This window comes from Lemur catta, chromosome 4, assembly GCF_020740605.2.
Source record: "Lemur catta isolate mLemCat1 chromosome 4, mLemCat1.pri, whole genome shotgun sequence".
Lineage (NCBI taxonomy): Eukaryota > Metazoa > Chordata > Mammalia > Primates > Lemuridae > Lemur > Lemur catta.
In genome coordinates, this window is record NC_059131.1 from 14348025 (window position 1) to 14417683 (window position 69659).

Sequence of the window (69659 nt, forward strand, 5' to 3'; positions counted from 1 at the left end):
AGCATAGTAAGTTTGAAATTAGATCCACATATTCTCCAAACAGGATATATATACCTATTTTAAATATCCATTGAACATTTATAAAAATTTGTTATATACTAGGTTGCAAAGAAGATTCTGAATTGTAGAAAGTAGAAGTTGTACAGAGTCCCATTCTCAGACTGTAATTCAATAAAAACAGAAATGAATTACAAACAGAGAATAATAATAATAGTGAGAAAACCCTGAGAACAAAAGCACAAACATGCAAACACCACTAGTATTTAAAATAGTTTTTCAGTTTTAAACAGAAAATAAAAACTGCAAATTTAGACTTTTAAAAAATTAACAAAATTCACAATGCCACATGATATAATATATGGCACATGGCCAAATCTATGCTTAGAAAAAATTTTATAGCCTAAAGTGTTTTTGAAAATTAAACAAGAAAGTAAATAAAAATTTGACATTATACTTAAAAAAAGGACTGAAAATAGGCCAGGCTTGGTGGCTCACCCCTGTAATTCCAGCACTTTGGGAGGCTAAGGTGGGAGATTACTTGAAGTCAAGAGTTCAAGAACAGCCTGAGCAATAGTGAGACCCCCCATCTCTACTAAAAATAGAAAAATTAGCCGGTTGTGGTGGCACATGCCTGTAGTTCCAGCTACTTGGGAGGCTGAGGCAGGAGGATCACTTGAGCCCAGGAGTTTGAGGTTGCAGGGAGCTATGATCACGCCACTGCCCTCATTCCTGGGTAACAAAGTGAGACCCTGTTCCAAAAAACAAAGAAGTAAACAAGAAACAGGACGAAAAATAAAACTAAAAGGAGAAATGAATAATAAAATTAAACATAGAAATTGCTGGATTTGATAGAAAAAAATAGTAAAATAGATCTTTAAAACCAAAGCTAGCTTTTTGAAAAGAACAATAGCATATATTTCTCCCAAATATAACCAATAAAAAAGAAATGAAAACTGGACTAATACCACAAACACAAACACAATTTTTAACATTATAAGAAAATAGGATATATATTTGAAATCTAGATGGAGTGGATAATTTTCTAGAAAGACAGAAATGATCAAAACAAACTTGAAAAGAATTAGAAAAACATGAGGTGAATACCCACAGGAGAAATGGAGATAATATTGATGCACCAAGTCCCTCCAAAGACCAGGCCTGGGGAGGTTTAGGGATGAGGGAGGGACAGGTGAGGGTGGGGACAGGAGCAGAGCGAGGTGGGGCTGGAGCGTTGCTGTGCATTCTTTCGAAGGCCGTTCTGCTGTCCTGGTCCCCACAGGCGCCTGGGGACCCAGTTCTCAGATTGGGCTCCCAAGCTCCCTCCTCTGACCTCCTCTTCTCCCTTAAACTCAGGACCCTTGAGCCTCAGGTCTCCTCTAGCTGAGCCCCAAAGCACCAAGGCCAAGAAAAACAGGACTCCAAGAACAGGCAGGGGCAACGGCGGAGGCCCACCTCTTACTTAGTAGCAATAATAATACCTTAGGATTAAGTTAAAGGGACATGCAATGACGTATGTACAGTTCCTAGCTTGTAGCCGTGCAGTGTGTACAGCCCTTACGTAACCATGGGACAAAACAAAGCAGAACAGACAGCTTCCCCCCTTCGGCCCACAGCCAGCAGCGGGAGGCAGAGGCCAGCGGGCCCCACAGCAGGACCGGGGCCTGCTGCTCTCACAGGGCCTCGTCGCCCTCTGCACCTCCTTGATCCCAGCAGGCAAAGGACCACCGACTTCCCAAACTGAAGGGGGGCCGTGGTGGAGAACTTCAGTGCCACGGACACTTCAAAGCCACTCTGGGGCCCAGGAGAACTGCTGGGGGCTCCCCTTCAGGAAGGCGCGTTCTCATGAGGCCGTGTGGCTCGGTCCCCTGGAACCCGCTGAGGGATGCGGCGAGCACACTGGGCATGTTTTCCTGACACTGGGGCCCTTCTCGGGTTCATTCCAGGGAGAGGCGGGGCGGCCTTGCTCAGCTCTCTCACCTGCCCCTGGAAGGCCCTGGGCCACCTTGCAACAGACTCTATTTCCCTGTCCAGAACAACACAGGGCACCCACGGGCAGAAAGAGAGAAGCTGGAAATCACAGAGGAGAGACAGGTTTTCGAGGAACCAAGGGCCATTGGTGCCCAGGGCTTCCAGGCCACCTGAAGGTCGGACTCTCATTTCTCCAGAGGACCTGGGGTGTCCTTCCCTTCAGAGGGTGCCCCTAGCTCCTTCCCTCCATTTTCCCATCTACTGACCCAGAAACCCCTACCCCCAACAGCCAAACGTTTGCCCATCTACTGAGCCAGAAACCCCTACCCCCAACAGCCAAACGTTTGCCCATCTACTGAGCCAGAAACCCCTACCCCCAACAGCCAAACGTTTGCCCAGCCTCACTTGGGGCCTGCGCAGCCCTGGAGGCGGTCAGCGGTGGCAGGGCGTGGTCTGGGAGGCAGGGCTGACACCCGGGAGCCGCAGTATCTTCTGGGTTAAGGAGCCCTCTCCCTGTGGTTCCTTTTTTTTTTTTTTTAGATAGATTTTTTTTTTAGAGTAGTTTGAAGATTACAGCAAAACTGAACAGAAAGTATATAGTCCCCATGCACAGCCTCCCCTACTACCAACATCCTGCACCAGAGTGGCACATCTGTCAATGAACCTGCATTGACACCTCATCCTCACCCAGAGTCCATAGTTTACACTGGGGCTCACTCTGGGAGCTGTACATTCTATGGGTTTGGACAATGCGTAATGTCATGCATCTACCATTGCAGCATCACCCGGAATGGTGTCACTGCCCTAAAAACCCTCTGTGCTCCCCCTGTTCGTCCGTCTAACCTCTGGCAACCCCTAATCTTCTGTCTCCATAGTTTTGCCTTCTCAAGAATGTCACATAGTTGGAATCACATAGTGTGGAGCCTTTTCAGATTGGCTTCTTTCACTTGGTAATATACATTTAAGGTTCCTCCGTGTCTTTTTTTTTTTTTTTTTTGAGACAGAGTCTGGCTCTGTTGCCCGGGCTAGAGTGCCATGGCATCAGCCTAGCTCACAGCAACCTCAAACTCCTGGGCTCAAGTGATCTTCCTGCTTCAGGGTCCCGAGTAGCTGGGACTACAGGTGCGCACCACAACACCCGGTTGATTTTTTCTGTTTAGTAGAGATGGGGTCTCACTCTTACTCAGGCTGGTCTCGAACTCCTGACCTCAAGCCATCCTCCTGCCTCAGCCTCCCGGAGTGCTAGGATTACAAACCACCGCACCCAGCCCCTCCATGTATTTTCATGGCTTGATAGCTCATTTCTTTCCAGCACTGGGTGATATTCCATCATCTGGATGTACCACAGTTTGTTTATCTACTCATTTACCAAAGGACATCTTGGTTGCTTCCAAGGTTTGGTAATTATGAATATAGCTGCTATAAACATTTGTGTGCAGGTTTCCGTGTGGACGTGTTTTCAGTTCCTTGGGGTAAGTACCAAGAAGCACAATTTCTGGATCATATGGTAAGAGTATGTTCAGTTTTGTAGAGTTGCTTCCTTTTTAACAGCTTTATTGAGGTATAATTTACATACAATAAATTCCCTATTTTAAGTGCAGAATCTGATGAGTTCTGGTGAACGTGTATAGTCACGCTCACGTTTTAGATTTCCATTCCCCCAGAAGCTTCCTCGTGGCCCCTTGCAGTCAACCGCCCTGCCCACTCCCGGGCCCTGGCAACCACGGTTCTGTTTTCTGTCATTATAGTTGTGCCTTTTCTAGAATTTCATATACGTGGATCATACTCCATGTCGTTGCATCTGGCTTCTTTCACTGGCCATGTTTTCGAGACTCATCCGTGTTACATCTATTAGAAGGTCCTTCCCTCTCCTTGCTGGATGGGGCGTCACGCTGCATGGATGAGCCAGTTTGTTTACCCATTGGCCAGCGACAGGTATCTGGCTTGTTTCCTTTGGGGGAGGAACTGTTAGGAACGCAGCTGCTGTGCACACTCGTGTGTAAGTCTGCGTGAGGCTGCTTTCTGAAGGAAGGCGGAAGGCTGGCTCACCCCTGCCCAGAGTGAACAGGGAGTTAATGAGAAGCTGGGAGGCCCAGGGGGGCAAAGAGGAAGGGGCTCGGCTCAGCCCAGCCACAAGGTTGCAGAACCTCCAGAAACCGCTCTCCACTTGACCTTCCCCTCCCCACCCCCGCCCAGCCAGCTGCTCTGGACAAAAGGTCAGGGGCCAGAAGAGAGAAGCCGTTGTGTTTATTTCCTCATCTCCATGGTGCTGGGAAAGCTGTAGCTGGTCTGAGTGTGGGGTGAGTTGGGATGAGCTCCCGGTTGCCACAGCCCTGCTGACGTCATTAATAATCTTTGCCAGAATGGTTCGTTTCCAGCACGTTCCATCCACGCTTACTCTCGTGGACCCCCATGGCCCACCTGGATGTAGCCACAACCTGGAGCCCCTCGACACCAGGGCCTATCCGTGGATCTCAAATGACCCCCATCCCACAGTGCAGCAGCGGAAGTGGCCCTGTCGCCCCACCTGGCAGCAAGCAGACTGGGGCTCAGAGAAGCTGAGACTGGCAGAGGACGATAGCCCCCTGGCACCTACACCTGCCCTCCATGGAGTGCAAGCCCCACGGGCTTCCCTCCCCACCCGATGCCTGGGCCTCACTCGGGTGAAGCGAGGGAGTGTTTAACCCTGAGATTGCTTAGAGCACAACAGGCAGTTAATAACTCAACAGAATTTTACTTATCCTCATATAATGTGCATTATGCACCAGGTACTGATCAAAGACCTTTACAAATATTACCTCATTTAACCTTATAACTACCTGATGAGGCAGGTACAACTGTTATCCCCATTTTACAGATGAGGAAAGCCAGGCACAGAGAGGTTAAGCAACTGGACCAGGGTCACACAGCCAGGAGCCAGGAGAGCCAGGAGCTGGCTCACATTTTTAGCCACTGCACCCTGCTGTCCAGGAATTTGTTTCTTTCTTTATCCAGTCATTAAATTTTTCCAAAGTTTTGTTGAAGTATGTTTCATATACCATAAAAATCACCCATTAAGTATACAATTAAATGATTTTAGCAAAGTTACAGCCTTGTATAACCACCACAACAATCCAATTTTAGAGCATTTCTCTCACCCCAGGAAAGATACTTTGTGCCCATTTGCAGTCACTGTTGGTTCCAACCCCCACCTGAGGCAACTGCTCATCTACTTTCATCTCTATAGATCTGCCCTGGAAATTTCATATAAATAGAACCATACAGTATGTGGTCTTTTGAGTCTATTTTTATTTTTTTAAAATTTTTTTGTAGAGATGGGGGTCTCACTATGTTGCCCAGGCTGGCCTTGAACTCCAGGACTCATGTGATCCTCCCGCCTCAGCCTCTCAAAGTGCTGGGATTACAGGTGTGAGCCACCAAGCTCTGCCTTTTGAGTGTAGGTTCTTTCACTTAAGGATGTTTTTTGAGCTTGATCCGTACTGTAACATATATCACTCCCTCATTCCTTTATGTAGCCGAGTAATATTCCACCGTAAGGACATACCACATTTATCCATGCATCAGAGGATGGACATTTTGTTGTTTCCACTTTGGGGCTATGCTGAGTAAAGCTGCTATGAACATTTGCATACAAGCCTTTGTGTGGGCATATATTAATAGTTCCCTTTCTCTTTGGGTATATGCCTAGGAGTGAAATTACTGAGTCGTGCGATAAATTTATGTCCAGTTGTTTTTAAAACTGCTAAATCTATTTCCCAAAGTGCTGTACTACTTTCCATTCCCATGCCCATAGATTTTATAGTCTGCAAGGCCCAGGTTCGAATCCTTCAACCACCCATCCAGGCAGACGGAGCCTAATTAGAGTCCCAGGGCCAGCCTGGGTAGTAAACTGCAGCCCTCGAGGGCGGACACTGAATCAAGCTCAGCCTCTCTGCTGCTTCCGATGGTCTGAGAAACAGGTGACAAAACATCAGCTTTGTTCTACTTTCTAATCTTTAAAAAAAAAAAAAAAAAATGTCCCCTGGGACCAAGAGCACTTGTTAGGGGAAATCAGCAAAGTGGCTATTAAACCAAAAGGAAAAACAGAAACACACACGTGGAGATAGCAAGCCATCGCTCCAAAGAAAACCAGCCTGAGAAGGCAGGAAGGGGCGTCTGCACGCAGCTCTCACACCCTGGGGCCCATCCGCTGCCAGCTTCCCCAGGGCCGGTCCGATCCTCGCAGGGCCCGTGAGAGGGTGATGAGGTGACGGCAGGAGGGGAGCCCCGGGAGCCAGCCGCCTGGAAAGCCATGAGGATGGGGCGCTGAGCAGGAGGTGCTGGCCCTCTCAGAGCTGCGCTGCCCGTAGGAAGGGACGCTGCTGCCCAGTTGCCGGCCAGGACAGCTTTGAGTGGCACTGACTCTACAGTGTGTGCCACATGTTGCTCTAGAGTGATTTCATTATTTAATAAAGACATTTAACTTCTGATTGAGAGGTTCTGACATTTCTGGCAGCAGCTACAAATGAGAGGACCCTGTAATGGTGGCACGTGGTAGGTGTCCAACAAATGCCACTCCCTACCCAGTTCCCTCTCTGACTTGTCCTCTCCTCAGACAGGCTGTGAAAATGACAGGTCACTGCTGAAGTACTCACAGAGCTGCCAGGGACAGCACAGAGGCCATGCTTTGCAGGACAGAAGGGGACCCTGCCTGCCTCTGCTTACTCCTGAACGCCAAATGCTCAGGACAGGAGGTAACGGTACTGGGTTGGAAAGTGTCCCCTCAAATTCATGTCTACCTGGAGCCCGTGAAGATGGTCTTATTTGGAAACAGGGTCTTTGCAGATATAATTAAGGGAAAGTGAGTTCATACTAGATTACAGTGGGCACCAAGCCAGTGACTGATGTTCCTTCTTAAAAGAGAGAAAAATTTGAACACAGACACAGAGAAGCCGAGGGGAGACCACTGTGTGACAGAGACACTGGGGAAAAAGGCTGCAGGAAGACAGAGGCAGAGGTCAGATCAATGTGACTCTAAACCAAGGTGCCCCAGGCGGTGCAGGGACCACCAGAAGCCAGGAAGAAGCAGGGGCCTCCCGAGAGCCTCCGGAGACACTGCCCTGCCAACGCCCTGATTTTAGGTTTCTGACCCCCAGAACTGTGAGAGAACAAATTTCTGTTGTTTGAAGCAACCCAGTTTGTGCTGCTTTGTTATGGCCGCCCTGGGAAACTGACCAGGCTGCAGGCAACAAATGCTGGCGGGTGGCAGAGGGAAAGACGACAGGCAGAGGGGCCTTGTGGAGAAGGAGGTGCCTCTTTTAGCTGTTTCTGATGTTTGGGCAGGAGGCCCAGAGAACAGAACCGAAACTAGTGGCTCTGCATGGCTCCTGCTAGGATTGGCTTCAATGGCTCAATTTCATCTGTGCTTCTTCCAATTTGCCTGGAACAGGTACTGCACACAGTAGGTGCCCATAAGTGCTTAGTGTTTCTGGATGAGCTCTGCATGGAGAAACAGCGTGATTGGCCAGCCGGGCTAGAGAAAGCTAACCCAGCTTCATTTCAAAGCCATTCAGCAGCAGCTGCTATTTGCTGAGTTGGCAGAGAAGCATCAGGCCCCTGAAAGTTGTCAATAGCGATCCTGCTAACTGAGGCCGTGTGCTGAGCCCATAATCCCACTCCAGAAGCTGCGGCTTTATCCTGAGCATGGCCCGAGAAGTGAAATCTCTTGGCTTTCCCCGGTGGCCAGAGCCCTGGAACTCAGGCGCTGGAGGCCAGCCACGGGGCAGCACCACGCCTGGCGGGGCAGGCAACGGTCGGTGCTGGGGCTGGAGGCTCGGCTGAGCTGAAGTTCACAGGCTTCTGCCTGCCCACCCAGCAGCCTGCCACCTCCTGTTAGCTAGTCCTGGCAGGGGTCCCTGTGTAAGGAGCTAGCGCGACCAGTCCACTGAAACTTCTTCAAGCACAAATCGGACTTTACAGTCTACCTGGCCTCTCAACATGACCCCAGGCAAGTCTCTTCATTCCACATCGCGGGACGAGGGCATGTCACCTAGCTGAGCTTGACAGAGCCCGGATGCTGCCTCACAGGCTGCTGTGGGCTACGTGAGAACCCAAGAGTCGGTCCCCACCTCTCCCCACAGGGCCCTTGGTCAGCTTCCCCAGCTGCAAGGCCCTCGGGCCCTGTGCAGGGAATGCTTTGAAGCCATCAGAGTCTGTGGGACACAGAACCATCCCAAGCCTGACAACGAAGGCTCAGACACTCGAAGAGGCGCTGAGAGTTGACTGTGCCTGCTCAGGGCAGCCGTTAAGCCACACGAAGCTGCCAGCCGCGGGTGCGTGCCACCCAGCCCTGGGCACTGGCCAGGCTGCCCTCTTCTCTCCCCCAGGATTCGCACAGCTGGGGAGCTAGAGAACTGAGCACGACTCTCCACGTCAGCCTGGCAGCGGGCGTCAAATCCACCGCAGGGTATGTCGACACAACGCCCAGGTGGCCGCTGGGCAGTAAGGCCACGGGGACCCGGAGAGCGGCTGGGCTTTGCAGTCTTGCCTGCGTCCGGTGTGAGGGCCCGAGCCTCAGGGCCGCCCACTGAGCACGCAGGGTGACCAGAGCTGCAGACACGGTGCACGGACAGGGTCACCGGATGCCAGAGCTCAACGGGTGGGTGCTCTCCAGTGGAGCCCACGACACGGGCCTGGGCAGGACAGGCTCTAGTTCTGGGACTTTCCAGGAGAAACAGCCAGAGTTCATGGCTTCCTGAGAGGAACAATACCCAAAGGAAGGGAACAGCGGGACCCCAGCCACAGACGGCACATCCTGTCCTGGGCCCACAACAGGCTTGCAAATAAACAGAAGTCGCTGTCCCAAATTAAACCTGTTTCCCCTCCGTGGCAAACTCTCAGCTGCAGGCCCTTGGGCTGAGCAGACTTTCTCAGAATGGCCCGACTGCTGGTCCTCAGGAGCTAAGATGCCAATTCCATCTTGGCTACGAGATCCAAACCCAAGTAATGGGTGAGGAGGGGCTGCGAGGCTGCCCTGGCTCCCTGGGGAGCAGTTTCTAGTCCTCCAGTGGGTGTCAGTTTGCAGAACCGTCTACACCGGCATCTCTTCGCCCCAGAGCTGAAGCAGCATCTGGGATCTGACCCCGGCAGCTGTGAAGGCAGGACAGGCTCGGTCACAGGGCCCTGATGTCAGAGCTGAAATGGCTTCAGGCCGGTCCAAGCCTAGACCAGTCCCCACTGTGGGGAGACGGCAGGCGAGGCCTGGAGAGGGAAGGGGTCCTCTTTCCACGCAGATCTTAGCTAAGCAGTTATTGGCCCGATGATCCCACTGAGCCTGGGTCTCCAGCCCCTCTGCCTCAGTTTACACAGTGGGAAAGAACTCCCGCAATCCTCCCTTTCCCCTTGCCCTACCCCACTAAGCAGCAGCCTGGGTGGCTGGGGCAGAGCCTCCACAGGCCTGGGTTGAATCCACTGTTTCAAAGGACAATCCGCTGCACGCCCTGTCCCCCGTCACCTCCCATCAGCCCAGGCACAGAAAAGAACATCACTAACAGATGCGGGAATGAAGCAGGGACACAGGCTTTACTGGATGACGACTGTCATTGATTGGCCAGTGGATCACAGACCTGCAGATAAAACAAGCCACAACTAGAGCGTCAGTATCTGGGCAAACACAAACCTCCACTGAGTGTCCAGAGAACTCGAGGCCACAGAGGTGGCTGGTCCCCAGGGGCTGAGTCCACACCAGGGTGGCAGGCCAGGACCCCAGCCAGAGGACCAGTCCCACGGCCACCTGCCCTGATGCGCCCTCTGCCCTGTTACCCAAAGCTGGTGGATGCAGGGGAAAGACCCAAAGGGACACTCGGCCCCTCACCTCGCCACACCTCCTGAGGCCCCCTCTGCCGTCAGCACAGGGTGCAGGGCCCGGGGCTGGGGGCTGGGAAGCAGGCGGCGGCATGAAGGCCGGCCAGGGCAGAGGAGGAGGATCTCGGCTCTCTGCCCCAGAACCACCTGTTCCCTCTCACTCTGGCACAGAGGGAGGGGAGGGCAGGGGCCTGTCCAGGACTAGGAGCTGGTAGGGGACGTAGTAAGATGCAGGACAGAGCAGACAGGTCCTGGCACGGGGCAGGAGCTGGGAGGACTATATGCTGACAGTTGCAAAAACGCAGAGTGTCAACCAGGGGCCCCCAGGGTTGGCTCTTGGTGCCCATCGGAAAAGGGTCTGAGGTTCCAGTCCCAGCCCCTCCAATGCCTCTGCCAAGCAGGATGGGGCCAAGGAACAAAAGTGGTTGCATTTCCTTAAAAACCAGCTCTAACATGAAGGATATATCCAGACATCCTGACATTCTTTGCTCCATTAAACATCAGTCATCTGCAGAGAATTCCCTGAGCACTTCATGCTGCCCAGACCTGTGTGCCAGGAGGGCTCTGGGAGTCGGGAGACGTCTAAGGCACTGGCCCTCCCCTGGCACACGGCTCCTGCTCCCTGGGAAGGCGGCTCTGCTGCTGAAAGGCCACAGATCAGATCCAGACCCTGAGGACAGTGAGGGCCTTGGAGCATAAGCCCGAGAGCATCATGCCCCGCTGGGGTGGGAGGCGGTACCAGCTGGAAGCCCAGCCCACGCCCCAGGCCGAGCTGTGGGGCACTATGACCCAGGTGCTGAGAGCTGCCATGGTGGTCGCTGGCTCTGTGCCCCAAGGCCTGAGGAGGCAATGGCTGGCCGGGCCTCTCCTGGGAAAGGAAAAGGCAGGGCCTTCCATACCCCAGAGAGGCAGAGCTGGGCCTGACTTCTCTTAGAGCTGGTAACTATAGGAGGCTCAGGCCAGGCTCGTGTCAGAACACCCCAGACGGACGGGCTCTCCTGTTCAATACCCCTCTCTGGGGAGACCCACCCAGCACCTGCAGAGACTCTGGGGTGGTCTGCCATGGGCACCCCTCACCCCAGGCCGGCCAGGTCCTCCCTCCTGTGCTAGGGCTGGCAGCGTCAGAGGGCAGGAGGATTCCCTGCCCATGTGACACCTCCCTGGGGCCCCCACCCATCCTTGGGGCTGGGCTCCTGGTGGGCAAGGCATCCCCACACTCTCTCCCCTCCACATCCACGGGGACTGAGGCAACTGGGGCTCTGATTCCTAAGACGACCTCCACTCTTTGCAGCCTGTGAGGGTTCCACTTTGGCCCCACAGCCCAGGAGAAAAGGAAAAAATAGTTGTGGGTCCCATGACCCAGGGTTCCACCCTGCCTCCCTTGGCAATGGAGGTCCTGGCCCTGCAGGGCACCGTGCCCCTCCTGCCCACCCACGCCTGCACAGGGGGGCCTGCTGGGCCAGGGCCAGCACTCGGGGGCGGGTCAGAAGAGGCTGGGGGTGGCCTGGGCGTGTGTGTCGTGGTCCCGGATGTACTGCAAGATGTCCATCTCGTCCATGGCTTGGATCTGCTGCTGCGGCTTCTGCTGCCCAGCCACCGCTTCAGACGGGCCTGCTTTGAGGAGAACAGCCGGTTTTCTGGGTAGCGCTGGCTTAGCTGCCACTGGCGGCTTGGGCTTAGTTTGGGGTTTGGGTTTGGGCTCAGCCCCCAGGTTCAGAATCTGGTCCAAGTCCTCTTCAACTCTAGGGAACCAAAGAGAGGAGCCCTGAGCACAGCCCTTCCCCACAGAAGGAGCAAGACCCCCAGGCTCCACGCACCCCGGCCTGTCCACCCATCCTGCCCCGGAGACCCCAAAGGCCAAGACTCTCCTTCCTTCCAACACCGCAGCTCAGCCGGCCCCTCGCAGCCTCCTGAGAGTCGCTCTTCAGGTGACCCCACTTTGAACACACTGCCTTCTTCAGGGGACTTTCCCTCCAACCCCTCTAGAAAGAACTACCAGCCACTATGTCCAGAGCTCCCCCTCGGGCCCGAGCACTTCAGACACGTTATGTTTTTTCCTCCCGCCCTCCCTCTTAGACACGCTATCTTATTTCACCCTCAGAACACCCTCTGGGAGGTACAACTGTGTTTCCACCTAGCACATGTGGAAGCCAGAGTCCCAGGAGGCCAAGTGGCCCCGAGGGGACAGTACATGGCCATGACTAAGTCAGAAGGAACCAGGATGTCGGCCCACAGAAGCTGAGCCCTCATCCAAATCAAGTTCAACGAGGGAAGGATAAACGGGCTCTGAGCCGCGGTGGGGCACGGGGCACCTGCCGCCAGCTCCCACGGAGGAACTCGATTCCTGGAGACCAGAGCACGGCAGGAGAGTCACTCGATCCACTCCACGCACCCGCCCACGCTCAGCGCCATGCTGACTGTCCGTCACGGCCAGGCATTCCCACGGTCATTAACTCGTCTAGTAATCTCAAGACACAGTCTAGTGACAGAGATTAGCTCCGTTTCACAGATGTGAAAACTGAGGGAACGGCAAAGGGCCTTGCCCCGGGCCCCGCAGCCAGCGAGAGATGAACAAGACTCCACCCCCAGCTCTCCAGGGTGGACTCGCCTTCCTGGGGTACCCAGGTTCCCACCTAGGGTGGGGTCTCTCCTTGTGTCTAACGGGTAATGCCACAGGATCATTTAGCCGTGCCGGGCCAGGCTAGGGGAGGGCAGTGGCACTCAAGGCAGAAGACTGGGTGGCACCTGGCCTCTCCAAGCTTCGGTGTCCTCATCTACAAAATGAGGAGTGACAGCATCACCCGGCCGGGCTGCACAGGGCTGTGCACGGCAGCACGGCACTGCGGGCAGAAGTGGCTCCCACTTGTCACCCCAGAACTCCTTCATCAGGCACCTCAGGCCACTCCACCCCCGGGTCCTCAGTTTCCTCATCTGTAATGTAGGCTATTCTTGCTCTGCCAACCTCACAGGGATTCTTATGAGGATCAAATAAGAACAAATGGAAAGTCCTTTCCAAACGTAAGGGAACACTGCCTGTATTGATCTCTGCTGACAGCCGTGGGCGCTGAGCCAAACAGAACGCAGAGAGCAGCCGCCTCGACGCTCACTGCAGGGCACCCCCAGCCCGGCCGGTCACACTGGAGCCACATAATTGCAAAGGTCTCCAGAGAGCTTACTGAGGGCCAGAGCAGGCTGGGAAACAGGGGACTTTAAGAAGGGTGAGCCTGGCATAACTGGGGGAAGGATGGAGGGAATTCTGGAGACGGGAGCAGCAGAGAGCACAGGTGGGGGGTGGAAATGGGAACAGACAGCAGGAACCAGGCAGGCTCAGGAGCTGCCCTCGGCAGTGTATCCTGACAGAGCGAACAAGAGGGTCGCTCCAGCTCAGACATCAGCAGGGCTGGGGAGGGGCAGGTACCACTGGTCAGAAAACCCCCTGGCAGCACAATGCCTGGAAGAGGCCTGCGTGAGTGTGGACATGCTCGGCACAGCCCCCCCAGAGGGGCTGCCTGCCAGGCACCAGCTGCAGAAGGGGCTTGGGGTGGCCCTCCCTGCTTCCTGGGTCTACCTGCAATACAGCACTGATCCCAAAGAGGGAGAGTTCAGAGTCTGCTGGGCACAACAGTGAAAGAAAGGTGTCCTTCCCTCCCAGACCCAGAGGGACCAGACCAAGCCAGGCCTTCCTGGAGAGAGCAGCTGCCTTGGGGTCGGGGCGATTTCAGGAGGCCTCACCCATGGACCGGCTGCTCCTGGCAACCTCAGCCCAGATGTGCCCCGGTGCCTTCCAGTGCTAGACCTTCCTCGACTGCCCTGGGGCAGGTGCTGGCTCCCGCTGCGTCCTCCACTGGAGGGTGAGGGTGCCCAGGAAAAGCTCAAAGGGACTGAATTATCCTCAGACAGAGGCCCTAAGGGACATAAAGCAGCAGCTAAAAGCTCATGTCAGATTTCAGGATTATCCTGCTTGGCAAAGCAGTGACTCTTTGGAACTAATCAGCAGCTGGATTTGCTCCGAGGCGGGAGGTGTGTGTGGGTGGCCAGCCAGGGGGGAGGCAGTGCAGCAGCTCTCAGGATGTAGGTAGCCGCACAGGCACCCCCTTTCCAAGCACCCTCCGCCATTTGGGCTCCCTAAGTGGAGGCTAGGGAGGGGTCTCGCCAGCGCAAGGTCCAGCCCCAGCTGGTGCGAGGGGAGCCAGCAAGGGGCACAGGAGCTCTGCCAACCTCACTCCACTGCCCGGCCCCTGCAGAGCACAGGACTCAGCTGAAGACCGAAATCGGAGACCCAGCCTTGGAGTGGCTCCATAGTGGAGGGAATGGAGGCGTCTAGACTCCAACCCCTGCTTGGTGCACCACCTCATGCCGCCTCGGGACAGCTGAGGCCAGAGACGGGCCGAACGGAGGGCGGAAGCATGAATGAATGAATGACCATCATTACTATGAGGAAGCCCGATGACCGCCTAGTCACAGGGCAGACACAAAGCACAAAATGTGGTTTCTGCCCTCAGGAAGCTAGTCCTTCCACAGCAGATGTGTGCCAAAGGGAAGGCACCGCTTCCCCGCCTGGGAGGGGACGACGCAGCGCTCACACTCTGAGCAGACTCGCAAAGAGCTCTGTGGGATGCCGGGCGGCACCACGGAGGAAAGGTCCCGGGGCCAGTAAGAGCGAGAAGCGCCGCGTGGTGTCCGCCCGCCTGCCACGGCGTTCCCTGGCTCCTCCGGCCAGAGTCCCTTTGAAGGAAGCCTGTGACACCCACCCTACCATGTTCTGCAGACCACGGTGGGAAGTAAGGGATTTGGGACAAACTAGGCCAGAGAGGCCCCAGGAGAGGTGCCCCACGGGACACACGGGCTCCTGCATGTGCTCGGCCTGGGCCTGCCACTCCCTGGGCTGACTGTAGCGCTCTGTGGCCTTGTGCCTTGGTTTCCCCACTAATGAAATAACAATAACCCTGGTTTCCTCCCAGCCTGCTGGGCTGCCAGGAGAGAGGCCACAGGACGTGAGTGAGCAGATGCCAGGGGCCTCGGGGACATGTAAACACAAGCAGCCCTCACGGTGACTCAGGCCTGGCGGGCACTCGGAGGGCTGACAGCCCGAGGCCGCTAACGAGGGGTGCAGATGATAGCCACCAGGGACCGCACGCCTCAGTGCCACACAAACGGTTCCTGGAAAGAGGCAGCTTGGTGTCCCGTGAATCAGCAAGCACAGCCCTGTGTCCCGGGGGGGAGGAGGAGACGGAGAGAGGCACAACGCCAAGCTCCAGAGACCCGGCTGGCGGAGCAGAGGCCCAGGGAGAACCAGGGGCCGGGGTGGGGAGGCAGATCACACAGGCAAGCGCTCAGAGTCCCTGATGGAGTGGTGACCTCTCCCACGCTCCATTTTCTGCAAAATGGAGAAAATGGCACCTACCTTAGGGGGCTGTCGTGAGGATTAAATACGACGGCGTGTACGCAGGCTGGCTAACTGGCACCCAGCAGGCACTCAGGAAATAGGAGCTGCCACTTGCACATGTTCCGTGTGACGGACGGGGCCTCGGCCCCTCCCTTCTGTAAAGCCTGACGACTGGCCCTGCTGGAGACCGGCCGGCGCCCAGGACACCTGCACCCTGCTCCCCAGCAGGCTGCGTGCCACCAAGAGGCAGTTTTACTTGTTCCCAAACCCAACTGTGCCAGTTATACCTGCCCTTGTGATTATATAATTTAATCGTTCCTTACATAAACTGTTAAGATGTGAGTGTGAAAACGAAAAAGGCTGCTTGTGCACATGAAGTGCTCTCTTTCTGAGAGAGCTGAGCTGCCCTGGGCTGCCGGTCTCCCCCGAACCCTCTCACCGCCTCCTGGGCAGCTCGCGCCCACGGGTCCCTGCCTCTGACAGGCCCCGTTCCTCCCCTCCGAGGCTGAGGCCGGGGAATCGCCACCACACGGGGTGGGCCCCTGGCTCTGTCCAGGCCACTCTCAGAGCTGGGGAAGTGCTGCTGGGGACAGCGGGTACCTGAACAGCTCCTCAGAGGTGTCCCTGCGGCCCAAGCTGGATGTGGGCCCTCCACTCTCACGGGGGGCTGGCAGCAGCAGTAAGGAGTCACCCAGAGGGACGGTGCCGCCAAGGTCTGGATTGTCAAACAGCTTCAGGGCTGTGGGAAAGGAGGCAGCAGGTGGTCAGAGAGCGTGCAACGGACAAGCAGGTAGGGGCAGGAGGAAGGCAAGAGGACAGGAGCTCACTGACAGCCTGGGTCAGGGTCTGTCACAGCCTCACCCTCCCGGCACCTGGGCCAGTCAGCTGACAGCTTCACCCCAGTTTCAAGTCGAGGGCTTCCCTGTGCGTTTAGGAGGTCTCAGCTTCTTGGGCTCGCTGTGTCAGGTTCCTGAGGTCCAGGCCAGCTGGATCTCCGAGCTCGCCCTCCATGGCTGCCCCGTCCTTCAACAAGCACTTACTGAGTGCTGCCCACCGGACAGGGCCACACTGTGCTGGGACACAGTGGCGAGCAGACACTGCCCTCAGGGAGCCTGGGTCTCCTCTCCCGGCCGAACTGTGCAAGGCTGCCCTTTGAGGACACAGATGGTGGCCTGTGTTCTTGGGATGGATACATTTCTCGAGCCGGCTTGGCAAACTCCAGCTGACCTGCCAGGATCTAAATCAAGTGGATCCCACAACCCCACCCAGGGTCTTCCCAGGAGCCGACGCTTCTGCTCAGCCCCGGCACAGACTTATGCTGCTCTGAGGCCCTGCAGACGGGGACTCCTCAGTGTGTCCTCGGGCCTGGCCCTGGATGGTTGCCCAGCAAGTGTTGGCTGAGTTAGTGGGTAGCAGCAACTCCCCCCAGGGAGGACCTGGGCAGGCATGAGGGAGGGTCAGACCCAGGACGGAGGAAAAGTCCCAAGGCTCCTAGGTGTCCCTTTGCCTGCTCCGCACAGGGCCCTCCAGGGCAGTCTATGCGGGCGACACAGACTCTCTTGTTAGAATCTACGCTACAGAGCCGCATGCAGCCCAGGGCAGGCCAGCACCCACTTCCCTCCCAACAGTGCCTGGAGGCCCCAGGCCCCACGTCTGGCCACAGATATAATGAAGGCACTTCTCAAAACAACAAAGAAAGCTGTCCTCCTCTTCTGTGGGACGTTTAGAATAAACATACACCCAGGGAATGTTCCAGGCCCTGGGGACCAAGCATGAGGCTGGATTTCTCCTGCAGAAAACCTCCTAACCTGAGTCCGTATCACGCCTAAGCAGGACAAGGGGAAGACGTGCATCCTATTCATACACGGTGGGTTCAAAGCCCACGCGGTGACAGAGGTTGGCCGCCAGTGGGACACCAAGAACAGAGGGCTCACACCCTGAGGCTCTACTTACGGTCTGTGGGAGGCGCGTCCTGTGGGGGGCCCTGCGGGGAGGGCTTCCTGCCCGGGCCAAAGAGCGTCTCATCAGGGTCCACCTCCTCGTCAAAGATGGTGAGCCGCGGCGAGGGCCTGGGCTTCACGGCCACTTTAGGCTGTTGCTTGGGCTTCTTGGAGCTGAGGAATCACAGACAAAACACAAGGTGAAGACCTCTCTCGAGGGTCCAAGTGGCCTGGGTGACCCACAAGGGCTGGGCCCTGCTGGACACCAAGGGCCACAGAAGACCAGGCCAGGAGGGGCCTGGGGAAGGCCTGGAGTGGCCCACCACGGCAGCCCACGCGGGCGGACCACCCGAAGTTGTTCCAAAAGCTCTAACGGCCTGAGACCAGGCAAAGGGAAGAACAGGTCTCCCTCCCCAGGGAGGAAACCAGGCCGGCGGAGGGAGTTGAGAGGAGACAGCTTTCCCGGTGACCCCACAATGGAGAGTGAGACTCCTGCCACTGCAGGTGGCCGTGCTCTGTGCTTGGGAAATGACCACTGACAGGAGGAGCACGTGGTCACCTGGCCTAGACACCGGCTGCCAGACAACCCCAGCCCCTGAAGCCCACTGGGCCTCGGGCCTGCTGTGTAGCATAGGCCCGAGAACGTGCTCTTCTCCCCCAGTGGAGGTGGCTGCCTGGGCTCGTCACTCGGGGGCCAGGCCCAGAGAAGCATGCTCCACAGCCACTCGGGAACGGGGGGGACGCAGTCTGAGGCCACACACCTCAGGGCTGGGGCCTTGGTGTGCATCCTTTTGTTTACCTTGACTGGTGTAACCATCACAGTTCTAGCAAATACTTAAATTCCATGGAGCAGCCCCCCCGCAGGAAGCCCCTCTGGGACTCAGAGCCCCACTGGGCTCTGCCACCCTGGATCCTGCCACCCCTCGCTTGCCAACTGGCCGAGGAGGTCCTGTCCTGCTCTGGGCCAGACCCTACTGTGGGGAACTGGGAGGGGGCACGAGGGAAGCTTCTGGGGCACGGGAGCGCTTTAGTTTTTGGTCCAGGAGGTGGCTACAAAGCCGGCGTGTAAATAGTCACGGAGCTGAATGCTCATGATCTCTGCACGTCACTGCAAGCGACACCACCGGTAAATAAACAAACTGCGTTTTATGTTAACAAGTTGACCCAATCCCTACTGCTGATGCTTGCATTAGCCATTTTAGAGTTCCTGCGAATTACAAGAATACGCTCTTTACTGGAAACTGGAATTCCATGAGCCCGTCTGCCTGGCGGCCAGTTCCACTGGACTGAGGTCACCATGTGAGTTCACGCTGGCAACACTACGTGGCAAAACTGCTCCGAGAGGCTGGTCTGGGCCACGCAAGGCTACAGATTAACCAGTGGCAGACGAAAATAGCACGGTGGCCCTGGTGCTGGAGGAGCAGGGCCCTCCACGGTGACCATGGAGCAGCTGCGATGGGGAGGAGCTATGACAGCTGGGGAGGCCGCAGGCCGGAGCACCCCTCCGAGCTCAGGGCCCGATCCTGGTGGGAGATCTCTGTCGGGCTCATTTGCAGGATGAGGAAACAGTGGTTCAGAAAAGCTGAGTGTCTGCCTAAGGCCACGCAGGGCGGGCAGGCAGGCTGGGAGTGGAATGAGGACGGTCACACTCGTGATCCTATCCTCTTGCCCCTACAAGAGTCCCACAAGCAAGAAGGTGATATGGGGCGGGGAGGGGATACCAGGACGATCCTGTTGTTCTCTGGGGAGAGTGTGGCACGTGCCAAAGGTGTGATGGTCAGCAGAGACACAGCCGCAGGGACCATGCCAGGAAGACCCATCTGCTCGGCCCCTGGACTCTCCTTGCCCCAGCACAGGCCACCAGGGACACGCCTCTGCTCTGTACGACCTGCAGGCCCTGCCTGTGGCACTGGGGCGAGGCAGAGGGAGCCCGGGCTCCCCATCCTAACAGCAAGTGCTTTCCAGAAACCTTCAGCCTCTGCTCCCTCGGCCTCCCCTCACACCCAGAGGAGTCAGGGCTCTCCTGCTCTTCCTCGGACGCCTTCCCCTCACTCTCACTGAACAAGCAGAGCCTGCCTGGCTCTCACGACCCCTTGCAAGTGGGTACCAAACAGGCCATGGCCCCTTGGGGCAGCCCCACAGAGATGGCCCCAACCGAGACTGCTGAGTCAGAAACCCCCGGGGAAGCTGTGTTTGCTCCCCTGTGGAATTCAGGGTCAGTCAGGGCTGGGAGCCACTGTTTTGCCCCGGTGCCTCCCTTCCCTTGGCGTTTGTTCCCGGATCCGGCAGGGACCGCAGCAGTGAAGGGCAGAGAACTGCCCCCTACCCAGCTACAGCTCCCAGCGAGGGCAGGCTGAGGCCACTCTGCAGCCTCTGCCAGCAGCATCACACCACATCCCCACCACCCTGCGCAGAAACAAGCTCCTGGGACCAAACTCGAATCCCACTCAGCCTACGGGCCCCACGGGATAGAGCTGGGGGGCGGGGGGAGAGGCTTCCCACTGACCAGAAACCCGAGGAAGCACAGAAGAGACTTGTCTGCAGAACAAAGGAAATGAGAGCACGAACGTGGTGACGTCCCTGGAGAAGCCACACAGGATTCCAGCGATGCCCATCTTCCACCCACATCTGGTCCTGACGGCACAGATCAGCCCTGACTTCCCTCCCATGTGAGTTTTCCTTCCCAGCTGCATTAATGCCCTTGTTTTTCTCCCTACAGACAGTTTTGCTCTTTTGTCATCTTGACCTGAAGTAAAGTGGGTCTGCAGTACCTGCGGGCCGCTCAGTGAGGCAGGGCCTGCACTCTGCCCCGCCCTGCGGGGCATTCTCTCCGTCTCCCCAACTCTCCAGACCCATCTCAAGGGGAGACAAGGAACAAGGGGAAACATGGAGCTCTGGCATCTAAGAGCCCCAGAGTCCTGTCCTGGTTGGCCCTAAAAGTTTAGGCTCTGGGGACTTAGTCGTGTGCCTGGTCCCCAGCAGACGCTCGATAAATACTGGACGGAAGGACAAATGGATGGATGGGTGGATGGATGGACGGATGGATGGAGGAGAGAGGCTAGGATGGACAGATGGATGAACAGTAGACAGGCAGGCAGGGTGACAGCACGTGTCTAATTCAGACTTATGTTTACCTAACCCCCCAGGGAGGAGGGAAAGGCAGCGAAGACAGATGGGTTCCAGCCCCGATCTCAGGGCTGTGCACTTGGAAAGCACCTCCATGCCACCACTCCTCCTCCAAAGATCTCCCAGTCGACTGCACTGGTCTGTCTGCCAGTGCCTCAGCCTTCTGTGAGCAACCCACACGCCCATCCCCTCGTGAGACCCTTCTGTGACCAGTGCGCACTGGGCACCTCTCACCTGCAAGAGCCTGTGCTGAGGACGAGGGCACTGAGATGAGGAAGACCCGCCACTGTCCTCAGAAGCTCACGGCTAAGCCGGGTAAAGACGTGGAAACAGATCTTTGCCACCGATAGGCACCAATTGCCCAGGACCCGAGGACACGTGCCTTCCACTCCGTCATAGTGGAGCATAGATTTAGGAGCCATCCCAGCCCAGGGCTCAGGGAGGGCTTCCTGGAGGTGCCGTGAAGGTGGGCAATGGCCTCGCTGGACTCAGGGCGAAGGGCGTCTCAGGCAAACGACCTGCGTGTCACTCTGTGAGGCTCGGGTCGGGAGCAGGGAGTGGTGACTCAGGCACAGCTGGAACCCGTAACCCTCTGAGGGACCCATCAGGTTTGCAGCATGGGCAGCACGCTGAGGGGACGGGTGAGAGCCAGGTGCTCCGTGGAAGCTTCGCTCAGGGGCCACGGAAGAAAGACCAGGGCCTGGACCGGGAAGCAGAGGTGGCGTGAGGGGGACGCTGGGCCAGGGACAGCTGCAGACGCAAACCTGCTGATGGAAAGGGGGCAGCTTGCAGAAGGGAACTGTCTAGGGAGGCTGGGGCCTCTGACCTCAGCGACAGGGTCAGCAGTTGCACGTGAGGTGAGTCACTCAGTCACTTCTTGGGCCAACACCTCAAGGCTACCCCCGGGGCCCCCTGGCCCTGCCCCCTTCTCCCCTCCTCTTCCACCTCTGCCCAGTCAGCGCCCACCTGGCTGTCTGCGGTACCCGCCCGCCAGCCCACCCTTTGCACTGACAGGAGACGACGCCCCTCACCAACATGATGAAGAATGCCCTCTTCTTCCTTCTTCAGAAGCAAGGCCAGTAATAACTAGACTTGTGTCACCAGGGATGGGGCAACAGGGGCGTCAAACACAGAGGTCAGCAGAGAGGAACGGAGGCTCCCCGCTTCCCGCGGAGCATGGGCTCGTCTGAACTCGTGCGGGCCCTGAGGCTCAGCACAGGTTGCAGGAGGCGGGTGGGGGTCGGGTGGGGGGTTCATGATGGGTGTAGGCGTGTGCAGGCATGTGCGTGGTGTGTGCACGAGCAGACACCAGCTTTCCTGCTGTGTGTGCCTGACAGAAGACAGCCGTGCGGCCCAGGCCACGTTCAGCAGGCGTCAGCACACGGGGTGAGAGGCGGCAGCTGCCACGGCTGACAGCTCCAAGGCTCTGACAGCCTGAGACGCGGCCCTGCTCCCTGTGGCTCAGGCAGTTCTGGTGACAGTGATCGACACATGAGAGCATCCACCCCTCTGGCCACCCAGGGGGCCTGTGGCACCATTCCCAGACGTGCCCACCCACATAGTGGACCACCAATGGGCACCAGCTGCCCAGGACCCGAGGGCACGTGCGTTGCGGGGGCATCTCCCAGACACAGCCTGCTCCACTAGGTCTGAACACAAGCCAGCAGATCCTTCCACAGCCAAGACACAAGGACAACATGACTGTCACCATCAAAGCCAGGGTGACGCTTAATCAAATGTGGAAATCGACCTCCTTCCCAATGATGCAACTTTCCTGCTTTAAAATAAAGCACTTTTCATATTTTAATCTTAAATCCAGCTGTTTGGGTTTTTTAAAGAGAAAATTCTCAGAGTGCCAATAAATAAACTTCTGAAATGCGTTCCAGGACAGTGTTATCTGCAGCGGGGCTTCCCTGGAGAAGTGATCTCAAGAGCAAATTGCCAGAGGACAGGCCAGCCTCGCGGGGTAGGGGCTTCAGAGAAGGGCTGGACGGAAGGACGAGCAGGATCTCGACAGCCGAGCTCCAAGGCGGAGATGAGAGCCCTGGGAAGTGCCCGCATGGGTGCAGCGTGGCACACTGAGAGTGTCCAACCGCTGGGCAGCGGGCACATGGCACTGGGGGAGTCGGGTGCCTCCCACAGGGGCTGGGGAGGTTCTGTCCTTTGCTGAGGGAGGAGCCACAGAAGGATGTGGGAGAACTTGAGTAGAATCTCGGCCAATCCTCTAACTTCTCCGGGTGTTTCACTTACCTGGTAGACGGGAAGGAGGCAAGAACACGGAAGTGCTTTGGAAGCCGCACAGTGGAGCTTGTATGCAGGACGATGATAGGGGCGTAGCGTCCCTGGAACTGCTTGATGGCGTCTAGGCTCATTCCTGTTTCCACCCAGCAGACTTCGCTGTGGGCCTTAGAAAGTAAATGGAGCCAGTCTGGGTGGGAGCCGCCATGGACACCTACCATCTGCTGTGGCCCCCAGGGTCATTCTCCACGGGTCTCTCAGGCCACTGAGTCCTACCCTGAGGGACCAGGATCTCAGTGACAACCCCCACTTCGGCTTGTGGGTGATGCTGTTTCTCCTTTACGCGGGGGCCAGAGCTGCGCCTCACCCCTCACGGCACCGGCACTGCCACGGAACCAGGGTGCGGGACTGTGCAGCTCCAGCCCCGCGCATCCACTCACCCCAAGAGCCTGACAGACGAAGGGACAATGGCCAGACCCCGTGTGAAAGGAGACCTCTGACCCACAGCCTGTGGCGACCAGCCCAGGAAGCAAACCACAACTCCTGCAGCGTCGGCCTGAAGCAGTGGAGACTTGATCAATAACTGCCAGCTGCCCCAATTTTGCTCCCATTTGCAAGTCAGACGAGCCAGAGGAAGCCGAAAGCGCTCCCCTACCCGATCACAGGACTCAGGACACCCCACCTCTCGCTGGCCGCCTCCACACTGAGCCCTCCCTTTCATCCTCTGCAAAGCGCCCCACTCTCCGTGCTGCGGCATCTCTGCCGAGCGCAGGTGCTGGGGCTGATCCTCCCCGGCTGCAGCAGGCTCCGAGCAAACAGCCCCGGCCTGCTCTCCCGTGGGTGCTCTTGGCTGACGCCCACACCCGACAGCACCCCAAATGCTGACATGACCGGTGGGAGGCCGGCCCTGCCGAGGAGCATGCGCATCACCTGCGTCATCAAACCAGAGTGCGAGTGGACGAGGCTCAGAAGGCCATCCCCGGGCACAGGCGGGGGCACAGTCTGGGGATAAAAGGAAAGTCCCGAGGCAGGAGGAGCCCCCGGCGCCCGTTCCCACGCAGCTCCTGTGTGACCTTGGCCAGATCCCTCAATTGTAACAACAGAGAGACTGGATTTAACCTCCAGTTCTCACAGTTGAAAGCTCTGCCGTGCTAAGAGTGACCTGCCAGAACTTGCCACAAAGGGTCCTGGCGTAGCCGGAGGCGGGGCAACGGCAATAGGACCTCCCAAGGAGGACGAGGACTCAGACAGGCAAGCCACTTCCTCCCAGGGACAGAGGCTGCCCCGCCCCCGGGAGGGCTGTGCAGGAGAGCCTGGCAGGTGTGCTGGTCTCCTGGCAGGAGGCGAAGCCACCCTACTAACATCAGGCAGTGCTGCTGTCTGTGTAACCACCACAGGAAGCAGACAAGCTGCCTTTTACATTTCAGCTGTTGTTTAAAACACACAAAGACCTTTTTACAGCAAAGTAAATCTGAAATAGTGATAGCATTTATATAGGAACTTTCTGGTAGTGCTTCTTCTGGTTTTATCCTTTTAACCACTGGGCCTGGACTTGATCCCTACTCTACAAAGGAGGAAACTGAGGCCCTGAGAAGTTGAGCAGCCCACCCAGTGCCACGGCTGGTAAGGGGCAGAGTGGGGATGTGAACTTGGGACTGCCCACCTCTAACCCCACTCTAGGGGCGGCCACACGTCCTGAGGTGTCCCACCTTCCCACTCGCTGTCAAGCCATGCTCTAAGGGGTCCTGACCTTCTGCAAAGCTGCTCAGGAGGTGGGGCTGAGGCTGGGGACAAAGATCCAGTCCCCACTCCTATCCCAGCCAGGCTGATTCTGCTTCATTCTGTTTTACGTACAGGGGTTCCATAGATTTCTCTGGAGACAAAGATGTTGCTAGTGAGCTTAAAAAGCAGAAATTGCTGTTCTATCTGCTGTCCCTCCAGGCTGGGTTTTGTGCAGTGATCCGGATGGGGAACGCAGCCGGTCTGACACACTGTGCTGCTGTGATCACTGGGACAGCTCAGGTGGAGTGTCACCTGTGTGATGTTGCAGGGTGGCTGCGCTGCCCACCTGCTGCATTTCTCATGGCTTTGGGTCCCTGGCCAGGCCAGGGCTAAGTGCCACGAAGGTGCAAGGTGAGGTAAGGCCCAGCCGCCCTGGCTCACGGCCCCCACACAGCACACCAGGCAGCCCCCCTCGCAGGCAGCTGGCAGAAGAGGGAAAGCCAGGCCTGGACAGGAGGGGGCAGGGAGCAGAGAGTGCGGAAGGGCCTTCCTGCCCAGGCCCTCTGCCCGGCCCCGGTGGGGGGCAGACTGTGATGACGGCCGATCTGCTATGCTGGGGGCCTAGTTCCCTTCTGGCACCTTCAGGACTTTAACGGAGTTTGGTTTCTGGGGCTTCTCAAACAGGAGTTTGCACAGGAGTCACCTCAGGAGCTTGTTAAAACACAGATTCTGGGATCCCACCCATGTTAAGGGAGCCTGGAATCCACATCTCTCCCAAGCTCCTGGCAGTATAGAGTCCCCAGCTGGTCTCTGCCGTGCTGGTGGCCTCAAGGGGAGCCCTGGGTGCCCAGGCTTGGCTAGAAGGAATAACAAGGCACAAGGCCGTGGGCGACATGCTGATACTCAGCACGAGGCACCCAAGGGGAGCAGCCCCGGGCACCACCGGGCACCACCGGCTCCCTCCACGGCTCACCCTGGGACTAACTTCTACATCTCGGGTTAGCAAACCTGGGGACGCCTGGCGGTGTACCAGGGACATTCCAAATCACAGAATCATCCCAGAACAGCGATTTCATCTAAATATAGAGAGTAAGATATTATTTTTATACTAAATATACGTGGGGATTTTATGGAGGATGATGCAAAATCCATACAAAAATACTACAATAAAACACAGCATTCCAAAGAAACATCCAGCTTCACCACTTGAGGCTGCCGCACGGGGCCCTGGGCGTCGGCTCCCACTTTGTGGGAACCCAGCCCCACAGGCAGGTGCGTTCATATAGGAACCAGCCCGCCGGAGGGAAGCTGAGAGTCCTCAGGGACCTGGGGCCTGGAGGAGGACGCCCTGTGCACAGGGAAAGTGGGCAGGGAAGGGGTGGGAGGGGGCAGGCACTGTGGGGGGGCAGGGTCTGGGAAAGTAGGGGGCCCCTCCCAACAGAGAGGTGTCAGCCTTTAGAGGACCCTTCACTGGGCTGGTACACCAAAGTCCCCAGAGGAAGCTGTGGGGGCCTTGCATGTATCTGGGGGAAAAGCAAAACAGAATTAAAGGTCTGTATGTGTAAAAGTTCCTCAGGTTACTGCCAGTACTAGCCAAAGCCTACGGAAAACACAATGTCCACACGCAGGAGCCTGGCAATGTCACTTACAGCACATCGAGCTAAGGGACCAGCAGAGCATGGAGGGGCAGGGGTATTTACCAATCTGGAAAGACCTATTAGATGGTGGCCAGGCGCGGTGGCTCACGCCTGTAATCCTAGCCCTCTGGGAGGCCGAGGCGGGTGGATCGCTCAAGGTCAGGAGTTCGAGACCAGCCTCAGCAAGAGCGAGACCCCGTCTCTACTAAAAATAGAAAGAAATTATCTGGCCAACTAAAAAATATATATAGAAAAAATTAGCCAGGCATGGTGGCACATGCCTGTAGTCCCAGCTACTCGGGAGGCTGAGGCAGTAGGATTGCTTAAGCCCAGGAGTTTGAGGTTGCTGTGAGCTAGGCTGATGCCACGGCACTCACTCTAGCCCGGGCAACACAGCGAGACTCTGTCTCAAAAAAAAAAAAAAAAAAAAAAAAAAAAAGACCTATTAGATGGTATACACGAGCTGAAAAAAAGCAAATTACTGAATGGCACATATAACACACTCCCATTTTGGTAATAGGATGTGAATATTCAAAAGTGAATTTAAAAATTCATGGGGAAAAGACTTTTACCCGTGTTTTAAATTTTTCTACACTAATTGTGTATTATTTGAGTCACAATGAAAAATGTTTCTAGGACAGTATTTCCAGCAGAAGGTGGAACCATTAGGGTAGAACTTCAATTTTCTCTAAAACAGAAAGTTAAATACTAAAACGATGCACGACACGGGATGGTGACCGTGACAGAACACGCAGAGTACGAGGTGGCGCCGCACTGGGTCTGCTGTCACGGCCGCAGCTGGCCGGGTGGGCAAACCCCAGCAGGTGAGGCGCGGGGCAGGGCCGGGCCGGGTGAGGGCTTTCCTACGTTTAGGTGGGCTCTAATGGAGTAACAGCCCGTCTCCGCCCTAATCAAAACCAGGTTTAAAAGACAAAGAAGAGCCGGGCTAGCCTGGGCTGGGCTTTGTGCTGGCGACTCCCACCCGCCCAGGCCGCCCTGCGGTGGAGCAACAGCGCCCCGCCGTGGCCATGGCGGGGAAGGACTGAGGCCTGTCGCACAGGAACGGTGCCTGCTCCAGGGGAGCCCAGAGCCAGGCCCAGACAGAGGGGTGTAGGCACCGCTGGGAAACCAAGGCTGCCATGTCTGCAGAGGAGCGGAAGGCAGGGGAGGGAGAGAGACGCATGCAGGACATGAGCTGCCTGCGAACAACAGAACACCCCCCACTAAAGGGCGGGTGGTAGCACCGTACAAAATTGTCAACAGGCCCACCTGGGTGTCCGTGCAACCCAGCTTCAAGGCACAGCTCTGCCACACACCAGGCTCTGGCCAAGTTCTCGTTCAGCTGTCCTTGATTTTGCCATCTGTGAAAGGGGGTGATCGGAAGGCCCTGCCCACCTGCCCAAAGACTGCACTGAAGACAGTGGCAAGCCCGGGCTCTGCCATTTGCAGGCCGCCCAAATGTGGACGAGCCACTGGGCCCCCAGCTGCGCCTCCTAGAGCCCCGTGTCCTGAACTGTGCCCACGGTGGATCCTGAAAGCAGTTTGTGAGTCAACCTTTTCCAAAATATGAAACAGAAGAGAAAACGTCACAGTACAATACACTTATTAAGATTTTGTACGAGTTCTTGGAACTTTTGCTTCAGTTTTACATGACATAATATACATGTGTACCCTGGGTCACGACATACAATATCATTTTTACTGTGGGTCATAGCAAGTCATTTCAGAAATGCTGTCTTAAAGATAAAATAAGAAGATAATGCAAGCAAATGCTAACTTAGTTCCTGGCATTTAATGAGCTCTTGAAAAATGTTACTTATTATGCCCGCTGGAGGTGATAATACCAATTGTTGTAACATGGGTCCTTAAAAGAAAACCCGAGAGGAGACGGTCTTAAGCCTCTGGGATTTCTCTTAGGTGCTAAGCTTTCCTAGGACTCAGGGCCAGGCCCCTCGGAGGACAGGGCCAGGGGATGGAGCTGGGGGCAGGTGGTCCCAGGCTGGCTGACACATCATCCCTGACAATCTGCTAATGAAGTAGGAAATTCAAGGCAGCATTTGCCAACCCCAACGAGCATTTTCCTACCCAAAAAAGGAGCCACTTTGCTGAGCACGTCCTTCAGCCAAAGGCTGGCACAAACCACCAAAGTCCATCTCAGTTTGGCACTACGTGTGGTTTCTCAGAACAACAGAGAGCGTGAGTTCAAACAAAGCCTTGTCCTTACCAAAATAAAGCCCAAGAAGGGCCTTCGGGCTTGGATAAGGCTGATAAGGAGTGGCTATTCCAGGCTTCTCCTGACATCACCGCCACCCTTGCTGCCTCTCCCTCAGGGCTGCTGACCCCGCTGTTCCAGGACAAGGCCAGCCACAGGCCACGGTGGAATGGGAGGGGCCTGGCTGGGGGGCACTCGATGCACCCAGGTGCTGCAGGCCCCTGGCCCCCAGCCGTTTCTGCTGTGGCCTCCTGAGCACCGGGCACCTTCCTCCAATATCAATCCTCAACCCTCCACGCGGGTCTCACAGCCGCCCCGAGAGGAAGGTCTTCGAAGGGTGGGCCGTGTTTTAGTACCACATTCTGCATGTTGTTTCAGCTGAACTCGCCTCTGCCTGATTTCTTTTTTTTTGAGACAGAGGCTCACTTTGTCACCTGGGCTAGAGTGCAGTGGTGTCATCATAGCTCACTAAACCTTAAACTCCCGGGCTCAAGCGATCCTCCTGCCTCAGCTTCTGGGGTAGCTTGGACTACAGATGCATACCACTTCGCCTGGCTAATTTTTTCTATTTTTTTTGTAGAGACTGGATCTCACTTTTGCTCAGGCTGGTCTCAAACTCCTGTGGCTCAAGTGGTCCACCTCGGCCTCCCACAGTGCTAGGATCACAGGCGTGAGCCACCGCGCCCGGCCTCTGCCTGCTTTCTAACTGGCTCTAATTCCTTTTGGAGCAGGACCTGCAGGACAGGGCTCCCTCCCTGCTCCCTGAGGGCTTCAGCGAACCTCTCACATCCCAGGCTGTGTCTGTCAGAGGGGCCTTGGGAGCAATGTCTGCCTCCCTGGCCTCCTATCTGACCTGCCCCCACTCCAGAGTACAGTCCATGCAGTGGGGGCTCAGGAGCGGCACAATGATTGGCTGAAGGTAGTCAGAGGGCCAGGAAAGGAGAAGGGACACAAAGGCAAGAGAAGCGGGACACCATCCAGGAGGGAGCCCTGAGACCACAGCTGGCCTGCCTCTTCTGTCCCTGTCAGGGCAGGGTGTGTGTGCACACGCATGCACGTGCATGTGAAGGGGACACGGTCCATTGGCCAGGGACCCCAGGGCTCACTCCTCCTTGCATCACATGCAGTTGGCACTTGTGGGTCACAAGTCCCTTTCACCCATGAGACTCATGAGGACCCTACAGCCACCCTGTGGGGAGGCAGGGCCAAGGTGAGTGCTCCTGCTCTGCATGTGGTGAAGTGGGCCCAGAGAGCTGCAGTCACAGCTGCAAGTCACATGGCTGGCAGGAGAACCCAGGTCTCCTGGTGCCAGCGGCAGGGTTCAGCAACCTGGGCTACTGAGCTGTCATGAGGGCCTCTGCTCGGCCTCAGTGCAGAGCCAGTGGCAAGGGACACCTTATGATCAGGGACGGGCAGGTGATACCTGAGCCCAGGTGATACCTGAGCCCAGGCTCCAAGACATGGGCGACACTGAGGGCATGCAGAGAGCCAGTCCCCGAGTGTGCCAGGCCAAGGACCTGTGGCCCGGACCCCTGCAAGCAGGAGAAAGGGATCATCTCCAGAAAGCCTGGGATGGGCAGCAGGGGCCCCCTTGACAATGGGAGACCTACCGCATGATGCCCAGAGGATCCAGCACCTCCTCCTCCTCCTCCTCCTCCTCCAAGGACTTCTCTGCATCTTCGTCCTTCAAGCCCAGGGTGGGCGGACCCTCATCCGCCACTCGGTCTTGCTGCTCAAAGAAGTCAAAAGCCTCCTCATCGTCCCCTGCCTGGCTGTGTGTGTCACCCAGGACAGAGGAATCTCTGCTGGTGAGACCCGCAGCCCCTGGGGATCTGGTGCCTGTGGAGGAAGACAGAAAAGAAGGGACTTCACACCTAGCCCCAGAGGCAGAGGAGGCCTCGCCACACGGCACCCAGAATTTGAGGCCGAGGGCTTCCTGTAGTTTCCTGGGACCAAACTCTGCCCTGAGCCAGGATGGCGAGTTTGCGTGGATGAGAGGTGACCACCATTCCGGGGGGCAGCCAAGTGCCTGCTGCAGCCCTCCAAGGGCTGATGGAGTGGTCACAAGACGGAGCCTCAGGGCAAGACAGAGCCAACGGTTCCTGAACCTCCGCAGCCCAGAGCCCGTCTACACCGCAGGACGGCCGAGCCCACCTCCGCTGGGCTATGGTGGGGCAGATAGCGCACAGGGCGATTCAAAAAGAACCAGCACCTCCAGGACCACTTCACAGCCGTGAGGCACGTCATGGAGCTCTGCCAGTCCAACCACGGACAGAGACGGTGAACTCAATGCGTGCACAGAGTGAGCACGTGGAAGATTCCAGAATAAATTGTGATCACTCCATTACAAACTGGCTTAGACCTGTGCTTCTCAAAGTGTGGTCGCAGACAGGCATTCACAATGAGGTAAGTACAGAAAGGCATCCAGAAACTTCCATAGCCACTTGGCATCATCATCACATCCCAGCATGCAACTCTGTTTTTGTGACAGTATCGGTCTGTGACAGGCTGGGAGTGAGAAAGCCAGTCCTTCCCCACGGGTAGTTTGAGAAGCATGCGTTGACTACTTGTTTATCTCTATCCAAACAGTTACTGGGTAGTTTATTTGAAAGCATCAACTTTTTAAAAAATCACATTGTAGATAAAGAACTTAGAGTGTCCGGCATACAGGACATACTATGTGATGATGATTATGCTGTTATAATATTTGGACAAATGTGAAATATCAGTCAAAATCTAAAGAACCTTCAATTTCATGTAGTAAGCCTCATGGAATATGCATTCTACATTTAAATATCACAAAATCCTATGAATGAGACCCTAACTGTCCCTCCATTTTAGAGATGAGAAAACTGAGGTCCAGCATGGCTGGGGAAGTTGACCCCCCTGCACTTCCTCTCCACGACGGGGGCGCCAAGACATCTTGACACCTCAGAGACCCTAGATCCGTGGCGGGACATAAGAGGCCCAGGCCTTCTGCACATTCCCTGGCTTTGCTCTTTATTCCCCACCCCTCACTTTTTTTTCAATTAGTTTATCTGCCATCAACTTTGTTTTGCAAAATTCTCTTCTGTTTTGTGGAACTAGGAGATTCACAGTAGTCAGGAAAAGAGTTAAAGCTAAACAGACTGATCTACTGATCCAAAGAGGGAGAGGTCAGGGGTGAGAGTCCAGCACCACCATCCCGAGGGCATAGGAGAACCCGGCCTGTCCTGGCAGCATCTGGGCCAGACTGGGGCCTGCCCGGGGGTTCTGGGTGTACTGACGGGTTGGAGTGTGACTTCAGCCACCATTTACGTGTGGTGGGCTCTGTTCTGAGCATTTCACAGGTATGAGCTCACTTAATCTCACCAGCACCCGTCAGCCAGGTTGTCCCCATCTTACAGATGAGAAAACTGCAAAGAGAAGAGTGGGAGGGACATGACGGGAAGGGCCCAGCCCCGTCACTGAGGGGCTGGATGCCTGGGGCTGTGCCTCGGCCTGGAGGTGTCCCCTCGACTCTCCCCAGGGCCGGGTGGCAGGAGGTGGACGGGTATTTGCATGTGTGATTATGGGTCAGGGAGGCTCTAGGGATGGGGCTGACCAGGAAGGCCAGGGGTGGGGTCACACTGTGGAGATGCCCCTCTGTGAGCCCCGTCTCGCCCTGGACGGTCAGTCCCTCGAGGGTCGGCTCCCTGCCCACCATCGGCCCAGGGATGTCGGTAAGGCCCACCCGCCTCAATGGCCTGGCTGAAACTTCCCGGCTGCAGAGGGCAGCTGTGGGCCCGCCCCCGCCAGGATGGCGAGGCCCAGTTCTGGGCTGGGGAGACCTCAGGGACTCAGGACAGAGCCTCGGGTACCTAAGAATTCTAGCAGCTCTGGGCTGCCTGCCAACTCGGCATCCTTGGAGACACAGCGCAGAATGTCATTGAACACGGCTCTCCTTTCCCGGATGTCAGACTCCCCAACAAACAGGACCTTCCTGGGGAGCGGGGGGAGGCTGGCCGTTGCATAACGACTGCTCAGTTTCTGGTAAAACTCCTCAATCTCGCTGTACTTTTTGGAGACCTGGAATGAGAGGAGCATGCGGTTTTCTCAGTGAAGAGTGAGAGGCGGCGTTCCTCGCCCCCCAGCCAGAGGTGGGAGGTGGCGCCCGGCCACAGGAAGTGTGCTGTCTCCCTGCCTTGGGCTCTGGTCCTTAACCCTCCTAGTCAATGGCAGGCTCAGTTACAAATGTCTTAATGGCCCGAAGATGCAATAATGCTGCTGCTCCGGCCACTGTCATGTCCCAAGTAGACACTTCTGACACAGGGACCCCTGCCTGGCCTATTGGTGACCACAGCTGCCTGCATGCCAGGCTTCCAGCGCATCAGCAGGGTGATCTCACCAACTGGCCGGTGGCCCAGTCATCTTCCTGCAACACTGTGAGTCACCTTTTCTCAGCACAGACCTCTTGATCCTGTGAGCCAGCGGCAGCCTTGGGCAGGGCCAGTCCGTGCAGGCAGTGGAGGCAGATCCCGCCGAAGCTGGCTGCCTGCCCTGCCGTCAGCCGGGGCCCCTCTGCGTGCCGGAACCTGGGTGAAGCGGGCTGGGGCTCCCGCTGCGGTCAGAAGGAGGTGACCGCGCCTGCTGCGCAACCTCCCCCCACAACTCCTTGGCAGCTAAGTCTCCACTCACTCACTCATCAAGCTCCTGCTGCACGCAAACTCCGTACGGGGACATCCCAACAGGCTCTGGGTCCCGTGAGACAGCACGGCGGGTTCAGTGCCAGCGCCATGGTCTGTGACCACGCGTGGGCGCTCAGAGAAGAGTCCCCTACGCGATGCACACAGCAGCCTGGCGTCCACCCTCAGCGCTGGGCTCCTCTGGGTTTTCCCCGTAGCTGTGCTGTCTCCCCGACTCCGTGGGAGCGTGGAGGGCGAAGTTGGGTCACTCCCCGGCCCAGGCCGCACCCCCACACACCACTGCAGTGCCGCGTGCGGTTCACCAGCAACACGACCCAGAACCCTCTGCCTGGGAAGGTTCTAGACACCAGAAGGTGACTGGGGGACTCCAGAACCCCCTCAATGGGGAGTCGTCTGGGACAGGGGGCTGCTGCCTGCAGCTGTCAGCACAGAGCCTGGCTCTGAGCTTTCCTGAGAACGGCTCTCCAGGAGAGGCAGGAGGATCCTTTCCCAAAGTGGTTGGTAACACAGGCTCCAATCCAGGCTGTCCCCAGGAGCTGGTGACTCCAGCCAGGCAGGCAGGGCAGGCCACGGTGGGGGCCGAGCGCCCCCTGCTGGCCCGACTGCTCCACACAGGCTCCTCCCACAGACCAGCCAGTCCCGGGTGCCGGGAGCCGAGATCCCCAGGGCTCTGGCAGTGTGAAGGCTGGGAGCTGACAGGCTGAGCTCTCACCCCACGCAGGGCCACATCCATCAGTGTTGCAGCCAGGGCTTCTCCAGCAGCTACCTGCACCAGCAACCAGAGGAGGCCAAGTGAGAGACACTAAGGCCAGAAGGAGCTGAGGGTGGGAACTCCCACTCATCTGGTGGCCCGTGTGCCGGGCACGGGGCACACAGCCTCTAACATAAGGGTATGCGTGCCTGCAAAACCTCTGCTACAGCGCCCTGCCTGGGGGCCGCTTTTACTCCATGGTTAGCAATTAAATACATATGTATACTGAAACATACATGCCCCTTCAAGGAGTAGATGCAAAATGCTCACTAATTCTTTTAGCTAAATCATGAAACTTCAAAGAGATTTCAGGCTTGGGGCACACAACCTTGGGCTACACTATCAGATCCCACAGAGACTAAAGCAGCTCTCCTCTGCCCTCGCGGGTATTTCAAAATGAGAAGCCCCTGCACACACACGCATAGACTTCACTGGGCGTGGGCATCACAGACTAGGAAAAAGTGGCACTGGTACGACACATGGAGGTGTTAATGACAGCCTCACCAACGCCCCCATGTAAGACCAGCCCTTAGCTCAGGACGGAGCAGGCTGGCCTGGAGCTCCTCGAGGCTCCCAGGATGCTGCCTGTCCGTCTGCCCTGCAACATCAAGCGCAAATACGCTCCTCGTCTGAAAGCTCCAGCCTCGGTCAGGTCAGATCACCAGGAGCTGCAAACTGCCCTGCAGAGCTGAGCCACTCTCAGGGAGCAAACAGAAAATCAGAATCTCAGGGCCTGCTTCTTTAACTCCTTATGCAAAACAGCAGGTAAGGGGCTCAGGCACCTGTGAAGAGCTGGCCCCACAGATCATTCATGAAGCAAATTCTTGCTGACCCCCCCAAGCAAGGACATGCAAATTGTACCTAAGTCAAGCACCTAAAACTAAAGTCTGCTCCATTCCACGCTAATAACGTTAATAATGAATTACAAGTTTATCTTTACAGGTAATAAAACTGAAGACACTGAATCAAACATTTTTCCACCTATCCAGGAACATCTACATAATTGATATTTCCTTTACTCCCTTTTTCTCTTCTAACATCCCCCTTATTTTATGTAAAATGTAGGTTTTCTGGGCCTCACAAGAATGTAACTGCTTTGCCTTATCACACCCCCACCCTCCACTGTCTTTTTCCTTCTTTATAGTCTTTAAAATGCTGAAGGTTCCACCTTCCCCTTCAGAAAAAACAACCATGGCTAGACTGCAGTTCATGTTTCTTCCATGTGTGCCCTCAACTTTGGCTTAATAAACCTCCAGTGGTTGAGATTTTTGCTTCTGTCATTTACTTGAGTCGACAGGAGCAATGCAGAGCCAGAACCACACCCCAGCAATGAAATGAGAAACAGCACTGCTATTTTAGACACTTCCCATGATGTTGCTGGATGTCCCTTAAAGATCAGCGCCATACATTTTTCTTAAAATTTAGTGTCTCTTTCAACAGGTCACCAGAGCGATGCAATTCATTATTTCCCTTTTCATCCTGGCTGCCAGGAGATTCAGAGCTAGCCTGTGTGCAAGCCTGCAGCAGGTCGCTCCCCTTTGTACCATGCGACTCTAGTTCATTCCACCTTGTCCTAGTAATCCTGTGGCCTGTCTCTCCTGCTCCCTGCACCAAGGCCTTTTTCTAAAAGGCAAACAGTACATAATAAGTCATAATCTCAGCCCTTCTTGACACTCTCTCCTCCCTCAGCTCCTGTGACTCCACAGTCGCCCAGTTTTCCCCGCTCTGCCTCACCTGTAGACTCGCCTTCTTGACGGGCCTGCTGCTGTCCTCAGGATCCCCCCTCAGCCCTTCTCCCCACCCTCCACACCTGTGCTCTGGGCAACTGCATCCACTCCCAGGCTTGGGAGTGGTGTTTAGCATCAGCTCCAAGCAGACGTCTCCCAAACCCGCATCTTAGGCCTGACCCCAGCCAGAGGACCAGCCTTGTGTATCAGTCCATCGGGTGGACATGTCACACTCAACATGCCCCCTCAGATCTGCCCGGGCATAGGTTCTCTTTATCTCAGCGGGTGTAAGTATTTCTGTCTCCCTTCCTTCCATACCAACTACCACTGGCCTGCTCCAAGCCCTCATCTGGGGACTGTTCCTTCCAATCCAACTTCAAGCTCCCAACAGACTGGTTGGTTAAAGGCAAATGGGACCATGTGACCATGTCACTCCCCTGCTTGAAATTCCTGCTCGTCTGCAGGACAGGTCCAGGCCCCGCATGCTCTCCCTGACCCAGCTCCTGCTTGTCACCCACCCTCCTCCTCTCCCACTCCACGCCAGGACCATGCTGGACTGCTCAGAGTTCCCCACACGACACCGTCTCCAGCCTGTGCCCTTCCTTAGGCTGTGCCCTCCGCCTGGGACACCCTTCTCCCCTCTCTCCCGCTGAGCTCCACCTGCTCTTTAAAACACAGCTCAGCCCTCACCTCATCTGTGAAGTTTCTGGAATCTGTTACCCAGGGTGGGTTAGATGCCCCTTGTCTATACCCCCGGACCCTCTATGTACTGCTGTCACCGTCTGCATTGTGTCTTTACAAGCCTGCCACCCATGGACTAACAGAGCCTGATTCGCTCGTGTCCCTGTCATCCGACATGGTCTGGCACTCCAGCCCCTGAGCGAGTGGTGGATAGAGAAGTGCCCACCCTGATGCTACTCACACCTGGTGGGCAGGTATGCGTACCACCTGGACCCCAGGCACCCTCAGAGCATCCTGGCCAGAGCCCCAGCTCACCAAGAACTGGACGACATCCTCAGGCTTGTGCTTGGCCGACTTGAACGCGGCCAGCCGGGTCACCACCAGGATCTGGTACTCCACGTGGCCGGACATCATCCTGCCCCGCACCTCCTGGTGCTGGGGCACAGTCAGGTCGAGGCCTGTGTGGACATTCTGAACTCGCCTGCCAGAGGAAAAGAGGGCAGATGAAGCTGAGGTTCAAGTCAGCAGAGCTCTCAAGGGAAACACAGGCAGGATCTTGGAGTGGCCTGGCAGGCCTGGGTGCCAGGCTGCTCTGCTGGCCATCCTCAGGGTCATCGGTGGTCACTGCTCCAGGCCACCTGTCCTGCCACACTGCAGCCCCTCATGAAGCCCGGCTTCCCAGGCTCCAGGCCTGGTCCTGCCTTTGGGCTGCTGAGGGGCAAATGGTCTGTTCCCAGCAGCAAAACAGGGAAGGATGGGGCTGGCTGAAAATCACAAACAGCTGAGTGTTTCACACAAACTCAGACGTGAGCTTTGTAAAACTGGTGGGGGCGGCATCCCCAGTGATCTTCTCAGACCAAGGGAAGTACCTGGGTCCGTGTGGACGACACAGGAAGGAAACTCCACCGGGCACCTGCAGGGAGGCAGGGAGCCGCTGCAGGGCCCTCCCACGGGGAAATGGGCTGGGCGCTAGCGGTGGGGCCCTCCCCAGCCTCATCGGGGCAGTCGATACCTCTTTCTGGAGCGCTGGGAGGATGCTGGGTGAACACCACGGCTCTTGGGAAATTTTTAAATGCAATTCAAACATACTGAACTGTACAGAGAGCAAAAAAGTGACGGGGCATTTTCTTTGAAGTGAGAAAAGATGTCCGATGTATCCCTCATCACACATAAGGGTGTGACACAGACCTGCACAGACTCACGTCCCTCACACCAGCACCTCGGGCAGGACGTGCCAAGCATGCTCTGATCACGCTCGGATCATCGCGGTGAGACCAGCTGTGTGCTGGGCGGAGCTTTGGGAACACAAGGGCTGAGGCCCTGGGCAAGGAGGAGCTTCTGGAGCTTCAACTTGTGCCTGGGGCGAGGCCCTTCCCTCTCTGGAATTACCGGAGTCCTCCCTCAGCACCCCTTCTGCACAGACTCCTCACATCCCCTGCTAAGCATGTGACACTGTCACCAAGATGCTGCTGCCACCGACCGGGGAGGCCTACACAACATGCCTCCTTGTGCCGCGTGTGTGTGCGCCCAGTGACTGTGCACGTGGTCCTCCCGAGGGACCGTCTCCCACAGCACAGTGCAGGCTGTGATGAGCAGATCATCCATGCGGACCCAGGCTGGCCTGCACCAGGGTGGCAAAGGGCTCAGGAGGGCCAGATGCAGGCTGTGAGGTGACAGGCACCTAAGCCAACCAGCACTCCTTGTCAGCAGCCAGACGACAACGTGCTCAGACGGCGTGTGCCTGTGGCTTGGTGCTGCACGCAGTGCTGCCATCACAGGCGCAGGACGAAAGGGCGAGACCGAACGCTGAGCACGAACCGCAGCAGACGCAGCCTGAGCACCTCACCTGTGCCTGGGGCTGCCGCCGCCCAGCGCCCTGCAAAGGAGCTCTGCTACTCAGAGCCACTTAAAATACAAGGAAATGGACCCAAGAGGGAGTCGCTCACTAAAGGTCTCAGCGGGTATGGGGTGGAACCAGGGTGCAATCCCCGGCGACGCTCCGCAGCCCCTCCAGAGCGAGCCCGGGGGCCTTTCACAGGGCATGAGAAATTACCAGGCATCGTTTCTTTACGATCGTTATGGAAGCGAAGCACAGGTGGGTGAAGTGACGAGGAGGAGGGCACCTGCGCTGGAGAGGAGGGCCTCTCAGGGTGAAAAGGGGACAGAGGGGGCCTCCCCCGGCCAGTACCTCCCCAGGTCCAGCTCCCTGGCAGGGCCCATGTCTGACGGTTCTCTGACCGCACCAGAACCCCCAATCCATGATCCAGCCCCGTCCCAGAGTCCCATTCCCCTGCTGGAACCTTCTGCTGAGGCCCCAGCTCCCCCGATCTCTCACCCGGGGCTGACCTGGCCCAGGAAAAGCCAGATTCTCCAGTCCTCTACTTCCTCTGCTCTGCGCCAGGAAGCCGGTGGCTGGGGACAGACATGGCACAAAGCATGCCACCTGCTCCCACCAGAAATTCAAGGCCACAGACTTCAAGGCTCTCACCACACCAGGCCTGGCAACCCTAGTTGCCCTAGGCGTGGGGTTCTCAAAGTGTGGCCCCTGGATCAGCATCACTTTGCCTGGGAACTTGTGAGGGAGGCACACGCGGGACACTGCATCAAAAGGCCTGGGGTGGCCGCAGCCTTGTTTTAGCCAAGAATTGCCCTCCACACTCCCGATGTGCCTGAGCCTGATCCAGTCACTCTGCCACTGCCCTAAGCCCCTAAGGAAACTTTCTGTACAGGGCTAGAGAGTAAATATTTTAGGCTTTGCAGGCTATGTGGTCTCGGGTGCAGCTGCTACGGACAATACATAAACAAATGGGGGTGTGTTGGGCAGGATTTGACCCACACCAGTGCCCTAGATCAAGCTTCTCAAATTGCACCGTAGGTACAAGCCCCTGGGGTTCAGAGTCTGGTCCCGCAGGTGGGCCTGACAGTCCACATTTCTAATAAGCTCTGATGCATCTCTGTGCTGCCCCGGGCACCACGAGAAAACATCCTGGGCTTCGCCATCACATTCACCACTCAGCCTGCACCTGTCTCATATACGCTGTCCCCTCCTGGGACTGTGGACAGACTGGCTGCTCCTAAGGCCACCGCTCCTTAGCTCCTCTCAGCTACTCAGGGACGTGGCTTCTGACTTCTCCCCTCTCTTCCTCGCCATCAATTTCCCCGCCTTAACGGATTGCTGTCATGAGCATGCAGTCACACTCCGACCCGCCTGGGAGAGAAGCCATGCTCTGACCCCACACTCCCCTCGCTCAGTTTCCCTCCTCCCTTTTCCGGCAGAACTCCTCAAACAAGTGGCCCATATTCACATGCTCTGGTTCCTCTCCACTAACCAGACTTTTGTCCTCATCGTGCAACAAGCTACCAGCACCCAGGTCACCTGTGACCTCTGTGTTGTCAAATCCAAAGGTGAGTTCTCACTTCCCCTCTTCCCTGACTTGTCAGCGGCACCTGGCACAGTCGGCCGCTCCCTGCCTGAAGCTCTGCCTTCACGGGCTGCAGGACACCCCAGTCCTCGGGACACCCCACTCCTTGTGGCTCTTCCCCTCCTCCTGGCCACAGCTGCTCAGCTTCTCCGGATGGTTCCCTAATGGCACCCAGCACGCCCTCTCGCAGCGCTCCTCCCCAGGTGAGCTCATCCAGGTTCCAGGCGTCAAATGCCGTTTACCGGCCAGTGGCTCCCAAATTCCTCTCTCCAGCCCAGATTCTCCTCTACTCAAAGCTGGCCGCCTTCAGTCTCCACTGGGCCGTCAACAAGCTTCTTAAACCCACATGTCTAGACAAACACTAGCGCCCACCTTCCCCCATATCTGCTCTGTTCGGTCTCCCCACCCTGGGAAACAGCAACTTTGATTTTCAGCATCTTAGGACAGGGGCCTTGCAGTTACTCCTGACTCCTCTTCCTCCTCCTCACATCCCACACCCAAACAGCAGCAAACCTGGAAGCTCAATCCTCGAAATATATCCAGAACACAGGTACTTCTCACCTCCGTGGTCACCGTCACCCTGCGCCAACCCACCAGGGGCTCTATGTGGATTCCTGCAAGGAGTTAACCGCCGAGGGTGCAGCGAGACCCCCCCGGCCACCTCTGCCTGCGCCCCCCGGCCCCAGCCACAGCCAGAGCCCACCCACGCTCAACACAGCAGCCAAAGGATCTCTGTAAAACAGAAGTCAGGTCCCATCACACTTAGAATGAAATCTGATGGCCTACAAGGCCTTTCCTGATTGTCCCCTGGTCCCACGGGGTCACTTAACACCCCCCAACCCCACTCACTCCACTGCAGCCACACCAGCCCCAGGATCTCCGCTTCTGCTGCACTCACATCTGGGAACACATTTTCCAAGATTTCTTTTCCCTGGCACTCTCCTTCAGGGAACTTGTCAGGCATCTTCCCAGGGGCCACTCTACGAGAAAGATGTCCCCAACCACACCACGTAAGACACATGTGCTCCTCCTAGCACTCTACAGTCCCTACCATTTCATTTTCCTTCACAGCATTTACCATCTCTGACATGTTCTGTATTGCCTACTGTCCGTCTGTCCCCACTGGAGTTCCAGGTTTGGCTCACTGCTGTCTCCTAGAACCTGGACCAGTACCTGCCACAGAGACGGCCCTTAATAAACACCTGCTGGCTGAAGGCACACATGAGTGCTCATGGTGACATCACGTGAGAGGCTGGGCTGGAAACAGGAGCTTGGGGCTGCGGGGAAGGGCCGGCGCTAGCCCGTGGTATTTGCACTCACCCTGCAGGCAAGCCTCTTGGGAATGACCACAACTTGCCCGGCCTCCACCACCCACACCCCAGTGTCTGTTAAGAAGCTGTGTCTAAGTTGGGCACGGACGGAAGCACCCAGCACCAATGTCACACTGCAACCGTCTCCATGTGGTTGCGGTGCACCTGCTGCTGCTGCTACCTGCTAATGTCAATCTTCCAATTTGCAGAAAAGGAAACTGAGGCTCAGTGAGAGCAGGTGACTTGCGTGCAGCAGGGAAACCTCTTCTGCCCATGAAGATGCAACCGTAACCGAGGTCTATCACGCAGAGACCGAGCAGGTTCTGACATCAAGGTTTACGAAGAGAATGTTTTTCTAGACTTGAATTCTGGATAACAACTGGAAGGTTAACAGCTGGGCTGGGTAACACATTCACTGATGTAATAAACTGGCCCCTTAGCCCAAGATTTTGTGTAGGGGGGACAAGGGTGGAGTATATGAAAATAGTTGAAGTGAGTCACCTTGCAGCTTTTTGAAACAGAGTTAAAGTGTAAAACCATGAACCTCCCAGCCTTCCCAGGATCCAACCTGTGCTGGGTCCTCCAGGCCTGGACCAGGGCAGCCCCCCCCCCCCGCGGCCCCCCCCCCCCCCCCCCCCCGCGGCCTGTGCTTTAACCCGCACGTGTCCTGAGCTGCCTCCTTGAGCAGCTGCCACCTCTTCCTCGCCTCTCCCCTCCACCTGGGCACGGTCCACTCATCCTGCAGGACCAGGCCTCGTTCACCTCCTCCCAGAAGCCCAGGGTCCTGCCCTGCTCTGTGTTCCCATAGCAACCTGAACTTACGACCCCCTCCTAGCATCTACCGCCCCCTCCCCCCCGCCGCAGGGCCAGGCTCTTCTGGCTCACCCCGTCCCAGCGCCAGCACCGGGCTGGCACACCTGAGCGCTATAAGGATGGAGAAGTAAACTTTGGGACCTAAAGAAAAGAGCCCAAGTGGACAGGGAAAGGGAAGAGTCTCCTTTCTGCCCGGCTGCATGGAACCGGCCAGTCCCAGGCAACCCACTGGGTCTCGGGTGGGCCCTTTATCCTCCAGGGGGCTCAGTTTCCCCATCTGGAACACGGGGACACCGAAGTGGGCCGCACCACCTCTCCTGCAGGGGCCCAGACCGGACAAACTACCGAGATCGCTGGGGAGGCCCGCGCGGGCCACAGACCCCCGGGGGGGCGGCCGCCTCCCCGGACTCCTGGGACCCCGAACTGCCCGAGGCCAGCGCCGGGCGCGGGGGTCCGGCTCACCTGGAAGTGACGAGCACCGCCGGGGACTGCATAGCGGCGGCCGCGGCTCCGGGCGGGGCGTGCAGTCACGGGACCGGGCAGCGCCGGCGTCGCCGCGGCCCCGCCCCCGGCTCCGGGCGGCCGCGCCCCTCCCGCCGCCCTGGCGCGCCCCCTGGCGGCCGCGACCGCGCAATGCGGCGCCTTGGGTGGCCTCGGGCGGGAGGCGGGGGGCGCTGTTCCTGCAGGGTGGCGGTCGGCCAGTGCCGCTCTGCGCTGCCGGCGTCCCGGAGCTCAGTCCCCGAGCTGAGCCGCGCCCCTCGCGACCACCTGTAGAGCGCCTAGCCTGGGGCCTGGCACGCGGGGCTTGCGGTCGGTGCGTTCGTGGGGCCGTAACGTTTACCCGCTGACCAGACGGGACTCGCTCTGCTTCTGCAGCTAGTCCCAGTACGGAGCTACTCCCCCTTCCCTCATGGCCTTTTCATTCATCCAGCCAGGCAACAAGTGTCTACTGAGCCGGGACTCTGTCCAGGCCCCGTGGAGTTTTGGAGCTACACAGGGAACACGGCGACACGCTGCAGCCCCAGCCTGTGCCTTCAGGGTGCGCCCATGATCTCGCTGCCTGCAGCTTCCTCCCCTGCCCTCTCTCCAGGGTTCCCGTCCTTCCCACTGTCTGTTTATCCTGTACTTGGCAGGCACTCTCCCCACAGAGGATCTTCAGGGAGCCACTCCCTGGTGGTGGGCAGAGCTCTGGGTGGAGGCCTCCTGGCCACCTGTGGGTCCCCAGCTGGGCCAGGGCAATGGGGCCCCGGGGCTGGCTCCCCTCGGAAGGGGCCTTAGGTGTAGAGCCCTGCAGATGTAATAGACCCTCTCATAATAGAGGGTGAAGAACAGAGAGGAGAACGGAGTGAAGAACAGAGAGGTCGTGTCACCTGCCAAAGCAGCCCAGGAAAAGAAACGCTGAGTCTGGGAACAGGCCCAGGAGAAAGTGCTGCTCCCGTTCTGCTGCTCGCTCCATGGAGGGCCCCAGGGACAAAGAGCTGCAGAAGCCGGGCTTAACCTCACCAGAATTTATGACGGGCTGATGTTACCCACGTTTCCTAAACTTCCCAGTCACCATCATCATCATCACCACCGACATGATTGCCTGAATTTGATTTCAGTGAGGAAATCCTACAGTAAAAATTTTGAAACATGACTTTCCTCAGTATATCTCTTGAACAAATGCATTCATATGCCTTATTGGGTTTGTTTCAAATTTGTTTATAGACAAGATGAGCAATAATGAGTGGAAGGATGGCTGAATGAATGAAAGTTCTGAGGGAGGACAGTGGAGGCTGCAGGGAAGGGCTCAGATATGTGGCTAGAGCTGCCGTCTGCTCTGCCTGCTTGCCAACCTGTCTGGGAGGCAGGGTTGGTGGTTGCAAATAGTCCTCCAGGGCTTCTTGAAATTGACACGCCCCACTTTAGCGGAAGGGAGATCAGTGTCTGGGCAGAAGACAGTATGGGCTTCAGCATTCCAGGAGTCTGGGTGTAGTGCCAGCCAGTTGAGCAGTCACTATTGCACATACATTTGTCTAGCAGACACAATGTGCAGGCTGCTAAGAATACACAGTGAATAAGCCATTTTTTGATGCTTTCAATGGGCTTCTCTGCCCTTATACTTGGGGAGCAGGTAGTGGTCAGAAAAGGCTTCCTAAAAGTGCCAAAGACCAAGGGAAAACCTGAAGGGTAGAGTAGAGGGAATATTGTACAGGAAGATCTGGAGACAAGAAAAGGACATGAGGGAGTATGGGGAGGCGGCAAGCAGGAGCCAGGGCATGGAGAGCCTTGTGCACCAAGCCTAGGGCTTTGCCAACACGGCAGGGTGGGCTGACCAGCTAAGCTGTGGACAGGGGTTTGGAGCACGTGGTGCTGAGGGCAAGAAGATGAGCAGAACACTCCAGACTGGAGATGATGGTGGCATGGACTCGGGGTGATGGCTGCCCAGGTGGAGAAGAGGGGACAGGTGAGAGAGAGTCGTAGGAGGTAGAATTAGTCAAGACTCAGAAATTGAATGAGTATCGGTGAAAGGAGTTAACCACGATGGTTTGGCTCCTGGGAGTGGCTGGACAGTGGGACTATTTTTTGTGCCAGGGCAGCTGGAGAAGCAGCACATTTTTGGTGGGATGATGAGTTCTGTTTTTGACAGGTGGTGTTTGAGGGCCTGGGGACATTGAGGTGATTGGATCTATGGCCCTGGATCTCGGGAGATGAACCTAGGCTGGAGACTGATGTGCGAGTTATGGGTAGAAAGGAAGCTGTTGAATCTGACTTGGGGTGAGCCCACCTAGGAAGGTCTAGGGAAGTACTTACATTCCAGGGGTAAGCAGAGGTGGGGAGCTCTAAAGAAGGGGACTCCCTATCGTTGAGAGCTGGTAGCATGTCTGTCACTGATGCCTTGTAAGCTATTGAGAGAGCCTCACTCACCCCTGGCCCCAGGATTGCCAAGGGTACACATCAGGGGGACTCAGCATACCTGTCAAGAATACAGCTGGTTTCCTGTGAAAGAGTGACCCCATCCTAGATAGCAATCCCATTTTCTGCATCTGTGGGTCCCACGTGTCCCATGTGGCTCCAGCACATAATTGTATACAATGCATGGAATGTGGGATCTAAATCTGATATTTTCTGCTTCCTGCTTGACTGGAGGAGCCCCTTCCATGGCTGAAGCTGCACTAACACAAACCACATTGCAAAGGATTTTCTATTCCTCCCTTCCCCAATGCCCTGGGAGGAACACTGCAGGGCTCAGTCTCCACCCAGGGAAGCCGCTGGGCCTCAGGGGCGGTGCAGTCAGTTAGAGACACCTGCAGCCCGCAGGAGGTGCTCTGAGCTCTGGCTGCACCATGCACCAACATTTTCCTTGTTTGTTGTGTGGTGGGTCTTCTGGGGACCTGCTGGTTTGCTTCTGTCCCCTAATATGATGCTATAGAGCTCCAGGAGTCTGGGCACCTCCACATGGAGCAGGGCCACCACCTTGCTTGTCATTCAGCAAATGCTCATGGGTATAGCTCTGGGCCTGTTAGCTCACCAGGCTTGGGAGCCACCGGAGACATAAGCTTGTCCAGTGGGGCTTATAGCTCACTCCAGGGGTTCACAGACCACTGTGTGACAGTTGGAGGTTTCAACAAGGATGCAGGCCCAGGGTGGTATGGGTGCACAGTGGAGGACACATAACTAACTCAGCCTGGGGTTGGCATATACAAAGAATTCTTCCAGGAGGAGGTGGTACCAGACCCGTGTCATGAAAAAGTGGGTATTATCTCTTTTAGGCATGGTTTTCCCATTGGTGAAATGGGCATAACAGAAACCTTTAATTCTTATCACTGCTGTGAATTAAATGAGATAAACTGTGGTTGACCCGAGATGAAATGCATGGCAGGCATTGTAGATTGGCTAACCCAAAGCCATTCACAACCCCCTTCTTCCTGCTTTTTACTACCATGGAGGCTGGAAAGGTAAAACACTCATGTCTCCTTGTGGTGAGAAGAAGCCATGTGACGTAATTCCAGCCACATATACAGAAGTCCCTGTGGAGGGGTTACTTTGCTAGGAGAAAACTCTTTGCCCCTTCCTTGTCTTCCACCTGAAAAGAGGATGGAATGCTGGAGACAGAGCCCCCATATTGTGAGCATGAGGCACAAGCATAAGTTTGGAGCCTACACGTTAAGGATGGAAGAACTTGGGGACCTGGTGGAATATGAACTTCCATATCAGCCCTGGACACTTTCACTGAACTTCTTCTTTTTTTTTTTTTTTGAGACAGAGTCTCACTTTGTTGCCCAGGCTAGAGTGAGTGCCATGGCATCAGCCTAGCTCACAGCAACCTCAAACTCCTGGGCTCAAGCAATACTACTGCCTCAGCCTCCCAAGTAGCTGGGACTACAGGCATGCGCCACCATGGCCGGCTAATTTTTTTTCTATATATATTTTTAGTTGTCCAGATAATTTTTATTTCTATTTTTAGTAGAGACGAGGTCTCGCTCAGGCTGGTCTCGAACTCTTGACCTTGAGCGATCCACCCGCCTTGGCCTCCCAGAGGGCTAGGATTACAGGCGTGAGCCACCGCGCCCGGCCAGTTTTACTGAACTTCTTCTTTCATGAATGTCTAAGCTACTCTACGTGGGGTTTTCTGCAATGGATCCCTTGTTGGTACAGTTGTAAAGTCCTTACATGATGCTTGGTGTAAAAACTGTTCCGTATGGAATAGGGACTATTGAGGAGGAGGAAGAGAAGAGATAAAGGGTGTTCTAGGCAGTAGTGCAAAGCCAGGTGTCTTGAGAGAATCAGAGCGTGCTCGGGAGCTGGAGACCAGGGTGCAGGGAGGGATCCCTGGGAGAGGAGGCAGCAGGGGCCAGCAGGGGCTGGTATGCCATGCAGAAGAGTTTACACTTTATCCTAAACAAGAAGGAGGGAGTGGACTCACAGAACAAACAAAGGGAAAAGAGAATTTCAGGAAGGGGACAGGGTGTGATCAGCAATGCCAAACACTGCTGAAAGGTCAAGATAAGGAGACATCAAGGAAAAACCAGAGTTGGACAGTAGTTAACGAGGTGAAAGCAGAGTTTACTGAGAATGGCTGCAACAGGGGCTTAGAGACCTCAGTACAGAGCTGGGCTCAAATCCGAGTGCAGTGTGGGCGAGTGGGAATTGCCAGTGAGGAGCGGGGAGGGGGCCGGAGCATCACTGAGAGGAAACATCAGGCCTGAGTCCAGTTCCGCTCCGTCATGATCCTCCACGGGGCCCCACCTCAAACCCTCATGGCCTACCATGCACACTGCTCTTGGGGAAATGGCCTTTGAAATACAGATGATGGCACCCAGGACACAGGACACCACGTCCAGGAGGTGACAAGGCAGCAGGAGTCAGCAAGGGGCTGGGAGGGACCCTGGAAGCACTGCCGGCGGCACCACAAATGCAGCCACTCTGGATACTGTCGAAGGTGGCAGAACTCGGGAGCACAGGGCCATGACACATTTGATGTGTTTGATATCTATGTCCTACTAAACGGAGCTCAGGAAAGCTGCATGGAGCACACCTTTCCCAAACCTCGCCAGCCCCATTTGTTTTCTTAAATCTTCTCAAATGTGGTATGTCAAAAGTGCTATTTCTTGTTTTAGAAGTACATTTATATGATTACAAGTAAGGTTGAACATATTTTTACCTGTTTGTTGGTCTTATAATGTCTCTTTTGTTTGTTTATTTCTTTGGCACATTTTAAAAAGTCGCCCCATTTGTCTTTTCCTTGTTGATTTGTAAGAATGCTTTGTATATTAAAGTTACTAACTATGTTAAATATTATCCAATTGGCCTTTTAGTTATTTTCCCCCTAAGTTTTATTTTGAAAAAGTTTCAAATGCACGGAAACATTGAAGCATTACTAACCACGTCTGTGGACGCCTCCCCTATTCTGACAGGTGGGGGCGCTGCTCAGATGGAGACTGGCCTGCAGGAAGGCATCGCTGGGGGTTGGGGGAAGCAGGGCTGGGCGGGGCTCCCTACCTGGGATGCGAGGGATGCAATCTGCAGTCACAGCAGAGGCCCCAGCCCATCCGTGGAGGGCGCTCCCGAGCCGAGGTGGCCCTTCCAGGTCGTCCTGAATTGGCACAAAGGGGTGGGCCTTTACACTCCACTTCGTTCACCAGTCACTGGATGTGACCTGGGCTTGGGTGATGCAGCTCCCTTCAGCTAACCTCTTTTCAGGGAGGGCTGCGCGGGGCTGTGGGCTGCCAGCACTCCCAGCAGCCACCGAGTAAGCACTTTAGTCCTGGAGCACCTCTGCCCCTGAGAGCCAGTCTGGGCTGTGCCCCACACATGCCCTGCTCAGCTGTCAACACTCTGCCACATTTGCTCTGTCCTCTCTCTCTGTCTGTCTGTCTCTCTCTCCCTATGGTTCTTTGTGGGTTTTTTCCTGAAACATTTAAGAGTTAGTTGTAGACATCTTAAGACTTCATTCTGAACACTTCAGCATGTGACTCTTTAGAACAAAAGCATTCTCCTATGTCACACAACACAATGATCATACTCAGGAAATCTGACACTGATACAACACTATTGTCTAATATCCAATCCAAGTACCAATTTCCCAGTTGTCCCAACGATGTCTTTTATTTACACGGGTTTCCCTCACTGCCCACCCCCCGTATCCCACCCTCAGTCAAGAAGCCTTTGCCACGTGGGCCAGAAGACCTGGGACAGCCCACCCAACCTGAAGCCACCAGGATCCTGGTCATCCCCAGGATGTTCCCGATCAACACTCTGCTGCCACTGTCCTCATCCTGAGGGGTGGGTGCAAGGTCTCACATCCAGCCTGGGGACACATCTTCTGGTTCCTCCAGCACTGCCCCTGCTCCTGCCAGCCCCTACCTTCCCAGGCTGAAGACAGTTTGGTCCCCTAATAACTGTGTGTTTAGAACAGAAACCCTGGGCTCCATCTGAGTGACATCAGAGGAGTGGGCATTCCAAATTATTGCACAAAGTGTCAGCAGCTGTTATTTCAAAAGTTGTTGTTGTTTGAAATCTTATGTGTCCACCGAGGCCTCCAAGAAAATGTGATGGACGCACAACTCCAGAACATTCAGAATACTGAAATTCGTGACGGGCAAGGCCACAGAGGGTCAATGCCTCAAAGACAGTGGCCATACTGAGAAGCCAGGACTTCCCCAGATAACAGTAAACGCCACCATTTACGGAGGCCCTGTGGTAAGGACATCCCCTACTTGATTTCATTTACTCTCTGGCACATCCTGATAGGTAAGGAGCCCTGTCCCCCTTTAAAGCCAAGGAGACAGAGGATGACAGAGGTTACAAAGCTAGTGCCTGGCAAAAGTGCTTTGGAAGCCAGGTTGTTACCACGACCCCATACTTTAGTCTTTTTCCTGACCTCAATGGGGGCACGTGGTCCTTGAACCCCCATCTCCCAGGACACCTTACAGGCCCAGGTGAGCTTGTTCACCCGCAAAGGCTCGGAGCACTGGTTTCTGAGTCTTCTCCCTCACTAACTGGGTCTTGGTCATTCCAGCAGGAAAGGACTTCAGCCACACAGTGGTGCTGTTACAACCAGTGACCAGAAGATGGCAGTGTCTGCCAGCCCGGCCCCTTTTGTCCCGAAGGCAAGGGCTCTGAGATGTCCCCTTGGGAAGGCTTCTGGGAAAGAAGCTACCCTTCTCCCTTCTTGTCTGTTCTTCCCCTCCCCTGCCCGGCGGCCTGGGGCACAGGGGCCAGCCACGCCCAGTGGCCTGGGGCCGGAGCTGCGGCTGACCCCACTGTGCATGCCAGAGCTGTTGCTCGGGGTAACCTGGGGCCGGGCAGCCCTGGGTTGGGCGCGGGAAATACCTCAAGCTCAAGGAAGCCCAGCCCTGGGCATCATAGGAGGGCTGAGCCAGAGCCCGCTGGAATCTCCCCTGTGTGTCTTCCGGAGATGTTTGCAGCACACTTCTGGACCCAGCGGAGACCAGCATCACCAGATGCGGAGATGGCCGCAGACACTCTGCAGGCTGTTGTCGCTGCCTTCCTTCTCCCTCCCTCCCAAGGAGACCCAACCCAGGGCTCTGGCTCCTCACCGCTTGCGCTCTCTCCAGCTCTGAGTCAGGAGGCCAGAGGCTATGGTGGGTCCAGACAGAGAACACACTTCTGGCTGCGTCCCGGGAAGTGGAGCGACTCTTATGCTCTCCCCACCTTTCACTGGCAGACCCAGACCAAATGGTGGTGGACGTTTGACTGTCAGCCTCACTGCACATTTGGGGGTCTAAAGCCAGGAAGGGTGAGGGACTTGCAGCCCAAGGTTGGAGGCACAATTTGATTTCGGGTCTCTTGACTCTCAGGAGCATCAGTTTTATATTCCAAATTAGCGCATGGCTGTAGGGACCAGGTTCCCCCAACAGTGGGCAGGCGGAGGCTGGCCTGCGTCATGCCTCACCCACAGGGTGCCCTGGGCAGAGCGGAGGTGAGCCCCTCTGGGCTGTGATAGACAGCAGAGGCCCAGGATCACAGAGGGGACCCAGGATCACAGGTGGCTGTGACGCCAAATGACAGCCTTGCTGGGGACTTGGTTTCCTCAAGTGAACAATGTGGGCTGCAGAGCAGCTCACCTCTAAGGTCCTCCTGGTTCTCCTGTCATCAGATGTGGGGACCAGGTGTCTGGGTATGGTGGCAGGAGACCTTGAGCAAGGCTTAGCAGGCTGAGGCTGGGGCTGGAGGTCACCTCAACGTGGCTCCAGCTGGTGGGATCCAAGACTAACTTCCTAAGTAGCATCAATCCATTGTTCCAGGTTCCCAGATGACATGTAAACTCCCCACAGCAAAGGTGACTCTGAGAGATGTGGCCCTCACGGGGCAGTATAAAGAGCTTCCTCATATTCAGAGCTAGCAGAGCCTGCCTGGGATAGGGAGCTCCCCGTCTCTGCAGGTATGCAAGCACAGGTATGATTCAGGCATGGCATGGAAAGTTGGCCTAAATAACCCAAAAGGTCCTTTCAGATCCTGGGATTCTACACCCGAATCAGAGGCTTGGTGTTCAGAGAAAGCAAATAGCTTCTTCCAGGATGGGTGAGCAAAAAAGTGCTCTTTAAGGGAAGGATCTGGGGGTAAGACTGTGGGAACTGCCCTCCTCACTCCATGTTAAGAAACACCACCCTCCCCCCAGCCAACTGCTTCCCCCTTTCCCTGCCTTCCTTTGCTGGAACCATCCTCACCTCCTCTCTCTGAGGAGGAGACAGCTGGAGTCTGGAGGTCTAAGGGCTGGCGGGCAGCCATCAGATGGGGGAAGAACTGAAGTTAGAACTTGCAGTCCCCAGGTTTCTCCTGCCTTCTCTGAACCCTGCTCCCGCTCTCTGCCTCTGGGCCTCATCTACAGCTTTCCAGCAACACCTGGGGCAACACAGAGGCTGGAGGAACTTCTATTGACAATGCTCTTAGCACAGGTAGCATGAAGCTCTGTGGTTCCAGGCTACGGGCGGTAGCTCTCTCCCACCCAGCCCACCAACCAAAGGCTTCCTGACTCCCCCAAGAGGAACCCCCAGTGGGGCTGGGCTGGGTGGGGATTGTGGGCCCAACAAGGGCCACCTGCTCACCAAGAGTGCTCAAGCTTCACAGAGTCCTGGACGATGCAAGCTCTTCATCTCACGTTTCTTTTTCCCCAGCAAGGACACTGTCTTCCCTGTGGGTGGATGCTCAGTTGTGGGGCTCAGAAAGCCCTGGGCAGAGCATCTGGAGACCTGGGTCACGGGTAGGCCCTGCAGCTGGTATGCAGACTGTGTTTTCAATGGCAGGTGTTGTGAGCTCCCAGTTGACAGCAGTGGCAGGAAGGAGTCCCTGGGCGGCCCCTTCATAGTCTTTGCCTGGACCTGAGAGGTTCTTTCTCTGCCAAGAATTTTCCAGAGAGTCAGAGAGGAAAGGCAGGAACACTCTTCATCTCCTCTGGGATTGAGGGAGGGGGTCAGCCAGCCAAAGCCCCTCACACCCCCATCCCCCACAGGCAGTGAAAAGCCAAACATTGGGCAAAGAAGGTTGGTGACTCCACTCTGTCACCAACTCTGCCACTCACCAGGTGACCCTGAGCAAAGTGTTGAATTTCTTTGACTCAACTTTCCTCATCTATAAAATGGGAATAGTACCTAGCTCCCAGGTTAGGATAGTTATGGGAATGAAATGACATGAGGTGTGTAAAGCAGCAGGAGTGATGCCGGGATTCAGGAGATAACAAAAGTGGCACCATCATTATTTATGGGCCAATGTGTCCTCTGCTGATCACAAAGCACCCCAGCCCTGGTTTCCCATCGCTTTGCTCTGCATCTCCTGGCAGAGAGATTGTACATTTATGTGCTTACTGTTTATTGCCTCTTGTGCCCATCCTAAAGCTCCATGTGTTCATCCTGTGCATTGCTGAATCCACAGTACATGGAAGAGTAACTGGCAAGGAGCATTTACTTGAAAGAAGGAACGAATGTGGAGGGATGATAAATAATTGAATGAATGAATGAGTGTCCTCACTGTACAGACCAGACACGGGGGTGAAGTTGAGTTGAACTCAGCACACACAACTGGCAGGCAGTGGCCCTGGCAGCATCAGCCTACCCCGAATGCCTGCTACAAAGCCTTCCAGCGTGGAGAAGCTGCTTCTCTCTCTGCCATTATCAGCCTTGGCACTCAGAATACATTGGGGGTTGGGGACAAGGCTACTGAGCCCCCTCTGTGCCAGTATGTTATCCCAGCCACACACAAACTTCCTGAGCTGAGAATTCTCCCATTTTACAGATGAGGAAATGGAGTCTCAAAGAAGCGAAGTGGCCTGCTCCCACGGGGATGGCAAGGGTGCAGGGATTCCAATTCATCCCTCATTAAGCCCTGAGGTGGCCTAAGGGCAGAGCTGTCATGGAATCAGCAAACATTTATTTGTCACCGGCGGTGGCAAGACTGTGCCAGGGCCCCTCTATTCTCGTCTTTAAAAAGTTGAGGAAACAAGCCAAGACAAGGCAAGCGAGACTTGCTGTTAGTGATCAAAGCCAGATCTAGGACTAGCACTGTTGACCCCAGCACGGGGTTCCCAGGGTGTTGGCACAAATCATAGAGGAGTTGATTTGTAAAACACCAAAAGGCCGTGTGTTCCCGGCTGCAGGGGGAAAGGACAGCAGGCCGAGTAGCACAGTGGAGCCCAGCACAGAGACCTGCTGCCAGCCACTGTGTGTGGCGGTGGTGGGGATCTGCCAGCCAGCCTGCGTGGTTCCTGCAGGGCCACTTTGTACGGGCACCTAAAGAGGGAAATCCGTGACTATGGATTTGTCGCCAACTCTCCAGCCTTGGTCCCAAAGGCAGAGTGGGCTGATGCAGCTTGGTTATCCAGACGCCCCAGGCGCGCGTATTCGGGTCAGGGGGAGATCCTGGGAAGACCCTCGGCGCCGGCAGCGCTGACCCTGGCCCGGGGTCCACCCTTCTCGCTTATTTCAGGCCTTTCTCTTTGGCCCACTTGATCGATCCGCGAGTACTGACCCTCGCCAGGCCTCTCCTTCCAGCCCCCAAAGGTCCTCGAGCGTTAAGTGGCTCAAAGCCCCAAGCTGAGCCGGCGCCGCGTCTGCGCGGTGGCCCGGCGAGTTCGCTTGGGACGAAGCGGCGGTTCAGGGGAGCTCCCCGCCCGGCCTCTTCTGTGGGTCAGAGTGCAGCGCAGCCGGGCGAGCGGCTGTGGATCCCGCAACATCGCGCTGAAACTGACAACCCGCTCAAAGTGATCACAACGCACCGTCCCGGTCTAGAGATCGAGTTTAAATGAAAAGGACGCGCCTGCCCTTCGTCGGGGGTTCGTCCGGCTTGTGGATCGGCTGTAAGTTTTTCGTACTCAGGGAATCTTCCGGCTGCCCCTCGAGCAGAGCCGACACTCACCGACTACCTCCCTTTCCTGCGCGTCCCCCACAGATGTGGCCTCCGGGACCTCCCCCTGCCAGCTGCGGAGCCAAGTGCCCTGACGCGGGCACCACCACCTCCGCCAGGCGTCCCGGCCACTCACCCAGGCCCGTGTCATAACCGCAGCGACGGAAAGAAGTATGGAGGCGCCACCCCAGGGCTCCTAGCCGCCCGCCCCGCCGGGTTCTGGCTGCGCCCGCACTTGCCCAGTAGCGGGTTTCAGCTAACCGCCCCCACCCCCGAAGGCGGGCGGAAGGTCACCAGTTCGACGCACAAACTGACAGGGCACCCAAGCGCGGGAGTCCCCTCCTTACCCCGGGGCTGCCTTAGTAATTCCTGAGCTCTGTTAAGAGCTTGGCTCCCGCTTAAGCGCAAATTCCACGTCCAAACCTTTCCTTTCCGACGACCGGCCCGTGTCCATGGGTCTCTTTCCGGCCTTCCCTTCCAGCCGCTCATCCTCTCTTCCTCCCCAGTGGGCCTCCTCACCTGCTCTGGCCGACCGCTCCGATCCTTTGGGGGCTGTGCAAGGTGGGGAACCGCCGACCTGGTGATCGACAACGCGCCTTTCTGGCTGCCCCGCGCGCTTTGTGGCCTCTCGGTGCGCGATAGCCCCGGGGTCGCAGCGAGACCCGCACGGGAGGGGCGATCCTTTCCGCGGCCCTACCTCTGGCGTCCCTGGCACTAGCGGAATAGGAGCGGGGAGGGGGCGGGTGTTTCTCCGCAGAGGAGTGGCGAGGCAGCTGAGCGGGTACGCGCGATGCCCCGGAGCCTCGAACCAAGGAGGGCGCATTGGTCTCGGGCGCAGCGCGGGCGGAGCGGGGTTCGCATTGCCGCGGGGAATGGAGGCAGGACACTCGGTTGAGGCGGGAGACTCGGGCCGGTAGCAATCGCTGGGTGAAAGTGGGGGTGAAGTGCTGCGGTGGGAGGAGGAGGCTCCTGTCCCGGACTCCACTCTGGGCCCGAGTTGGGGGCGCAGCGCTGCTGCTAGAGTGTTCAGCAGGGGGCGCTGCTCCGGGCGCTGGGCGGGGTGGGGTGGGAGAGAAGGGGGGGCCGCGGCTGGCTGCGCACACTTCCCCCATTATTAAACACTATGTTCAAAAGGCGCCGGGGGACTTCCCGGAGCCACGGAGCCCTCGCCGCCCGCCCTCCCGGCCCACGGAGCCCATGGACCTGAGCGCCGCCGCCGCGCTGTGCCTCTGGCTGCTGAGCGCCTGCCGCCCCCGCGACGGGCTGGAAGCGGCCGCAGTGCTGCGAGCGGCGGGGGCTGGGCCGGCCCGGAGCCCGGGGGGCGGCGGCGGCGGGCGGACCCTCGCCCCGGCTGCAGGCGCCTCGGCTATCCCGGCCGCCGTGGTTCCCGGGGCCCGCGCTGAGCGCCGAGCCGCCGGCTCAAGCTTCAGGAACGGCTCGGTGGTGCCGCACCACTTCATGATGTCGCTTTACCGGAGTCTGGCCGGGCGGGCTTCGCCCGGGGCAGCCGCCGTCTCCGTCTCAGGCCACGGCCGCGCGGACACAATCACCGGCTTCGCAGACCAGGCGACCCAAGGTACCTACGCCTCTTCTGTGCCCGCCCATCCCGACCGGTCCTGGGCTGAGACCACCCCCGGAGCCGTGCCACTGCTCCATTCCATTCGGGGCCGCGACCCTGCACATCCCAGCCTCAGGTGTTAGAAAGAAACTTTGCCGAGGCCAACGCACCCGAACCCGCTGCGCCTGGACTGTGGCGCGAGTCGCGGCAGTTCGCGGGGCCGGGCCCCAGAGGGCTGAGCCGGTCCCCTCTGCGGGGTTGTCCTGGCCTTGTCGGGTGGCGGGTCCTTTCGAGGAGGCAGGCTGAGTCCAAGTTTCACTTCTTGGGGAAGGGTCTGGAGTGGGCCCAGTCTCAGAGCCCTGGGAGAAGAAAAGAGGGCAGGAGCTGGGACTCGGGTCCGGCAGAGAGGGACTGCAGTGATGGCGGCGGCTGCTTCCTTGCAGCAGTTTCCGCAGCTCCCAGTCTCCTGGGGGCTGCACAAATTGGGGGAAGCCCAGGGGAATGTGGGGCAGAGGCAAGCATCAGACTCAAGTAAAGGCCCTGGAGAAGATGGTGGCATCATCAGGTACGAGGAATGTCCTACTCAGCAGGCTGGTCTGGGCGGTGGTGGCTTGCATATGTGCCAAGTGTGTAGCTATGGGTGCCTCTGTCTGGTGCTGGGCCCCTGGGAGAGCCAGAGGTCCAGAGGTCCCCAACTGTGGTTAGGTGGGGAGGAGAGGCCAGCAGACCGTGCAGAAATGCAGGTCTCTCTCAGACCAAGCGCCCCACCTTGCTTTGCCCTGGGCCCTCCAAAGGTAGGATGTGGGTGAGGCTGTGTGGTGGTTGCTGTGTGTCATCTGGATTTTATTAATCTCCACTGAAATCATTAAAGCAGACAGATAGAGAAAATTTAACTAATTTCAGGAGGAAATGCAAGTCATTTCGGCCCTAATTCTATCCAGCCAGAGACCCAGCATGGAGGGCAGGAGGGAAAGAAAGGCAAATAGGGCTGGAAATAAGTGCTGCTGGTCTGAGGGGACCCTGCTTGGGAGCCCCTGGCAGCCTGTGGACCTCAGGTCCTGGCTTGGGAGAGCAGGCAGAGGCTGGGCACCAGACCCTTCATCTATGCACAGAGTGCTTTATTTTGGGTAGTGGAAATCCTGGCCCAAATGGCCCTATGGTTCATTAGAACACTCAAGCGTTCTCTGAGGGCCTGACATGGCCCTGGGACTGGATGCTGGGATCCTCATAGGAAACCCAAGTCCTTGTGGGCTCCCAGGCTGCAGGAAGGGGCTGTGCAGCACCCTAAGCAGACAGAGGCACTAGACTCTTTTTCTTAGCTTGAGCCAAGTCTACCATGGTCTCAGATGGAGATAAATCCTTTCCTGGGGAGCTCCCCTGGGCTGGCAAGGCCTGAGAGGCCACCTCTCCTTTTGCCCTTGTGGAGGCAGTGCAGTGGCAGGGCCGGTGAAGCCTGGAAGGGCCGAGGGGCTGCAGGGGAAGCTCAGAGAGAGCGCTGGCACAAGCCCGGGGGAGAAAGTGGGAGATTGGCGACTGCCCAGCGCCTCTCCTGCCCCCGTCTTCACCTTGAGGCTCAACTTGGAGCAGGCTACTTGAGGTCCCCAGAGGCCACGACAGGGCCAGACCTCGACTTCAGGCATCAGGGCCTGGCGTCGGTGGTTGGTGGGCAAATCCCCAATGGTGGGGAGAGTCTGCACAGTCTCTCCGACTTTGGGGCAAAACGAAACCATATGACCCCCTTCAAAGGGAGCTCTTATCTGCTGCTTGGTGGAATTTTAACTTTTTTTTTTTTTTTGCTTGAGCCCAAAAAAGGGGGAAAAAGTGTCCACAATCAGAAATAAAACCCCCAAGCTTGAGATAAGTCACAACAGAGGGAAGAATGCGCCCGCGGAGGGACAGGCGGGTCCTGGAAGCAAGACCTCAGCCCGCTGCCGCCCTCCCTGCAACAAGGCCATTCAGGCTGCCCCCAGCCCTTCTGAGGTTCCTCGCGTTCCTTTGCCGCCTTTCTCCTCCTTCGGAGGCCGCCGGAGCACCGGGAGGAGCCGAGCCTGGGGTTTCTGATTGCCAGCAGCACAGCTCATTGCTGTGAGACCCTGGCCCCTACGTGGGCCTCAGTTCCCCTTGGCAAAGCGACAGGTTGGACTAGAGGGACTCTGCAGCCGTGCTCCCCTTCTGGACGGCTCGCAGGCTCCAGCCTGTAAGGGAGACCGCGGCCAGAAGGGACGTCCAGGCTGGGCTGGGGGAACAGAGGTGGCAGAAGAGCCAAGAGTTTTCAGGGACCAAGAATCTTCCGTTTTCGCACAGCCGAGGCTCGGCTCTCCAGCGAGCAGTCTCCACACAGTTCCGGACGTCAGGAAGGGCCGCACGACTTCCCACGCGCTCACTAGGCCTTCTGTCCACCTCGGACCGTGTCCCCACAAACCCATAGCTCTGGGGCAGGCGGCAGAATTGTAATGGCCCTAAGTCTTGGTCCTGGGTGCGGGGGTGCCCTCCTGGTCCGCGGGTTGTTGGGTGACGGGACTTTTGGTTCATTGAACCAAAGCCGGGTCCCAATAGTCGGGGCCAGCGCTCCCTTTGCTCTAGGCCATACCAGCAGCCTTCTGGCGGCGGCCAAGACGCGGGCCAGGCGCCGGCTCTAAGGGGCCTTGCTCGGGCATCGAAGGCGGCAGGCACGTTTGCAGGTAGGAGGCCCCGCGGCAGAGAGTGCAGGCTTCGCTCTCACTCCGCTCTTTGCTCTTTCTCTGTCCCTGCCGGTCCCCTGCAGACGAATCGGCGGCGGCCGAGACGGGCCAGAGCTTCCTGTTCGACGTGTCCAGCCTTCCCGACGCCGACGAGGTGGTGGGTGCTGAGCTGCGTGTGTTGCGCCGCCGCGGGTCTCCGGAGCGGGGCCCTGGCAGCGCGACTGCCCCGCCGCTGCTGTTGCTGTCCACGTGCCCGGGCGCTGCCCGCGCGCCGCGCCTGCTGCACTCGCGGGCCGCGGAGCCCCTGGACGGCGCACGCTGGGAGGTGTTCGACGTGGCGGACGCCGTGCGGAGCCACCGCAGGGAGCCGCGGGCTCCCCGCACCTTCTGCCTCTTGCTGCGCGGGGTGGCCCGCCCGGCGCGGAGCCCGCTGGCACTGCGGCGGCTGGGCCTCGGCTGGAGGGGCGGAGGCGGCGCGGCGGCGGAGGAGCGCGCGCTGCTCGTGGTCTCCTCCCGCTCGAAGAGGAAGGAGAGCCTGTTCCGAGAGATCCGCGCTCAGGCCCGCGCGCTCGGGGCCGCTCTGGCCGCGGAGCCGCCGCCCGACCCGGGACCTGGTACCGGGGCGCCGAGGGTAGTCATCGGTGGCCGCAGGCGGCGGAGGACGGCGCTGGCCGGGACGCGGGCGGCGGCGCAGGGCAGCGGCGGGGGCGCGGGCCGGGGCCACGGGCGCAGGGGCCGGAGCCGCTGTAGCCGCAAGCCGCTGCATGTGGATTTCAAGGAGCTGGGCTGGGACGACTGGATTATCGCGCCGCTGGACTATGAGGCGTACCACTGCGAGGGTGTCTGCGACTTCCCGCTGCGCTCCCACCTGGAGCCCACCAACCACGCCATCATCCAGACTCTGCTCAACTCCATGGCGCCCGACGCGGCGCCGGCCTCCTGCTGCGTGCCCGCGCGCCTCAGCCCCATCAGCATCCTCTACATCGACGCCGCCAACAACGTGGTCTACAAGCAGTACGAGGACATGGTGGTGGAGGCGTGCGGCTGCAGGTAGCGTGCGGGCTGGGGAGGGGGCAGCCTTGCCGCCGAGGACCCCAGCTAAGGAGCAGCAGCGGGCCAGCCTGTCACCGAGCATGGGTGCGAGTCCGACCCTGGCCTGGCCCTCACGGAGGAGGGAGAGCACACGCTCGCACTCACACGCATTCGTTCACTCTTGCGCACATTTACCGTGGACAGCGTCTGAAAGCCTTGGGAAGAGACGACCTGACCTGCCGCTACTGACTGTCCCAGCCTTGTGCTTGCAAAGAGATCACCGTTGCGCCCACTGCCCCCACTTGGGGAGAGGAAGGTGTTTGTGTTGATGTTACAGTAACAGGCACGAAAAAAGGGTAGAAAGGGGTTAGGAAATTGGGGGCTCCAGAATGGGTGAAGTAAAGGGGCAGTCCAATACATTTTCTCTCACCTCTCTTCGTTTGCGCCTGGTGTGGGGCGCGGGTGGCTGAGTTCGCGGTAGTGGTGCCCCCTGTGACCGACTGAAAAGCTGTAATGCCCTTTCTGGAGGGTTTGCATTGCATCGGGGCCATTTCCTCTGGGAGGAAACCACTGCAAAAGGCATCTTTTTTCTTTAACTTTAATAATTTGACGTGCCCCCTGCCTCAGTTTTGCAAGAGAAGTTTTGTCTGAAAGAATGTGTTGTGGAGCTTCCCAGATCTCTGCAAGGGTCAGCCCCGCCCCTTTTAATAAATTCCAATTGGGAAATGATATGGAAATGAAAGTGGAAAGAATATTTTCCTTTCTTGGGGGAAGTGAAAACTGCTGAGTCTGATCTGACTTGACACCGAGGGTAGGGTGGGAGCTGCCTGGTCAGAAGCTCCCGAGCTGGGAAGAGGGAGGTGGTAGCAGTGCCTTGGGGTCGCTGAAGTTAGTGCAATGGCTGGGAACCGGGAAGGGGGAAGTTACTGCTTTTCCTAGAGACCTACGGGGAGGTTTTCCTAAGAAGCTGGCAAAGTCTCAGGGCTTGAGTGTCCTCAGGCCAGCTCCAGCAGAGGACACAGGTTGGTATGCCAGGTAGATGCAGCCCGCTCCACATGGCATACTCTGAATGGCTGGCACGTGCTTGGGCTCAGCTATCAAGTCAGCTTGGGTTTTTACATGCTCTCACAGTGTTGTTGCTGTAGTTTTTGGCAGTATGATAGCAATGGGAAGTGAAGCCACACAAAAGTGCTTTTGTCAGACTTAAACTCACAACCCAGACCCTGAGAGCAGGAGGGAGGCCCGCCCCCTCCACTCCTCAGCTTGGCCTTGGCCTTCAGAAGGGCAGGGCCCAGGTGTGGGGGAGCAGAGGTGGAAGCCTATCCCCCAGTTTCTGTATTTTGCCCCAAAGAGACTTATTGATGGTCAGATTTTCTATCCATGTGAAAGTGATCTCGAGCATGCAGCCTCCATTGTTTTATTTGACTCCTTTGTGGCTTGTTGTAAATGGTTGGCAGAGGGAAGAGAACAGGCTCATCTGGGGGCCTGAGGGCTGCTTTGCAAACCCCTGCAGCCTTCCTGGTGCTTCTGTGTGATGTGCTGGGCTTTCTCCTTGGGGTCCTGGAGAGGCGTTAACTCTTCCCTTGTCTTAGATGCTAAGGTCCAGAACAATTCATACACATTTTAATTCTTAGTGATGACACACTTGAGACAGAGAGAGGGGGGAGAGAGAGAGAGACTAAAGATTTAGATACAGCCAGTTTATTTAAGAGTCTCACCTGAGTCGTTTTCATCCTGTAAAATTCCCCCAGAAGGAAAAAAAAATATAAACTATTCTTAAAATTAAGATTTACCCTCTCACAAAGTGACTTTATATATATTCTTTGGCTATGTGAGCAAGCTGTAAATAACCAGAAAACAGAACAGTCTCTTCAAGTTAAAATTTTAAAAAGTATCTGCAAGTGGCTGTTCTGGTACAATCCCATCTGATTTTAGTGACTGGGCAAAGATGGTTCCCAAATTTGTGGATTTTTGCCAGAGAAGTCTCACTCTTGTTTTCTGAATGAAACTTGTAATAATGAAGAATTTAAAAAATGGCACTAAAGCGGTAAAAGTTGTAGTATTAGAAGGTTTAGAAGGGAAGTTAACGAAAAACTACAGTTAAACATTATTTTGAAGAAATTCTAGGGTATTTAATATCTTTGGACAAATGCAAACATTTTGATAATTTTTTAGTGACTAGGAAAAACAATTTTTTTGGAAGAAATGTCTCGATTTGGCCTGAGATTTTTATGGTAGGGGAAAAAAATGCCCATTTTCCCTGTTTCCTTCTGATGACTTCCTTCTAACGTATGTTGCAAGCGATGTGGGAAGTAGGTGTCTCCTTGTCTCTTGAGTCTAGGCTGCACCCTAGGGAGGGGAGAGGAGGGGCACTGTCCTCCGACAGTGACAGTCCCCCCCCCTCCCCCCCCCGTGGAATGAAAGGAGTGTCTTTCGGGTTTCCTCTGGAGCCCCCAGGGGCCACGGTGCACCTGCCAGCTCTGCCCAGCCCTCAGCATCTCAGCATCCATTCCCTAGGTGAATGCAGGGGATGTAGTTCACTGCCTGAAAATGACAGCAAAAAGGCCACCACATGCGGGGCAGACAGGTTTTTGCTGCTGAGACCTGGTTAAACTAGCTTCTGCCAGCACAGCTGGTGGCACCTGTGTTCTCTGTCTTCCAGGCAGCGGGGAGCAGCAAGCCTGGCAGCTCTGCTCTAACTCTCAGCTGGAATCCCCAGTCACCGTGGGTGGGACAGCTGACAAGCAGAGATTGTGAGTGAAGCCTGTCCCCTCCCCTCCCCCACCTCACCCTGGACCTGAGGTCAGCAAATTCTCCCTCCTAAAGTAAATAGAGTTTTCTGTTTTGGGGGAGAATTGTGCACTCCGAGTTGAGATCATTTGAGCCATGCTTTCCCTCTGGTGAGTGGGGTCGTGAGGCCTGGCATTCCTGCCTAGGGAGCTTGGCACAGGCCCGTTGGGGCCCCAGCGGGGCTAGTGCTGGATCTGCCAAACACCAAGGCAGCCTGGTCACTGCCGCCTGAAGCCAGCGCTTTCATGTTAAGGGGACCCGTACACTGGCAGGCGGGCATTGTCACTGATGCCCGAGCGTGTGCCTTGTTGGATTCTGGCTTTCCGAGCAGCTAGGCTTCTGGAGAGGGTGGCAGGCTTTGTCATCTCAGTTTGGGGCAGCCAGGCTTGAGCTGTGCTCATTCCTTATATCCACAGTCCTCTTCACTGTGCTCTCCTGGCATTTTCTTGCTAAGAGGTAGGCACTGTGTGGTAGTAGAGTCCAAAATCCAGGCAGTCCAGGCCAGTCACTGCTCCCTGGCAGCTCTCACGCTGTCGGCAGCAGCCGGAGCCCTGCCGTGGCATTGAAGAGGGTAGTGATAATCCTATGGACGGGCTGGAGTGTAATTCAAATCCTGCATGTCATGTATCCTGTCGGCAATTTCATTCCAACTCACAGCAGAAAACAACTAGGGTCTGTAGACTAAATTTTCAGGTAGAAAAACTGAGTTCTTTGCAAGAGTAGCTTGTACACAGATAAGGTCGAATTCTTCCCTTGCTTGAATCTGGTCTCCAAAAAATCCAGTGAAAGGAAGAGAAAGCGCCACAGCTGTCTCTGGGCCCAGATGACATCCAGGGGGCTTGCTGGTTCTCATGAGAGAGCATGGCAGCTCAGGGCTGCAGCCCTCTCCCCAGCCTGGAAAGCAGGGCCCACTAGGTGGGCTGTAAGGCCAGAGGCTCTTGAAAGCAGCAGCCGCAGCCTGCCAGGGGGAGCCAGGGGCTGCCTTTGTCCCCCAGAAAGTGCCTGCGTTGGGAAGCGAAGTGGATGGCACATGACAGTTGTCACACTTTGGGAGTGAGTGGGAAGTAGCCAGATCCCTCTGGGGGCTGTTGTGTCAGAGCCACCCGAGAGTCAGAGCCCGCTGTGGGCTCAGCGTGTCCAGAGGGAACTGTCCCCCAGCACGGCCTGTGCCCACCTGGACGGAGGCCACCTGGGCGCCGGGGCCCCACTGTGCGTGTCCTGAGAGGTCTGAGGCCAGTCTGGACAGTCACCTCCCTCTGGAGCGTCCACTTCTGCCCCTGTACAGTGTGGGCCTCTCCCGTCCCAAGGTTCTAGAATTCTGCTCTGCCCAGAGGCCCACTAAGCCACTTCAAAGGCTGAGCAGTTGTGACTGCTTCTGGAAAAGGTCCCTCCCAATCCCAGTGCCACATCTCATAGGTTTCGCAGCTCTTGCCTGTGTGTGTGTATGTGTGTGTGTGTCCGTCCATTTTACTTCCGACAGCTCTGTTGGTGCTTCATGGATGTTGCTTTGATTTCCACCTGGGGCCTGGCAGGTGCAGGGGAGGCCAGCACCTTGGGGGTGGGGCTCAGCTTACCAGAGCCAAGAGCTGTGTTGTGCCCCCTGGTTGAGGGGCATCGCTGACACAGCTCGAGTTCCGCCTGGGCTCACAGGGGGTGGGTAGAGCCACACTTGGGCTGAGATTGTCTGTGACCAAGCACTTGGAAAAGGCTCCCACCTGCTGCTGGTGCCTCTGTGGGGCAGCAGAGGAAAGGAAGGACGGTGCCTTGTTGGCAGCTCAGACGGGGACCTGGACTGTCCCAGAGGCCGTGGACGAGGCAAGCAGGCCTGTCCCAGGGTGGACTGCTCCCCCAGGCCCCTACCCCTCCTCACCCACCTCACTGCCCTGCCCGCGTCTGGGTTTGAGGTCCTGTTCCGGCTTGCCAGGGGAGTGGCCCTGGGGCAGGCGTCAGAGGGCTTCTCTCTCTGTCTTCCTTTTTATGGTCTGGAACGTGGTGGGGGGGGGTTAACATAAAGAAGTACAAGGAGGGAGGAGTCAGAAAAGATGTTTATTTCTAATTTTTAGACGCTTGGGCATTTGTACCTGGGACCTCCTGATCGTTTAGGCAGAGGCCGAGTTCTTCCTCCCTTTGTGCCATTCTGGACTTTAATCTGTGCCCGGAGCTTTGACTCTCACAAATAGGTAACCCAGAGGAGGGCGTAGGTGAGAGGGCCACCACCCCAGCCTGAAAAGACCCCTCTGTGCACACAGGCTGCAAGGGGAAGGGTGGCAAGTTGGCCTAGGGCATCAGTGGGTGACTGAGGGCTCAAGAGCTGCTGCGTGGGCTCTGCCCATCACTCAGGGATGCTTGACCAGGGCTCGGCTTGCAGCCTGCAACTTGGCGACAGGCCTTTGGCTGGGCAACGTTTGGGTCGGGGCTTCGTGGCGGCAGCAGCAGTTCTAGCAGAGCAGGCCAGGACAGGTGGAGTCATTGAAAAGTAAGTGTGAGGTCACTGAAAAATCAGTCTGTGTTTCACGTAATGCCTGCAGCTGCCAAAAAAGTACGAATACATCCTCAGAGCAGCACAGGCGGTGGGTGACGGCCTACTTCCTCCTGCCGGCACAGACGCTGCAGGAGCCTTCTAGCATCTGTGCACGGTGTGTGCGTGTGACAACAGAAAGGACCGATTTCTCTCACACGCATCCCCTGCGGTGGCGAGAGGGCTGCGGTGTTCACAGAGACGTCCTGAGAGAGGCGTTTCTGCACAGCCAGGTGATTTCCTGGCAGGACAGCGTGGTGTGGTGGTGTAAGGAGAACAGTTTCACTGTTTTTGTCAGATGAACTTCCTTCTGCTGGTCTAGAAACTCCTCTCTTCCGAGAGGGCTGCCTGGCAGAAGCTGGAGTGCAGAGACTTTTGATGATTTTTCTAAGCCAGTAACAGGATCCTGGAATAAATTGGCAGGAAAAACACTGGGCCGGGCAGGAGGTGAGCGAGTGGCTGTCTTTGTGGTCACATCCACACTGCTCCATCTGACCAGCCGTGGCAATAGCCACACACAGTCACTGCATCTAGACACGGACAGAGATGCCTGCTCTGCACCTGGGCCCCGCCCAGACACGTGGCTGCCAGAATCTAGAACCATGGCTGACCTGACCCAAACGAGACTTCTGGGTAGGGCTTGCTCATAGGTGTCCTGATGAATTAGAAGCAAATAGGAACCAATCAGAAGCGCATGGGCTAACCTCTCGAGGATGCTCCCTGGGCTGCAACATGGGAAGGGACGGCATGCAGGCTGGTGAGTTGGTGCAGCTGGCACAACTTGTCCCTGCTTTACGGTACACAGGTCGTCCTGAGAAGCCTCAGACCTCTCACGCAGATGTGGGCAGCCCTCACTTGGACTTTGCGGTGGGGTGAGTCTAAGGACCAGTGACCAGGTGTGTTGAGGGCTTTTCCTTGTCTGCATCTTTCCCTCTCTGGGTGACTGAGGGCTGCCAAGGCCACGCAGTGTACACGTGTCCTGGATCCCCCATGGCCCGGGCAGCAGCAGCTTGGCTGGGGTGAGCAGGCTGGCTTGAGCAAGGGGCCGCCCACAGCAGGGCTTGTGTCCCGGGGCAGGGCCTGCAGCATTCCATTTAGAAAATGCTGGTGCAGCTCAGTGAGAAGCAAAGCGCGGATGAAACATGTTTTCTGGCTGGGAAGTACTCAAGTGTTCCAAGCCAGGAAGAGAGTCTCTCGAGAGGGGATTTCTCTGGCATTCTCTGTCTTGGATGGAGTGGAGCACGGATTAAACATGAGCATCCTTAGCGTCATTTTATTTTTGTATTTCATTTTATACTGTAATGCAAACAGCTTTTATGTTTTCTTTGACAAAGAATCATAATTGAGTCACTTTAGGTCTTTTAGCTGGAAGTATTTCACCCCACATGAAAAGTTAATGCATTTTTTACAAGGATTAACATGCTAACTGTAACTCGCCTTTCAGCAGATGACAAGAGGGGACCTGAAAAGTTTGGAAAAAGTTTTTCTTAAAAAATTTTTTTAAATATATAAGTAAAGAAGCAGATCTTTTCACTGCAGAGGTCCTGTACCAGCTTCCAAAGCGATGCTGCATAAGCAGGCCCTGGGCGGGCAGCAGAATTCTGCACATGATGCATGGCCTGCGGCTTCAAAAGCAAATTTAATCTGATTCTAATACTGTGATTTTAAGGAAATGGCCAAAGTCGCAGTGATGGTAATGCCATCAAGGCTCAGTAATACCCCATTCCCTCAGCAGCTAAAGACAAAATTAATTATTTGGGGGCAGGGGTTAGAAGTCCCTTTCATTTTGCAATGACACCCACTGTTTCCCAGCTTGGCTTGGGAGTAAGGAGATGGAGGAAGAGAGGAGGTTTTAAAAACTGATTGAACACAAACTGAAATCTTTGTCGGCAGTCTTCCAGCTCTGGTTTGGCCAGAGCAGAACTCCGAGGCTTTGCAGGCTGCAGGTGGGGCCCTCCCCCTGCTGCCTGGCCTGGCCATTTGGGGAGCCTGAGCTGACGTCGTGAGATGTTGCCTGTGTCCAGGCCAGCCAGCAGGGAACCCTGCAAGGGCAGGCATAAACCCATGTGTATATGTATTCTCAAATTTAAATAGATTGTACATAGTGAAATAAATGTAAATGACCTGTAAAACAGCAATCTCTATTTTTCTTGACTATTATATAGCAGTATATATTTGTTAAACATGCTTGTATACTCTTCATTAACCATTTTATTATTTTGTACAGATAAGTTGATTAAATATTTTATTCATAAAACTGCCCATGAGTGGTCTCTAGAGGAAAAACTTTTTCAGCTTCTGTTATTTGGGCTTTTCACACTGGTCTCATCCTACTCTTCAACAACTAACAGCAGTCAACCAGGTAGGCATTAGGAGTGCTGTGGGATAGGTCTGGTCCCACTCGTCTTAGAGCTGGTCAGTCCCCCTGAAATAGCACCATCCCGAATGTGGCGCTGTGAGGCTGGGGCCTTGGGCGCGGGGCCCCTGCACCCTGGGTGCGAGGCTGCACAGGGCGCTGCACGTAGCCTCACCCTGCATGAAGTCACTGCGCAGGGAGGTAAACGACCAACCTGGGTTCAGGGGAGAAGGGGCCAAGATGCAGAGGAAAGCATTTTTGCCTTGGGAAATGAGCATTATAACTTGCAGAGAGCGAGCGTTGTCATTCCAAGCACAGTTTGAGTGGAAAGGTTTTCTGTTTTCATACATTTCAGGCTGCTGTAGGACCCGTCTCACTCCAGAAAGCAGGAACCCTCCCACCCTGGAGGCTGCACAGTTATGTGTCTCTGAAGTCCCAAGGCACAAATGGCCTCTGCCTGGCCAATTACATATTTCAGGGAAACCAATAAAGTCCTACAGCAAATCTGATGGGACACTTTTGCTTACTATTCTTTGAGACAAACGCAAAGATCCTGTACTTAGTGATACCGCATTGGACATGGCAGGATGGGACCAGCTACACAGGGTTCTGTGGCTATCCGGCCCTCACACCTACTTTTTCCTACAGATGAGGGAGAAAGCTATTTCATCTGTTCCTTAAATATTTCTAACAGAGGACTAGTGACAGCAAGCAGCAGTTGTGGGAAGCTGACAGGGACTTGCTCTCATTAATGACTTGTTAGCAGGATTACCTCTTTTGGGATATGGGGCTTGACAGTGTGACCCACCTTTTAGTCACAGAGATGGCAGCACATGTCAACGCGAGTACCTGCAGTCATGTGACTCTCTGCTGAAAGACAGATCAAGAAAGCCTGCTCTTTCACTCCTTTATTTCATATGATTAAATAAAGGATTCTCTTTCACTGGAAGAAAACTTGTGTTCCCCTTTCAACTAACTCATTTGGCAGGTACAATAAATGTGTAAGCTCTACAGCCCTGCCACTGAAAAGTGTCAGGTCTTGTCATGCTTCGTTTCTGACAGTCCTTGGCCCATTTTTCCATTGTCTTATTTTTCAGTCTCCACTTGATCTACCCTGGCATTCTGTGATTAGAATATTACACATTCGGTAGAGAAGGGATGGTTACAGGGAGAAAGGGAAGTCAGGGCTGGCAATTATAATCTTACCCAATTCCCCGAACATTGATGAGAGCAGGGAGGCTAACACTGACTGCTCTGCTCCCTCCCTGGGCCTGGGATGTCCTGGGTCTGCCCCTGCTGCCTGCTCACTATCAAGCAGTCGAGGCAAAGATGCCTCTGAGTGCTGCTCCGCGGAGGGTGGTGCTGGAGTGGTTACCCACGCAGTGTGCTCCTGTGCCCAAGGAGCCCTCCACACAGCTGCTCAGAACAGGGATCTGGGAGAAACCTGTCCACTGCGACGTGTCACCAGTGTGCAGCCGCTGACCGTAGGCTGCGGGTGTCTGCCGAGTGCTAATCACATGCAGGTGCGCAGCCCCTCGCAGTGGTCAGTAGGAGGAGGCCCAGATGTTCTGCAGAGCCTGAGCAGGGTGGATTTGCAGAGGTGGCGTTCTAGTCCCTCTGTGAGGGAGGGAGACCCTGCAGGTGCACTGCACCCCCTGGCTGTAATGGCCGCCCAGTCACAGGGTCACGTTTCCATCCCAGGGAAGAGGAATTTTCCCAGAGACTTACCCAGTAAGGAAATCTGTCCCAACGTGGGGAGGTCAGCACAGGCCCCTTTGCCAGAATGTTTGAGGAATGCAACACAAAATGAAAATCTCCACTATCCTAGAGCACAGTCTTGTATATTGTTGCTGTAATTCCCACTTGGGGTGCTGCATGGGGTTAGCGCTCAGCAAATAATAAACCACATATTTGGTAGCTGCTAATACCCAAGCTCCAGAGGTTTTCTAACCATGGAAGAATGGAAGTAACAGTTGCAGCCATACTAGGCAAGAGGAACGGGACATGAGGTATAGTGACCCTGCTTTCTTGTAGTCCCCAGTGCCAGACTCGAACAGTCGATGTCTTTGAATCTGCCTGACCCACTCCTGCACAGCTCTGCCTGGGGAAATGTTTAAGGAAGTGGTCCCCAAACTTTTTGGCACCAGGGACCGGTTTCATGGAAGACAATTTTTCCATGGACTAGGGGGAGGGAAGGAGGATGGTTTCAGGGTGATTCAAGCACATTACATTTATTGTGCAGTCAAACCTCTCTGCTAATGATAATCTGTATTTGCAGCTGCTCCCCAGCACTAGCATCACGTCCTCAGCTCCACCTCAGCTCATCAGGCATTAGATTCTCACGAGGAACACGCAACCTGGATCCCTCGCATGTGCAGTTTACAGCAGGTTTCGAGCTCCTATGAGAATCTAATGCCCCTGCTGATCTGACAGGAGGCGGAGCTTATGCGGTGATGCAAGCGACGGGCACCCGCCCGCTGCTCCCACCGCTCACCTCCTGCTGTGCGGCCCAGTTCATAACAGGCCACAAGCTGGTAGTGGTCTACAGCCTGGGGGTTGGGGACTGCAGGCTTAAGGGACAAAAGAGCCAGTGTCCGTGTCCATGCTTCCACGGACAGCTCCGTTTTGAGGATGAAGAGGCACGGAGATGTGATTACCCGGTAGTCTGACCAACTGCGAGAATTGCATTTCTTGAGAGCTTATCCATTAGGTATGGCAGAAACTTTTATTTAGGTTACAAAATTTATAGAATATTCTATGTGGCAGGCCCTACTCCATAAGCCCTGAGAATATAGAGATGACGAAGACAGAAGTCCATCTTCCGGGACTCTCCTGAGGACAGGAAGGCCATGGGTGGTAGGGCAGGGAGGGCAGACTGGCGCAGATATGGTTCCTGCAGTAACAGTAGGAGCTTCAGTGGAGACAAGCTGGGGGTCATGAAGGCTGGGAGGGAGGGCGGGACTGCTCTGGGAGGTGGGAGCAGTTGGCATTTTGGGCCACATCTCAGGGTCGGGTAGAGGATGGGTGTCACCAAAGCTGGTGCAGTGATTCCCACACAGAAGAGCCTGCGAGAAGGTCCCACATCTGGCATGGAGCACCAGGTAGCTCCGGAGGAGTTGCAGAGGTCAGGGCATGTACGGCAGCCACAGCAGTGATGCCCAGCATGTGGTATTGCTTTCTCTCAGTCTGATGCATTTTTTACCCCTGAAAACCAGTCTCTGTTACAGCTTTCATTCTTTCAGAACTACTCAGTTGTTCCAACTATCTATTTTTCACCTCCCCTGCCAATCGGGCCCTCATTTGCCCTCCCTGTGACCCCCTTTCCCCACTCTGCTCTTTGGCTGGGCCTGCCCGCAGTTGTCCCCCAGGAGGCAGCACGATGCAGTGGACAGAAGGGGATGAATCGGTGGCTCTAGAGTTGAGGCCTGAACTGTACTCTGTCTT

General features: G+C 56.2%; 2 protein-coding genes across 2 annotated transcripts; one reads left to right on the forward strand and one right to left on the reverse strand.

Moving 5' to 3' along the window:
• Positions 1-9509: 9509 nt before the first annotated feature.
• Positions 9510-41976, reverse strand: HS1BP3 (HCLS1 binding protein 3). Its single transcript, XM_045549121.1, has 7 exons — positions 41902-41976; positions 36210-36375; positions 31911-32118; positions 29682-29910; positions 17150-17310; positions 15797-15935; positions 9510-11552 (listed from the first exon to the last, which is right to left on the reverse strand). The coding sequence occupies exons 1-7, from the start codon at positions 41931-41933 to the stop codon at positions 11294-11296; spliced, it is 1194 nt and encodes a 397-aa protein (XP_045405077.1). The 5' UTR covers positions 41934-41976; the 3' UTR covers positions 9510-11293.
• An 11900-nt stretch (positions 41977-53876) lies between these two features.
• Positions 53877-58637, forward strand: GDF7 (growth differentiation factor 7). Its single transcript, XM_045548864.1, has 2 exons — positions 53877-54856; positions 57603-58637. The coding sequence occupies exons 1-2, from the start codon at positions 54478-54480 to the stop codon at positions 58571-58573; spliced, it is 1350 nt and encodes a 449-aa protein (XP_045404820.1). The 5' UTR covers positions 53877-54477; the 3' UTR covers positions 58574-58637.
• The last annotated feature ends 11022 nt before the right edge of the window (positions 58638-69659 follow it).

What these genes read in the sequence shown, in the direction of transcription:
- HS1BP3 (XM_045549121.1), bottom strand. Translation starts at nt 41,933, where the DNA reads ATGCAGTCCCCGGCGGTGCTCGTCACTTCCAG. An exon ending in AGAGCTGCTAGAATTCTTAG is followed by an intron (nt 29,911 to 31,910) that starts GTACCCGAGGCT and finishes CTTCCTCCACAG; the next exon opens with GCACCAGATCCCCAGGGGCT. An exon ending in GGACGCGCCTCCCACAGACC is followed by an intron (nt 15,936 to 17,149) that starts GTAAGTAGAGCC and finishes CCTTTCCCACAG; the next exon opens with CCCTGAAGCTGTTTGACAAT.
- GDF7 (XM_045548864.1), top strand. Translation starts at nt 54,478, where the DNA reads ATGGACCTGAGCGCCGCCGCCGCGCTGTGCCTCTGGCTGCTGAGCGCC. An exon ending in CGCAGACCAGGCGACCCAAG is followed by an intron (nt 54,857 to 57,602) that starts GTACCTACGCCT and finishes GGTCCCCTGCAG; the next exon opens with ACGAATCGGCGGCGGCCGAG.